The sequence below is a fragment of the Mercenaria mercenaria genome, chromosome 5 (genome assembly GCF_021730395.1).
Source record: "Mercenaria mercenaria strain notata chromosome 5, MADL_Memer_1, whole genome shotgun sequence".
NCBI lineage: Eukaryota > Metazoa > Mollusca > Bivalvia > Venerida > Veneridae > Mercenaria > Mercenaria mercenaria.
Genome location: NC_069365.1, coordinates 65669886 through 65736523, shown reverse-complemented (window position 1 = coordinate 65736523; position 66638 = coordinate 65669886). Strand labels below are relative to the sequence as shown.

The following is a 66638-nucleotide window of genomic DNA, read 5'->3' as shown; positions in this document are numbered from 1 at the left end:
ATGATTTGAAAAACCTTTAAAACGCTTGATGGGTCTTCATCGAACTTGGTAGCATCATTATTTTTGGGCCACGAGCTAAAAATAGAGAAACCTTCAAAAGACTTCTCATGAACCACTTGATTGATCTTGATCAAACTTGGTATTTAGCATCATTATAAGGTCCTCTCTTTAATTTTTTACAAATGGAGGGGACTTTTTCCCCCTTTTTGGGGGGAATAGAGCTGTCACAGAGACCCGGGGGCGCTAGACTATTGAGATGCTGGGAAGTGAAACTGAGGAAGCTGGAGCTGTCACTGGAGTGTTTAATGACTCCAAAGTGGATGAAGATACTGGACAATAGCTCAAGTCTGTCTCAAAGATATCGAGTAATAAGAGAGATAAAGATAAAATGTATCAAAACATTAAGTATAATTCTAAGCAAAAAGTGGGAATAATTCATGTTTGGTGCAAAATTGATGCACTTTATTTCATATGATGTGGAACAACTACTTTGAGTTTGAATCAAATCCATTTAGTAATAACTGAGAGCGAAACTGCATCAAAACTTTAACATGCAATTCTAAGTAAAAAAGTGGAGACAATTCACGAAATACTGGTGCTAGAGTTGTGGTCCTTGTGTCATGATGTGAATGATGATGTTGAACAACTACTAAGTTTGAATCAAATCCTCTCGGTAATAAGATATAGTGATAATTCATCAAAATTAACGTTAGATTCTAAGTAAAAGTGGGGGAGGGGGAGCATAATTTATTAAAACTTGGTGCCAGAGTTATGGACCTTGTGGGTGATGAGGTGGAACAACTATTTCAAGTTTGAAGTCAAATCCATTAAGTAATAACAGAGTGAAAGTGCATCAAAACTTTACCCTGAATGTATTCTAAGTATAAGGGGGGGGGATAATTAAAATATTGGTGTGAGAGTTATGGCCCTTGTGCCATATAATGTGGGAAATGATGAGGAATAACTAAGTTTAAAACAAATCGAGTATTTACAGATATAAAGAGAAAGTGAATCAAAACTTTAACCAATGTGCGGGCGCAGAAGGATGCCGACGCCGGCATCGGGTCGAGTAGGACTCCATACTCTGTATAGACAGCTAAAACAATGGAAATACCTTGAAAAGACTTCTCATTAATTGCTGGATGGATCTCTAGCAAACATGGTCTGTAGCATCATTATAAGCTCCTTTCCAAATTGTGTGCCGCTAGAGGTATAATTAGAAATACCTTCAAACGACATCTCATGAACCGCTAGATTGAGCTTCATCAAACTTGGTTTGTAGCATCATTATAATGCCCTCCAAATTTTGTTCAAATGGGAATACTTGGCCCCTTTTTGGGACCACTAGAGCTAAAAGTAGAAATACCTTTGAAAGAATTCTCATGAACCACTTGATGTATCTTCATCAAACTTGGTCTGTAGCATTATTATAAGGCCCTCCAAAATTTACACAAATTGTGGCACTTGGCTCCTTTAAGAGGCCGCAAGAGCTAAAATTAGAAATACCTTGGACTGTTGGATGGATCTTCATCAAACATGGTTTGTAGCGTCGTTATAAAGTCCTCTCTGAAATTTGTTCAGATCCTTGAAGGGGCCGCAAAAGGGACAGCTAGGTCTAAAAAAAACGCTTTTAACGATTTCTTCTTATGAACCACTCGATGGATCTTCATGAAACTTGGTCTGTAGCATCATTATAAGGTCCTCGCCAAAATTTAATCAATTAGGGCATGCTTGGCCGGAAGAGTTAACAATAGAACTGCCTTTAAATGCTCATGAACTGCTTGATGGGTCTTCATCAAACCTTGTCTGGAGCATTATTATAGGGTCCTTTCTTTGTTCAGTTAGGGACACTTGGCCCCTTCTAGGAGCCACTAGAGCTTAAAATAGAAATACGTTTAAATGATTTCTTCTGATGGTTATGCGTCTTTGGTGCGTGACAGCACAATTACTAAAAAAAACTTTAAATAACTTGTTTTAATGAACAGGTTTAACTTAAATGATTTTCACCAAACCTAGTTTGAATCAAAGTACGTTGGTTTACCCTTACCCTGCTAAATTTCTACAATAAACTTATTCATCTTCCAATTTGGACAGTATCATTAAATGTTAAAAGGGGTGCTTACCAAAAAGATACTGGCTGAATAGCGAACAGTGCAAATCATGATCAGGCTGCTAGGTTACATTTTTTAATGAAACCTGACAAAATTGTTATATAATTTATCTTTATAGGAATGCAAAATTGAAATAATATAAATAAATAATATATTTCAGATAAAAGACAAAAATATTCATTGTGGTTTATATACAGCTATCGATCCTTCATTTTTTATCAAAATTACCGCAAAATGTGTGTAATATAATATTCATTTTTAATACAAAACCCGTAAGAACAATTTTTACACTTTTGTGACATTATCCGCGATGGAATATATCATTTTTCTGAATAAACGTCAGTTAACGCAATTAAGAGGGAGGTAATCGGTACATGGAAATAGATTGTGCATATTTGTCGCATTACTGTGATTAATGTGTTATTATATTGAGTTACAAGTATCCAGGCTCTTGGGTATTTAGATTAAAAGGTTCGTGGTCGCAAAAAGTAATGTAGTGGAATCATTCATAGAAAAATACAAACATTATTATATCGTTCATGTTTTCACAAAGTCGTACTAGTATACTTGCAGTAAATCGATCTCATAAAAAATTGAGCGATTTACCATCGAATAAATTGCACATTCTAACATAGCTAGATTTGGTTGCCAGTTAAACAAAGAAGAAAGTAGTCAATCTCTTTACATTTAAGAAATAAGGAATTATATCACAGGGGCGTAGCTCGAGTGATATAATAATACGCATCAGAACGACAATGACTTTATTCAAAAGCAAATCACTAAATGAGATATATTATTTCGATTCTAACATGAAGGACTTTTAAGTACGTCCTTGACGGCATCCATCATATACTCGTATTTGCCTATTTTCTGTTGATTTCTTTTCCTGCGCGATTACATTGTATATGCAGTCTAACGTTTTGACGTAATAATTGTGATGTCAGGAAAATGTATTGGATTGTGTTAGAATCTGCGATAAACAACGGTTGACGCGTGGACCGGTAAGAGAGCATTATGAAGTCCAATATGACGTGAAATGGTCGCATGACGTCCGGTTCATTACTACTTGGATAAATGAAGCCCAGCAAAATTTTATCAAAACATTTCAATGACCTTGTAAGAATAAAAATAAAGAAGGACTTCGAGTGGTTTTTCACCTAATTTACCACGGTTCAGAGCTCAGATGTGTAGGAATTGAACCAAAATGTTTTTAATATATCTTACTAAAATGCAATATTGTTAACAATGTGATTTATATAAAGACATTGAGTGTAATATATTTACCGATGAATAATTTCTTTCGCATACAAAAAGGCACGTGGAGAACGCGTCACTTCCGAGATCTCATTCAGTTGTCACGTTTTTTTGGCGAGATTTGCTCTAGGCCTTTCAGATCACAATAGCCTAAATAGTTTTCCCTATATATTCTATATAAAACTGACCTTTTTCAAAGAGCTACCAAACATAGCTAGACCCATTTCAGAGAACAAATCCTTACCTCATTTTAAAGAGTTATGATAAAACTGATATAAAATGAAGAGAAAAGTAGGGGTCTTGTATCTTCTAAGAGAGATTTCTCTGGTCACATTTACTTACTGTAAACTGACATCAAAATCACATTGCTGTGACCTGGAAGTACTACTCATACTAAAATCGAGCTTGACTTCACCAAATACAACCTGCTCTCCCATTTTTCCTAACAAAATGTCAACAATACATCCACAATGAAATTTAAACAAAATCTAGCCTCAATTTAGACCTCTGTTGCCATGCCAAGTGAAAAATTAGTGTTCAAATACCTGGCAGCCATTATGCAACTAGACCAGATGGCTCCCACGCTGGTTCCTTTAGTTTAGTTAGGCCTTCAAGTTGCCTATCTATTTATTTTTTATAGCTCTTTGATAATATGCACCTATTTATTTTGTTATTTAACAAGGTATAATGATAATCGGCAAGGAACTGATTGTTTAATAATCAAGTAAACGACATTAAGTAAAAGAAACTGTTTGTGAAAACGTCCCTTGTATCTCGAACCGGCTACCAAATGTGTGAAAAACATAAATACACTTAGCGTTAATTATCAGTTAAAAAATTATTTTTTTCCCCAACATATTAAACATTATTTTGTTTAATATTTATATTTTTCTGCCAGTTCAAATCCTCGTGATATATTTGGTGTTCCTCGGTTATTTACGTTCCGAAAGAAAATGTAACAAATCGGATGAACGCTGTTACCTGTAAACCATTTAGATCCAAGTTTTAGGTGAATAGGGGCCGACTGATGAAGTCTTATTTGTTATTTCATTTTCAACAAAATTTGAAACATAAATGACCCTTAATCTCTAGAAAAACGGAGGTCCGTACCCCTAGAAAACCCCTAACAGGCTTGTCTGGAGGTACGGATCCGTACCTCTAGAATCAGATTCTAGAGGTACGCTGATGCTAGAGGTACGGATCCGTACCCCTAGACACTTCCTTGTTGTTGATATGAAGTAAATAAGGAATTGAATTGGTACAATGTAACCTCTATGCGCGCGCAACTAGCCTGAGATCCAATCCTGCAACATCGGGCATTTCCGTATTCTCCAGTAGGCATACAGACACTAAATAGAAAAATGGCGCGAAAAAAAATGGTAGTTGCATAATGGCGGATACAAATAGTACTCATTTTTTTTGCTGTGTACGGCTATTTTCCTTATTTTCTTTGCATTTTTAGCTCACATGTCACAAAGTGACAGTGTGAGCTTTTGTGATCGCGCAGCGTCCGTCGTCCGTCCGTGCGTAAACTTTTGCTTGTGACCTCTCTAGAGGTCACATTTTTCATGGGATCTTTATGAAAGTTGGTCAGAATGTTCATCTTGATGATATCTAGGTCAAGTTCGAAACTGGTCACGTGCGGTCAAAAACTAGGTCAGTAGGTCTAAATAGAAAAACCTTGTGACCTCTCTAGGCCATATTTACAAAAATCTTCATGAAAATTGGTCAGAATGTTCACCTTGATGATATCTAGGTCAAGTTCGAAACTGGTCAAGTGCCATCAAAAACTAGGTCGTAGGTCAATAATAGAAAAACCTTGTGACCTCTCTGAGGCATATTTTTCATTGGATCGTTGAAAGTTGGTCAGAATGTTCATCTGATGATATCTAAGTCAGTTTCGAACTGGTCACTGCGGTCAAAACTAGGTCATTAGTTAAAAATAGAAAACTCTTGACCTCTCTAGAGCCATATTTTTCATTGGATCTGTATGAAATTTGGTCAAATGTTCACCATGTGATATCTAGGTCAAGTTTGAAATGGGTCATGTGCCATCAATAACTAGTCAGTAGGTCAAATAATGAAAAAAACCTTGTGACCTCTCTAGAGGCCATTTTTTCATGGGACTGTATGAAGATTGGTCTGATTGTTCATCTTGATGATATCTAGGTCAGGTTCAAAACTGGGTCACATGAGCTCAAAAACTAGGTCACTATGTCAAATAATAGAAAAAAACGACGTCATGCTCAGTTCAAAACTTGGTCATGTTGGGACAGGTGAGCGATTCAGGACCATCTGGTCCTCTTGTTTTTTTGTTTTTTTTTGGTAAAATCACATGACAGATCTATGCTTGACATGTAGATAGCATTTTGATCATGAAATAACATGACAAAATTTTTCATGGAAATATAGATAATACAGCACCAGTATAATTTGGGGTCTCATTTTTTAGCTGATTTTGCAGTTAGTGTGTTTGACCAGATTTTTGAAAGACCCTGGTTTGACTGAAATTATTTTTCTTGCAACAAACATGACCCCCACCTTTCTTTTGATTTTTATTTAGCACTGACAATATTCTTCAAGAAAATGTAGTTTACAGACATTTAAAATGGGTCCTGATGTGTGCTGCGGCCATTGGAAATAGGTCAATTTTATATAGAATAAATAACAACAACTATTTAGTGTGTTATAACCAGTAAATACGTCGTAGCATGAAGGCCGAGGTGATCAGATTGCTGATATCATATGCAATAAACACAGCGTGTAAAAGACACGAACACCAAAAGAAGGTAGACAACGTGAGAGGTTAACCGAGCGGGAAATATCTGTTTCAGTAAGTTCTGGTTATTTTTTTTTCTAAATAACGAAAAGAATTATTTCCAGATTTTATTTCTTCACGTCTGAAATTACAATAACTTTTACCAAAAGTGCCATTCAAGTTTACCCGCAAAAGTTGTTAGCTACAGTATGAGTTCATGTTGCATCACCATTTGAAGCGTTGTCAAAATAGAATTAAAAAAAATATATCATGGTGATACCGGGTAATACAGTCTGATGATCAACAAAGTATCTGCTGTAAAAAATAATTTTTTTGAATGAAACCTATTTATGCAGGTCCAGAAAAGTCGCATCCTAATACTGTACAGTTTTTTTTTTATTTGAGAAAATAACATTCCCAATTATGATAGATCTACAAGTACAAGACATCCAAATTCTTTAAAGTTAAGTCAGTTCATGAATGATAGTAGTAAATCTAGACTTGTAAAACTTGCTTTATTTTGTAAGAAAATTTTAGCTTGTTTTCATTAGAATCGACAAAATTGTAAATTTTAACAGATATTTTCTGGTACTTTTTCAATCTGGGCATTTTGTGGGTTTATTCATTCCGTATTTAGTCTTGTGCTGTTTGGTTTTGTTTCATTTGTCACACATGTCTACCCCTGCTACTGAGTACTGTTTTTCAATTTTTGCTTGACTTATTCTTATCACATGCTTGTAAAAAGCCTTGATATGGATAAACTTGAAACTTGGGAATATGACCGATGCCAAAATCAGCGATTTTTTCCCTTCTTTATAAAGTACCCCTAAAAGGACCTTTCCCAATTAAAAAATGCAATCTTTTTTCCCAATTATCATCCAAAAATTCCCCATATGACCAAATTAAGTTTGCATTTTGATGATTGCAGAAGGAAAACTTAGTTACATTGACATTCACCATGATTTAACCATTTAAACAGTTTGTTTGATGCTATTTACATGGAATTAAAGGAAGAAGCATTCTGAATGATGTTATTACAGTAACAGGGCCCACGCTGCCGTTCGCCACTTGAGCCATTTGGCGAATCTGCGATGAAAGTGGCGAAGAAAAATCGCGAGTGGCGAAAATGAAAAAATCTTTGTAATTTGGACTGCCATTTTGTTCCAGACATTCTACATCGTAACCTCTGAGAAATTATGTTAAAAAAACACAGTTGACTGGTTCCGATAATTTTACCTTATAAAATTAACTTATTTCGGGATAGTACTACCCAGTCTGCGTTCACTTTACATATAACAATGTATAATAAACATAATGACACGCGAGAAGATGCAATTTGCAATCAATTAGCAACCAATTATCAGGTTAAAATAATCTTTTTGTTTTGTTGTCATTACGGCAGATTAAATGATTGATGCCTTTAATTTCCATGGATCTAATAAATAATAAATAAATTGTCAAAATAATGAATGGTTTGATGAATTTTTTAACGTTGTCGCCACCGTTAGACAGTATTTTAGTCTCAGGCACGGGTCCAGTGTATTTTTTGTTTAATATGAAAATCCCTTTTTTTTCACACAAATATACTTTTTATATGTTAGTCAAATGAAAAAAAAATGATGACAAAAATCCGGTCACAATATCATACACAACACTGTGATCGGATTTTTGTCATCATTTTTTTTTCATTTTAACATATAGAAAGCATATTTGTGTGAAAATAGGTGTGTTTTTTATATTAAACAAAAAAAAAAAAAACACTGGACCCGTGTCTGTGATCTTAGTAAGTAATTAGTAAAGGTGTTTGCCATATTTTTTGAATGCCTTTAAAAGTTAGGAATGGATTTGAAATGTAATCCTGTATCAGTTACCAATACAGAAGATGGTAGGTAAGGGTAAATTTCTCGGAAGCACAGAGCACCAAAAACACAGCCCCAGGGCCATGCATTTACATAGTAGGCCCACAATAAAAAGAAGCTGTAATGGAAAACTATTTCAGACAGGTTGCTTCAAACATCCAGCAACATTTTAAAATACAAAACTTGCTTTAGAGGTATACCTACCCACTTTCATTCAAAAGTCCCCCTATATAGCTAGAATATCACCATTTGCTTATGGGAAATAACAAAAATTTTCAACGCGCCGCGGGAAGGGAAACCTCTCCAGCACCCTCCCTATCGTTCCCGATTAATTATCTATCAAAATTCCCAATCTGAGTAAAAACCCAGCTAATTTTCCCAATTTATCTGGTACCGGACCTTTTCCCAAAAGGGAAAAAAATCATTGAAAATGACGGGAATTTTCCTGTCATTTTGGCCAAAATTTGGAAAAATCGCAATATTTAAATAATAGTATATAGCTAAACTAAAAAAGTTGGCCATGCCTGCTTTTGATTTATAAATGACAATGATCTAAAGTTCCTCTCCGCAAATACCGCATTCATATTGATTACTGGACCTCTTGACAGTTAAATAATCCTACACTGTTTGTCTAGGGGTCTGGTTACCAGTCCTGATTGTCTATTTCTAGCTATTTATAGCCTGATTTAGCTATACAGCTAATTTGTGAATTTTCTTGGACCAATTATAATATAACTGTAAGTGAAATTGAATACAAGGATACAAAATGTTCAGCATGTATAGTTTTGGTATGTTTGATTACAATTCTTGTTTCACCAACTTTTTGCCCTTGCATGGGTTTATTGAATTAACTTTTACCCTGCTAAATTTCTAAAATGAATTGGTCTTTCTTTGTATTTGGGAGGAATCATTTATTGTCGAGCCCGCTTGCGGAAGCGAAAACATAGTCGTCCAAACATAGATATTGAAATGCAATATCACTGACTTTTTAGTGAGGATCAATGAAATGTATTCTCCTATTCATACCTACATTATTCTTTACTGCAAAACACACAGAAGGATCCTCCAGCCGTATTAAGAACGTTTGTTTATCATGCCTCCTACAAGTTTCTTGGATTTCTATTGGTCAGTAGACGTCACGTGGAGACAGGATGCGTTGTAACGTAGTGGCCTGGTCGGTGCACCTGAAGTTTTCGTTAAAACACAACACCATTATGACAGTTCTAACATTTTTATTTTCTACGAAGAGCAATGCACAGTTACTTAATCTATAATATAATGTTCAGTCGAACTCCAAAGATATAATCAATGTTCAGTTAGCCCTTTAAAACAGTTCTGTTTACAAATCTACATTTTTTTAATTTTAAAAGTACTTCAGCCTAGCTTTTAACAATGCTTATTGAGTTTCAGCTCATGAGTGCGGGACCATGTCCCTAGCCCGTCACCTGGGCTGTTCCCCCTCTCGATCACAGTGTATATTGAGTTTATAAAGGAAAATACAGTAGACACATTATTTCACTTCCTGTCCACTATCCAAATGGCCTTTGGTGTATGTGCATTCGGAATTGTTTGTCCGGACCATAACTTTGACATGCATGAAGCAGTCTTGTTTATATTTAACATGAATGTTTACCTCAGCAGGGCCTCCTGTGGGTTTTTCATACTTGTTGCCAACCTTTTCGCCACTTTGAAAAAGTTGGAGCCACTTTTGAGCCAAAGTTCTGAGCCACTTTTATTTCTCTCATTTGGTTGTCTTAGTGTCAGAGCATATGGAAATTAATTATTGTAAATAGATTCAAATTACATTAGGAATGATCATATTAAGGTGTATTAAATGATTTTAAAAGTAAAAACAAAGGAAAATTCAGTTTCTATATTTAATGTTAAATATACTTAAACTATCATATAGTATAATCTATACTGTCTTATTTACATAAATATTACACAACAAAAATCAGTCAACCAATTTAGCACTCAACATTTCTTGTTTTTAGCTCGACTATTCATAGAATAGTAGAGCTATTGGACTCGCCCATGCGTCCGCGTCCGCGTCCCGATTTGGTTAAGTTTTTGTATGTAAGCTGGTATCTCAGCAACCACTTGTGGGAATGGATTGAAACTTCACACACTTATTCACTGTGATAAACTGACTTACATTGCACAGGTTCCATAACTCTGTTTTGCTTTTTTACAAAATTATGCCCCTTTTTTGACTTAGAAATTTTTGGTTAAGGTTTTGTATGTAAGCTGGTATCTCAGTAACCACTTGCGGGAATGGATTGAAACTTCACACACTTATTTACTGTGATAAACTGACTTACATTGCACAGGTTCCATAACTCTATTTTGCTTTTTTACAAAATTATGCCCCTTTTTCGACTTAGAATTTTTTTGTTAAGGTTTTGTATGTAAGCTGGTATCTCAGTACTCACTTATGGGAATGGATTGAAACTTCACACACTTGTTCACTGTCATGATCTGACATGCACAAAGCAGGTCCCATAACTTTAGTTTGCTTTTTTACAAAATTATGCCCCTTTTTCAACATAGAAATTTTTGGTTAAGTTTTTGTATGTAAGCTGGTATCTCAGTATCCACTAATGGGAAAGAATTGAAAACTTCACACTAGTCCACTGTCTGTATGACAGTCAGTGCAAAGGGTCAATAACTCAACTTTGCATTCTACAAAATTATGCCCCTTTTTCAACTTGGGAGTTTTTGGGTTAAATTCTTATATGTAAGCTGGTATCTCAGTACCCACTAATGGGATGGATTGAAACTTCTACCTTGTCCACTGTCATGAGCTGATAAGCACTATGCAGGTCCATAACCTGTTTTACTTGTTTTACTAAATTATGCCCCTTTTTCGACTTTCTTATTCACTCAAGCGACAAGGGTGTTAAATAGTCGAGCGTTGCTGTCCTCTGACAGCTCTTGTATATAATGTTGAAATTAACTATCATGTAGTAAATCTATATGTCTTTTATTCACATTTAACACAATAAAAATCTTTTAAGTTATTGACGAATTATAATTATCTAAAATGTTTGCAAACATTAACAAACTAAATGGTATCTTTCGTACTAATTAAAAATTCGTCATACATCTACATGTCCAACATACATGTCGGCCTTTTTGTAGAATCCAAACTCATAAAGTACGCCTAATTGTCGATAATTTAGGCAAATCCTCGGCGCACTTCAAATTAGAGTTGCAGATGTTTTGTAACTGATTAATGATTTCACACATACTTACACAATCATCTTCTCAAAGTGTCAACCAACATCAATATCCAAATTGACAAACACCGCCTAGACTGGTTATCGATTTTTTTCACAACCAGCGCTTTTGGTAAACACGTGTATCGAGAACCACTTCTTGACCCGCTTATAGGTAGCAGATAGCGGTTTTTTCTAGTACTTCGGACTTCCGAGCGATGTGGCCAAGTCAGACGGTTCCGATATCTTACGAATGCAGACCTGAAAATAAAAGATACCGGTTTACATTTACTTGAAGAAGAAATAAACTACATAGTTATACTTCATACAAAGCTAGATTTTTAAATCCACAAGCCACCTGAAGATATTCAGCCCTGCGAAATACGACATTTCAGCCAAATTAGTCATATCTCCCAACAGTTACTGGCCATTAAAATGTTAGGGGAAATGATAGAGCCAAATGGCCACTTGCATTCTGTACTCAGTTTCAAGTATTACTTGCAGAGTGCAAAATACCTGTCAATCGATTACTTTTTTCACTATTTTCAACTGTGTGGGCCTGTATGACATTTGACAGTTCACAAGACGCTCAATGCTGATAGTGGTATATAGTCATTTCAAGCAGTTATATGAAAATGATGCATCAAGCTTACATTCGCATCTGCCAATAATTTCTGCAACATACCATTCTAAACTTGTTAATCACAAACTCACATCAACAAATATATTTCAAACATCAAAACAGCCTTTCACTTCAATGGTTTTATCTCTAATGACAGATTTTGACCCTGGCCAATTCAATCTGTGGCTGGAAACTACCAACTGCTACCATATCATTATGGAAAAAAGACATAAACGACCCAAAAAAACTATGCACCACTCATTTTCGTCAGTTCGCAAAATTTAGCGCCAGATTCTTAAAATCATCGCAAATGGCGACATTGGCGATCAACAGCGGAGGCCCTGGCCTCAGTGTGACAGAGTATTGGAGGTCAAAGGTCATGTCAGATCTTGTCCGGCCCATAACTTTGACATGCATTGAGGAATCTTGTTTATTTTTGGTATGAATATGTTTAACTCAATGAGACAGAGTAAGATATGCAAACCCCAGATTCCTATCGCAAAGGTAAATGTCACAGTTAGGGGTCAAAGGGCGGGGCCGACATGTTGCCCGTGGGCATCTTGTTTTTCACAGGGTTGTTCAGGCCTAAAAAAAAATTGCTTGTTTCCAGTGACATGGCCAAAAAAAAATAGGGTAGGTGGGTAGGTATTTTTTTTTTTTTTTTTTTTTTTTTTAACCTAGCACCATCAGAGTTTCAAACAGGGAAATTATAAACCTTATAAACATGCATCTATGTTATGTTTGAAACTTTGATTTACCTGAATGTACAATGCCTTTGAGAGTTTTAGCAATATAAATCCATTTGATTGTGTATTTTAATATTACGAAATAAATGCTGATTTACATGTTGCGTTTTTGTTATTTTTGTTGTTGTTTTTTTCATTTCCAGGTTGAGCCCGTCGATTAGCTCAGTAGTAGAGCAGTCGATCTACGATCGAGTGGTCATAAGATCGTTGTGTCCTTATCATTCATTCTCGCCGCTAATTCATGTGGAGAAGTTGGCAATTACTTGCGGAGAACAGGGTTTTATTTGATTAAACATGAAACTTTAAAAATTGCTGTGGATTCTCTCATCACCCCTACCCCAAACTAAATTCTGGATTACGGTAACTGGAAATGCCAGACATGGAGTTTTGACTGGTATGCCTAAATTGTGAATTAATAAAGCTACAAGTTGTTGTTTAAGGTCTTACTACTACAAATCCCATCTAAAAACTAACTTTTACAGGCTCTGCAGCTCGACCTTAACTTTTGTCAGCAGGTCCGCCAACACTAATCTAGTAGACCTACTAGACTTAGTGACCTCCATTCTATCATATAAATTGTGATTGTAGACGTCATACTTCATATGACTCAAAGAAACGGATTATTCTAAAATAATTAAAATGGAAGAATGTAGCAATCTGTTATCCGAAAAATATTATTATAAAAGTGTCCCAAATATGGACAGAATAGTCATCATCCACTCGCTCCGTGTTGAAAGTGAAAAAACAACATTACATCAGTAATTATTAGGTATAAACTAAGTAATTGCCTTGTTTTCATCATCAATTAACAAAAAACTAAGAAGTGTGTCGGTTATTTTGGCATCTGAAGCAGAGGTCAAAGCGGTATAGTTGCCCGAGATTGTCATGGCATTAGTCATGTTTTCGTGCCATTGATCGTACTTTCTCGATTCCTTAAATGAGAAGAAATCAATAAAAAGTTTTTTCTTTAATTTTTTAAAAGCAAATGTGCAATATCCGAATAAACTGACGATGATAGTGGATATCCTACCTCTATGACCTATTTGCCTCAAGAAATTTACATATTGTTCGAGAGAATTCTAACAAGGTTGTGTCAAAAATACATGTACAAAGAATCATTTAAAATTATTATAAACCGCAACAACATTATATGCTTATATTTTAAAACACATTTCTATTTACGTACACGAGTCACACACTATTCTGCACTCTCACAGAAATCTGTTTGCGAAAAATGTTTACTCCATGTATTTAAATTGATGCCGCCTTTTCATTATTTAAGATCTTTTATTGTGTTTTTGTACTTCTCTGGTCAAAGTCTGAATTTTATTACCATAGTAGTACGTTTATTTACTTTAAGAAAGAAAGAAATAATCAAGATCGCGCTGTTTGAAATTTTATACAAACATATGAAAATTTGATCCGTTTTCAAAGAATTTGCCTACATCTTCGATATCTTCTTAAAATTGTTAAGGTATTCAAAGCTGTATTAGTTCTCAAGCGTGTTGAAAATTTAAAGCGATTATATTAAAAATGAATGCACTATGCGCATTTTTTGTGTCAAAAGTAACCGCGATGTAATTGATATTACATAAGGCAGCACTGCTTGTGGAATGGAAATTACCAGCATGACATTTGATATTTTTACGATTCGCGGTGCAAATTCCAGTCAATCCAGGTAATTTGCCTGATGTAATTTCTTAATTTGGTAAAGTTACCACGTAAAAACCACTCGCCCGATGGCGGGAGTATCCATTCGTGCTATCCTGACTAACTCGCCAATGCTTACAACAGTATAATGTTTCAATTTTGGTTTTGTGAGTTCGCCAGATATGGTACGTTTTTATTCCCCATTTTCACTTTAAGGGTTTATTTTATTTGCAGACCGTGACTTTTGATAGTGCCTGCCGATATTTTGGTTTGCGTCGGTCGACTGTCACTGCTACGGTCGAGGCCTCGTCATCATATTGTGTAATTTGATGTTTTGTGTGCAGATAAAGTTGAACATGTATGGCATGATTTTTATTGCGCGGGGTCACAAATATATGCGGCCCAGTTTTACCGCTAAAAAGTTTAGGGTCGGCGGCAAAAAAATAGGGTAGGTCGGGCCACTGGAAACAAACAGTTTTTTTTTTACGCCTCATTGAAAATTTACTGACTGAATAGCAAACAGTGCATACCATGATCAGCTTGGTCTGAGCTGGTCGCAAATGCAGAATCACTTGCTGCCAGCAGACTAAAGATTAATCCTGTTTCCAGTCTGAGCAACTCGTTAATGTTGTGGAAGGGTTTTTAGCTTGACTATACGAAGTATAAGGGAGAGCTATCCTACTTGGCATCGGCGTCTTTCCGCGTCCCTGCCTTGGTTAAAGTTTTTTTTTACACTTTCTTTCTTATATCTGTAATTACTGAGGATTGATTCAAACTTAAAATATATTCCATCATCACCCACTCATCTGACATAAGGCCATAACTCGGGCACAAATTTTCATGAATTATTCCCCCTTTTTACTTAGAATTTTAGGATAAAGTTTTGATGCACTTTCACTCTATCTCTGTTATTACTGAATGGATTTGATTCCTACTTAAACAGTTGTTCAACATCATCCCCAACATCATATGACACAAGGTGCATAACTCTTGGCACAAATTTTTCATGAATTATTCCCCCATTTTACATAGAATTTCAGGTTAAAGTTTTGATGCACTTTCACTCTACCTGTTATTACTGAATGGATTTGATTCAAACTTAAAATAGTTGTTCAGCATCATTACACACATCATATGACACAAGGTGCATAACTTTGGCACCATTTTTTCTTGAATTATGCCCCCTTTTACTTAGAATTTAAAAACCGCCTCGGTAGCCTAGTGGTAGAGTGCCCGTTTCGAGTGCGGGAGGTGGTGGGTTCGATCCCCGACTGCGTCATACCAAAGACATAAAGAATGGTACTAGTTACGTGCTCGCTTGGCGCTCAGTATTAAGAGGGTAGTGCTAGGACTGGTCAGCCCGGTGTCAGTATAATGTGACTGGGTGGGGTATCGTGTCACATGTCTACGGCGTGATATTCCAGTGAGGCAGCACTAAAGTTGGGCATTGTGCTCACTGCTACAAGTAGACACCGTCGTTTGTATGACTGAAAAGTTGTTGAAAAAGGCGTTAAACCCGAACACCCACACACACTTAGAATTTAAGGTTAATTTTGATGCAATTCACTATATCTCAGTTATTACGAAATGCATTTGAATGAAACTTGAAGTAATTGTCCCACATTATATGACACAAGGTGCATAACTCTTGCACCAATATTTTATGAATTATGCCCCCCTTTTTGCTCAGAATTATACTTATATAGTGTTTTGATACACTTTATCTTTACCTCTCTTATTACTTGATATTTTTGACACAGACTCAAGCTATTGTGCAATATCTTCATCCACCATTGGAGACATTAAACACTCCAGTGACAACTCCAGTTTCCTCAGATGTGCCCAGTTTCACTATCCAGCATCAGAATAGTTCAGCGCTGTCTCCTGTGACAGCTCTTGTTCCTAGTCCCAGTATTGCAGTTATTTGACTTGAAAAATGGTGATGTCCATTGTAACTATTCCATTTGCTTTATCTGACTTCTGGGTAAAATTTCCAATTTCCATTCTGTTAGACAGGTCATTTTCCAGCTTTTATCATGTTATTTGTTTTCCAAAGATGGATGAAGAAAATGTTGAAGTGATTAATCTGAGCAGTGATTCCTTTGTACAATAGATGCTGGAATGTGAACATTTTAAATGAAATAGACTGTAGATTGTGAATTGTTCTTTACACTTACAGGGGTCAGGCTAGGTCCAATTTTTTGGGAAAAGTCACTTCTAGTGTTTTTTCCAGGCCTTTTCAGGGTGGCACAGCGCCATGCCCCTTTAACCTCAAGGTTAAAGTTTTTCGGCAACATTTGTTTTTCTGTCAGATCTTTGTTACTAATGCTTATATCTTACTGTAACTTCACATAAACATTGTGCAGCATACAAACAAAATATGTGCATGGGCTGGGCCCATAATACTCAAGGTCACCAAGTTGTTATACTTGGAATTATTTCCATGTTAAATTTTTTCAAGAGCCAGGGTTTTTTTTTTTACTAAGAAAGTGACACCGATAGTCGGCGTCTTCCCCTTGGAAAATTTTTCCCCAAAAGATCAATTTCCCCCCAAAAAAATCAGTTTTCCCCAATCTATTTCCAATTCTTATGTTTCAGATATCGAATTAAGCAGTCACTAACTCATGAAATTCGAGTGAGAATAAAAAAATCCAAGTTGGAAATCATGGCACTGGAATATTTTCGCGATCAAGTTTGATAATCGACGAATTCGCTCAAACTGTCCTTTGCACTTTGAAAGCTCCTTTGGGGTAGTTATTTTACTTATAAACACATGACCACTTTTAGACGCTTGTTGCTATTATAAATGAAATTATCAGATATCTAAGTAAGCGTCTAGACGAAATTGACTTTTGTTTTGGTTGGTGATTCGAAAATGCGAAAATGGAGAGGAAAATCAAAAGTTTCTTTAGGCGAAAAAGGACAAGGGATACTTAAAATTCTAGCAACATCATGGGCAGTGACCTGAAAAAACTTAAAACTTCCGCGTCCAGCCAAAAGTCCAAAGAATCATCGGGTACTTTGGTTTGTTCTGAAACTAGAAAGTCCTGGCCTGTCCAAACCGTGAAAACGTTGGAAACAGAGCTGAACATTTATTATGAAACCAAATAACCAAGTGGAAACAACAATGTTGCTAGTGGAAAAAATGGCACTGCATTGTTAGTGGGGGGAAATTAAATTTGATCCCTGAAATAGGATAACTTAAAATCTGAATTGCTGTAAAAAATCTCATGACTAATGTACATACAAATCAGGGGTTCCACTAGACCTGAAAATCCAAGAGTCCCAGGACCCTTGGGTCCATATTTTGAAGGGTCCTTTTCCAAAATACAGGGTCCTGTCCCAACATGTCGATACAACTGACTATATTTTCTGATATAGTAATAGTATCATACTACGTAATAGTTATAGTATGTGTGAGAGTGTGTTACCAGGATATATCAGAGCTAGGGGTACATCGAGGGTATTTTTCTCTGCACATATCGTCGAGGCCTGTAGGCCGAGACAGATATGTGAAGAGAAAAATAACGAGATGTACCCCTAGCTCTGATATATCCTCGTAACACACGAGCATTACATATTATAACTGTTTTATCGCATAGTTTATCATTAAAATTTATATATTATTTTCATTTAAATTTGTTTATTATTATTTTTACTATTTTGGTTCCCTTTCTGCGCCTCGCTGACTGAAACACTGAAACTTCTGTTTTAGAAAATGTGTTCCCCAGATAAAAGTACCCAACAGATTTCTGCATTGGTTTTAAATCTTTGCATTTCATTGGCCAGACATATTGTAAAACTTGTTGTTTTGTTAATAAAAAAAATCAAAGAAAAAGAAACATTTGAGAAATCTCAGAATTTCATATATTTCATGTATTTCTGAATTTGGCAATAACTATCAAGTTTTTGAAATATTCTAGTTTATTTATTCTTTTACTTTATAAATGTAGGTGTTTGTGACAATTCTTTCTCTGTGAACTGTAAATTGGAGCTAAAATCATCTTTTCTTTGAAAGGAAAAAATTATACTCCCTTGATAGGACCTCAATAGAGAAAAAGTGTTCCGATATATATCGGAACAGTTTTACTGTGCTGATATATATCGGAACACTTTTTTTCTTATGAAACTCCATAGAGATTTCCGTGTTGATATATATCGCAACAGTTTTGTAAGATATCAGCACAGTTTTGTAGTAATAATGTGTGTTACTATGTATAACATGCTGCAAAGATCAAAGGAAAATTGCCGCACTATGCGATAAGTAATAAATGGCTAATAAAACCAAGAACATGTTACAGCATAATGTCTGTTTCAGGTCATATAATCTCATATTGTAAATTAATGTTTATCAAAATTCATGTTAATTTGATGAGGTTTTTCTTCAATATTTTTATTTTTTAACAGAAGTGCTAAAACACTCTGAAAAAATGTATCCAAAACGTACTATCCGGATACTGGTACACTTTCGGAATGTCGTCTGAATGTTGTTTTTGTTCACTTAACTTGGTCCAATAAGGTAAAGCCGAGATAGTTCCTCAAAAAATGATGCTACTTTTCATCAAAAATTGCATTGAAAGTCAGTTTTTTCCGTGAATTTTAGAAAATTTGCATATGTCATCGGGTGTAATTAGAACCGTGAACGGACATTTTAAACTTACTTTTGCTTTCCAAATTCATTAAAATTTGTGGATTTTCTTGTTGAAATTAAGGTTTGATCACTAAACAGCGGTCTAATTTAAAGTTTGCATGAAGAAATCTTGCAGGGCACTTTTCACATGCTCGGTATAATCAGCTGGTCGCTTTAATACAGATAATTTAATAATTGGCGCCTTTTTGACAGTACAGAATCAATACGCTTTATTAATTAATCTTAACACTTCATTGATTCTCATTACCTATGTGCACTCGCCGTGACGTAACTTGATGATAAAGAAAAATCGGCCAGGCATGTCCACAGGATCAAGGGCGGGATTTAGCAGAAGATCAAAGGCAGGAGGGCATCACCGCGAGTGTTTATTTTGAATACACGTGTTTATCGTGGACATAGTTTTACTGTATGAAATGAATGGTAAGAGGAAGGATTATCAAAGGAATATGCCTCCGGGTCCCGAGTGACGCACAGGCAATTATCATGCAGGGTCCTTTGAGCGTCTTTTGAAAATCTCCCGGGTCCGGACCCGGGGTTCCGGGTCAAATGGAACCCCTGATACAAATGATGGATATAATATTGTGAATTTTCCCCAAGTTGGCCTCCTTCGCGTGATTTTTCCCCATTTGACCAGTGCCCAGCGTCTTCCCCAACTCCTAAAAAAAGCCCTGAGAGCTTCATTTATAAACATATCTTTGGTACTTTAAAAGATAATGACATGAAATTAAAACTATTTCTTCATAACCGTCATCTGCATGTGTCGTTACAGTCCCCATAACTCTAATTGTATTTTTGACAGAATTATGCCCCTTTCATACTTAAAGTTTTTTGGCAATCTTTGCTTTCTGGATATTACTTTAGTACAATATAAGATAAAGACTTGAAACCTAAAATAAAGAATGTCAGTACCCCTTCCATAATTGACTTTTAACCCCTGTCAGTAGTAGGGTCTTTTTGTATCTTGGTGTATCTTCATTTTAAAGTAGAGGTCTCTTATTGAGACAAAAATTCATTTTACTGTCAAGTCGCGGAATAGTGGAGCACGCTGTCTTATGGACAGCTCTTGTTTATTTTCCATCAATATTTATTATCAACATGTGAAGTTTTGTACCCTCACCTGGTCAGTTTTGCCAGTCACATATTAAACTGGAAGCATTTTGCAAAAAACTCAGATGCAAAGATCATACCAGGTATTGCAAACAGAATTTAAAAGTTATGCGGAACATCCCCTGATAATCTTTTTGAAAAATGTCTTTGTTAAAATCACCATAATTATACATCTTACAAAGATACACTTAAGGGGCCAGTCCATATTGAAGAACCGCCAATCGTAAGAATGTCCATACGGATTTCAGCATTACCAGTGACACTCGTGAAACAGCAAGTGAGACTTTGTTACAGTCGTCACCAAGCTGCATTTGTTTGTTACTTGATCCTTAAGTTACATTGTACCTGCCAAAAAATCTACAACAATCCCCAGTGAACACTATGATGATACTAGGTTGATACTCATAATAAACTGTTGATACTCATATACATGTAGGCCTAAACATGACAGCCATTTCCAGCGGAAATCTATTGTCAGTTAAACAATTGGTGCATAAAAAATTTCCCAAGTTCTGAAAAAAATGTGTTGTTTTTTTTTTTCCATTAAAGAAGGTGTGGGTCCTTTCCCCTTCTACAAAAAATAACCATGACATCGTGCATAATGAAATGTGTCTCATATTGATACTCCCATGAGAAAGAGACCAGGTCACTTAACTTCACCTAGATTGATAACCCCAGTCTTTATCATCCAACCTATTTAAGCAGATTTTGGTAGTCATAGAAATAAATGAAAATTGCTGTTCCAGCTTGACAAGGACATAGTTTGATAGATAGTATCTTGATATTTATTGTGTATAATCTGAGTATAGTATACTATTGGGTAGGTTTGTTATGTCTGTGCACTTGACTTGCTTAACAGTATTCGAAAGTTAGTTTTGTTTCTTAAAGAGGATCCCTGTGGTTTAGACTATCATGCCTGTACTTTAGTAATCATTTAGCACATATTTATATTTGATTTTTTTTTCTTTTTCAGATTAGTAAAAAGTAACACACATCTAACTCAAAATGGGTCTGTGCAAGAGGTCAGAGAAGGCTGAAATCACCGAGGTGAAGCCAGAGGACTTGGCTGCAAGTGGAGGAGTCATTAAAATGAAGAAGCAAATAGGCCTGTTTCAGGGTGTTGCCATTATCGTCGGTATTATCATAGGCTCGGGAATTTTTGTTTCACCTGTAGGTATTCTACAAAACGTCAGATCTGTCGGGATGTCATTTGTGTTATGGGTGGTTTGTGGAATATATAATGCTCTTGGCGCAGTGTGTTATGCAGAACTTGGAACTATGATTCCGCAGTCGGGTGGGGAATATGTTTATATTCGTCGAGCATTTGGAGATATGGCATCTTTTGTATGTCTGTGGATTGACTTTCTCTTGATTTGTCCAGTGGGTATTGCAGCTATGGGACTTATGTTTGCTGTTTATCTTCTAAAGCCAATATATCCAGACTGTGACATCCCCGAGACACCCCAGAGGTTGCTTGCTGCACTCATTACCAGTAAGTACAAGCATGCCATTCACAAGCATAAAGCTTGTGTATTCTTTACCATGATTGTTAATGTTATTAACCTTCACTCTGCTATATATCTAAAATGGACTGGTCCATCATTCAATTGGGGGAGTACCATTTATTATTCATAGGGGTCTTCACTGAAATTTTTTTGAGTGAATAGCAAACAGCGCAGACCAGATGTGCAGGCAGAGCTTTGTCTGCACAGGTCTCAAAGGCAGACTCACTTGCCGACAGCAGGCTAAGGTTAAACATGAAATAAGAGCATCTACCCATTGTTGAGGTTTACTACTTAAATTAAAACAGATTCATTACACATCACTACACTACTAATTATGTAGTCAGGGTTCCTAAACTACCTGAAATTGGAGAACAGTGCTTGATTTTTATGCCCCCCGAAGGGAGGCATATTAGTTTTCAACTGTCGTTCGTTCGTTAGTTCGTTAGTCACAACGTTAACTTTTTGCATGAAGGCACTTTACTCACGAACCACTGCACCCAGGACCTTCAAACTTCACTTGCTGATAGTACTTATTGAGTACACCACCTCTATTGACTTTGGGGTCACCAGGTCAAAGGTCAAGGTCACAGTGTCAAACGTTAACTTTTTGCATGAAGGCACTTTACTTGCAAACCACTGCACCCAGGACCTTCAAACTTCACATGCTGATATTACTTATTGAGTTCACCACCCCTACTGACTTTGGGATCACCAGGTCAAAGGTCAAGGTCACAGGGGCCAACGTTAACTTTTTGCATGAAGGCACTTTACTTGTGAACCACTGCACCCAGGTCCTTCAATCTTCACATGCTGATAGTACTTATTGAGTACACCACCCCTACTGACTTTGGGGTCACCAGGTCACGGTCACAGGGGCCAACGTTAACTTTTTGCATGAAGGCACTTTACTCGCGAACCACTGCACCCAAGACCTACACACTTTACATGCTGATAGTACTTATTGAGTACACCACCCAAGGGTTAGACACTAACTTATTTGAACAACGTTCCCAAAGGAATCTCAACTTTTTAAATCTGGGGGTCCTCCTCAGGCTTTGGGATCCCTCATAATATGATATATAAAAACAATCACAACAGGTGTCTTATGAGAAGTTAAGGTCATGACCCCAGTGGGATTCGAACCCGCAACCTCTGTATTGAGTGGCTGAATTGAGTGGCTGACACCTTAACTCCTACAGAAGAATGTATCCAAACTGATATCAATTTACATGTTTGCCAATGTCAAGACTTTGGAGACACTTGTATCTTATAGATATAATCATGGTCAAGTCTATTGTGACAACCACTAAAAATTATAATATCAAAAAAAAAATTCTTGAAATTCTTGACATCTCTTCATATATTTTAAAATATAAAATCTTAATATTACCTGGCATTTATATTTCCGATGATACATTATTTATTTTAGTTTCTCTTTGAGGTTTGAAGATATAAAGTGTTAAAGTAAGGGAATTATATTTTTAGGCATAAAATTCTGTTTTGGATTACTTTCACATTGAAATTCATATACAATTTCATTTTGATGTTTGAAAGTTTGATTAATAGTTAATAGACTTATCTTCCGAATCGGAATCGGTAAGTATTTATATAAAAAAAAACAACCATCAAACTGAATAACACTACAAAAATAACGGATCGTAAAATTTCTGAAAGTGCAAAAAGATCGCTGAGATCGAGACTCGTAACAGACTACAGTATTCTTGTGCTAAAAATTAAAATATTTTTAGATAATATTAAGTAATATTTTGATGATCAAACGTCGGTACATCACAGGTGACTTCCGCTGCAATTAACTCTTGGGGTGTCATAAAATATTTGGAAGCCACGGTCCTTCTGTTTTGATTAACACTTCCCGTTATATAAGGTGGCAGGGGAGTGCAGATTTGCGAATTCCACATTGACGTGTGGGTACCAGTGTTGAAATATCCATAGAAATCTCGTTTTTGCTTATTTCTCTTTGAAACTACTATGGACTATTGCAGATACTATAGACTACATAAAGACAACTCTCCGGTCCTATGCACCTGTCGCTTTCCGTGCCAGATGTAGTGAAAATTGGCCAAATCACCCAAATTTTATAGACCAAAATTAGCCTAACCGGGCCTCACTTTGAACTCTGCCATTCATCCATTTTGTATTTTTAAATCCAATTTCGTAGCATTTATGTATAGTGCGAACATAGATGCATACCCAGGTGGTGTGGAATGTGTCTCCCAACCACCACTTTATTTCCCTAATTTTCACTTGAAAAAAAGTGGATGGATAACAGCCGAGCGTCTGGCCGACTTTTTGTTCTGATGTTTATGTTTTAGCCTCAACCGGAAGTACGGAGCTAGGTATTTTAAAACACCCGCCATGTAGAATCATTAACCATTCCTCATTCCCCAGATATATTAAAGAATTAATAATGATAAATAACCAGTAAGATAGATATGCCTTTATATCTACCCTGTCCTGTTTATACAGAAAATCGACAGGGGCCAAACTACGAAACCTCTCCCCTGCCACCTAAGGCAAAGAGCTATAAAAATAAATATATTTTATACTTCTTTGTGTAAGGCCATAAGTTCCAAGCCATCGTAAACACAAATTGTTGTTCAGTGGAAATCTGCATGTATCACGCGTGACCTTCATGACCTAACACATTTAAAAATACTTAGATGTTAAATGGTTGTTATTTTTAGAACGAGGAAAGTCCCGCGAACCGGCCAGTTGCAAGCAGTTTTCTCAGTAATTTTCCATGACGTAGCGTCGTGCACATGTAGGAAAAAACCCCGGTGTCTTTCTTTGAAAAGTACCCGATATATTAAAATAGTAACCACATGATCTTGTACGTAAATAATGATGACTAAATCCCATTATTTTGAGTTAGTAAACATCCGGAATTTGTTTCTTTAGGAAAAGAACGAAAATAGAGCGATTGATTATGAGACACGGGATAAAACGATTCTGTTCAAATGGCCGTTAATCTTATACGTTTCTATCGGGTAACCGATAGACACGGGTCAATACGTTTCTATTTGGTAATCGATAGATACGGTGATAAACGTATCGATGTGGGAAAGGGTTTTTCAAACAGATATTTATCTTTTACTTTTTGGATATCATTGACCAAAAAAATAGGTATCCAACCGGAATCCCAGCTTTTAGAAGTTGGTGTTCCTCCTCAAAATTTGGGATCCTCGGGCCCCCAGGACACCGTAAGTGTCGAACCCTGCACCCCTACTGACTTTGGGGTCACCAGGTCAAAGGTCAAGGTCACAGGGGCCAATGTTAACTTTTTGCATGAAGGCACTTTACTCACGAACCACTTCACCCAGGACCTTCAAACTTTACATGCTGATAGTACTTTATGAGTACACCACCCCTACTGATTTTGGGGTCACCAGGTCAAAGGTCAAGGTGCTGCGGGGGCATTTGTCACTATTAGTGACAGCTCTTGTTCAAATTAAATTTCAAGGCCTGGAAAGTCCTAGCCCAAGAAAGTCCTTGAATTTTAAAAAGAGAAAATATATGCCAAAGGTTCCATTTTTTAGAGTCTCTAGAGGTCATTTTACAAATCCATGTAAGAAGTCTTGAGTACAGGCTCTCTTGAGATATATATGATGTCACATATAATACATATTGTATAACAGATTTAAACAAGTTTAATTTACATGATATTCACATTGTGTCGCAGTTATGTAATGAGCACATTTCACATTTACATGTATATAGTCTAGACAAGTGTTCAAATTAAAATTCTGATGCTTTTTTAGGCAACTATATAATTATATAATGCTTGATACAGTAACTATAAAAGTGTATAATATAGACTTGAAAGATACAGAACAGAGCAGATATTTTATGAAATTATTAACTTCAATTGTTCATTGGTATTTAATTATACATACAGACTCATACATGTACATGCATACAACTGCAACATGGAGTATGCTGTAACCTTGCTTTTAAAGTATTTACAGAAGTTTCTGGAGTTTGTGTAAAGATTTATTTACTCAAGTAAAAGGGAAAGAAAAGAAAATTATTTTTGTTAAAAACAGATTTAAGAGTGCTCTTGTGTATTTTCTTTACATAATTAATTTACATGTACTTTGGAAATCATCTACATGTACTTGATTGAATGAAAGGAATAATTGTATATTTATAAATAAAAGGAAAACGTTTTATTCTTCTATTCTATAAATGCAGCCATTTGCAGAATTTATTACAGGTTACATATGTTTATGTGTAAACTGTAATTAATGTAACATGGCAGTGTGAAGGTTATACTTTGTTTTTGAAGGCTTGTTTATTATTTGCATACTTAACATTCATCCCACAAATACATAATTACCAGATGTACTTGAATCAGTGCCAGATGTGGACAAAATAGCACACTCCCGTGTTCTATAAATAGAACATACAACAGTTATACCATAATGCAATGCGCGAATTGCGGACAAGGGAGTGTTTTCTATATATAACGAATCATCAACTATCTCTGTAAACTTCGAAGGGAATTAAAAAAAGTAACATGCCACCTGTATAAAATTGTCGCACGTGTTAACAGAATAACTAAAAGAGATGAAACAATTAAAGAAATAGTTTAGAAATGAAAGGAATATACAAAATATACAGACATATCATTTTAACAGGAGGATTCAAAACGGGTCGACTAAGCAAATAAAGAGCATTGTGTAAAAGTGTGCTGCATGCACTTTACCCCATGTTCTGCAATAATACTATTAAAATCTTGCATCAGAAGAACGGTTTACAGTCTTAATAACAAATTACAATATTTTCGAATGCGACACACCGAAGAGCACTTTTGTCAAAACTTTTAATGCTAAATCATTTTGATTCATGACGTTCAAAGAACGTATCAGCACATTTAAAATCATAACTTCAATAAGTACATGTATTTCATTTTGAACAATTTATTCACACAACACAAGACGCAAACCTGATGATGATCCCCGATGTCAGCTGTGGTCGGTGTCCGTTAAATATTTCCTTATTAAAATACATATATTTGCATGGTTTGGTAGAAGTAATGGTGTTGCATTAGATTAGCAACATGTTTCATCAGATAACATCTAAATATAACTACTAAAAGTCAGGTTCCTACATGTCACACTAAGTGGTCATTTGTAATAAAACACAACATATGTATATCACAGAGGTGTTAATTGTTTCAATGAATAAATGAATATCTGGCCGAAAATAACAATGTAGGCCTATATGACAGTTTACTTTAAAATATACATGTTCGTCATATTTCGAAATCTCAATAAATCTAAATTATGCGATCATAAGATTTCCTTTTATATTTACAGGTGGATCTATTAAATTTATAAGAACTTACAGAAGAATTCTTTTCAAAACTATAATGCTAATATATGACGGTAACTAAGAAGAATAATGTAGAATTTTTTCTGTTCTGTGAATAGATTTTTGTTTTAATTAACGCTTTCTATTGGGTTTTAATACATTTTCCCCGAGTTATTCTTTTTTCTTCTAAATATTCTTTTTTAAAACTGGATGTGTCACAAAATGAACAGAATATTATTATAACAGCATCCATTCATCCATATATATATTGATGAAAAAGCGATATGTTATTTCTAACATGGATATAAATCAGGAGTTTTTCGGCTAGTTACATTTGTTTGCGAAGTGCAGGCTAGAAACCTGAACAAAAATAACGAAATTAATGCAAAATCTATGGTTTACTTATGCTATTGTATTATGAATGCACTGACTGTTTGTCCGCAAATTGAGTCCTGTGCTATTTTTAGATAGCAGACCTTATCAGTGACGTCACAGATCCTTACATATGGGAGTGTGCTATTGAATAAATATCAGAAATACTGATAATGAAAAAAGTTACAGTCTCCCGCAAGATTATTGTTTAATAGTACACACAAGTTCTATGAACCCAGTACTGTAACTGGTTCTTAATAATTCGGTGAGACCTGTCTGGTAAATAATACAGTGTACACACGTTTCTTTCATTCATGCTTGCCAAGTGTTTATAAAAAACCTGTGACCAATATTTTGCTACTGTTTGTAAACAAGGACAAATAAGTCACTGAAAGAATACATAATATCAAGATTTTTAAGATTTAACGGATAAACTATTTAAACCTGCTATAAAGGTTTAAGGAATTGGGCGTACAAGGCTATGATTATGTTTGATATTATATCCTTATAATCAGATTTATATTAATTCCATGTCTGTGACACTGTGCTTGTATATCTTGAGCCACTAGACAAACAATTCCGGTAGCAGAAGTATTTAAACTTAGCAATTAGTGCAAGTGTTTTGTTTGTTTTGCATTGAATATACACTTAAAATCAAGTTTTTAATAGAATATGTTCATGTTTTGAGAAAATTAGAGGTCTGTTTTAACAAAAATGCTAGTAAAATGTTGAAAAAAAAAATCCATATGTAATATGCATACTAAAGATTAACAGGCCATTAATGCTTTAGTGTTACTATGTGTGGTCAAGGCCTAATTGACCACTCACTGTGTGGTCGGACCGTCCAGACCTAATTGACCACATATGGTTGTAACACCATCAGGTTAATACAACAGTACATACAGCTGATGATAGATACATTATGTATTATCCCAGCTAGGTCAGTGTGAAGGAAGGTTAACATGGCAGGGGGTTGACATGTGCTTCAAGTAACAACAAAAACAGTTATATTTTGATTGATAGAAACTGAAGATAATCAGGTCAGTTAACATTAAGAAATCCAACATTCAAACAAAAGTAAGATCAGTTTAAAATCTACTTTCAGAATGAGAAATTCTGGTTATTAACTGCAAATAATTCTTTAGATATCTCTCCTTATATATTTTGAACATAAATAAAAGATACTGCTAAAGCCTAAAGGTACAGTAAAGTTCTTTGAAGGAATGTTAGACAGTAGATATTGCATCCAAAAATAAAAATAAAAAAAAAAACAGGAGAAAAATCAAGATAAAGAGAAAAGCTGAAGGACAGGCTATTTAACCATTTTTCATCTCTCCAAAAGTAAAGCTGCTGGTAGGTCAAAATGTTGAAAAGACTTGTAAATATTAAATAAGCATTACACATACTATATTATATACTTGTAAAATTCTGTTATTAAGTGAATACTAAGATACATTTTTAGTATAATATGTCTAATGTATGAAACTTCAGATAAATTTTAAGTTATTTTTATAAACTTATGCAAAACTTATGCTGGCAAGTTGACGTCAGTGTGGGCAACCTAACATTGTCAGACTTGTGGTGTAGGCAACTTTGTCCATAAAGTAGGTCTTACAGTTTATGTATTTGAAAAAAAAAATGCGTTAATGTAGGACAAAAAGGTTTCCTTGGGAAAATGTTATTGTATACTCAGAAAGTTTGTAACTTTACGGGCCCTTACTTTTTTCTTTTGTCTCTGTATTTCAGCGTTACTTATTGCTGTGAACTGTGTCAATGTGAAATGGGCAACCCGGGTTCAGGTTGTAATTACTATCAGCAAGCTGGTGGCTTTGGCCTCTATTATTGTGATTGGCTTCTATTTCATTGGAAAAGGTAAGGTATTACAGTACAACCTCTCCAGAGGGACCCTCTCTTAAGCAAAAACCTCTTTATAACAGCGTCATCAAAATTTCCATAAGCTGAAATATACTATTAAATTTACCTCTCCAGAACAACAACCTCTACATGACAGTCAATATTTGTATCTCCCAAAGGGTGTTTCTCTACAGAGGTTGCTCTGTATATTACATGATCTTAGATGAGATACCTGAAAATAGCAGTGGGAAAACCAACATAGTGGGTATGCGACCAGCATGGATCCAGACCAGCCTGCGCATTCGCGCAGTCTGGTCAGGATCCATGCTGTTCGCTAATAGTTTCTCCAATTCCAATAGGCTTTAAAAGCGAACAGCATGGAGCCTGACCAGACTGCGCAGATGCGCAGGCTGGTCTGGATCCATGCTGGTCGCATACCCACTATGATGGTTTTCTCATGGCACGGCTCATTTCACTACCAAACTGAACTTCATATTGGTCTGATTCTGTTTCTTCCACCTGCTATTGGTGTGTAGTCAATTAGTACTAACTAAAATCCTTTCGCAATGTGGGGTTAAATCAAACCCTGCAAGACTGACAGTTATATAGAATAGAGAAAATTATGAATTTGAAGGTTGTTAATATTTACCAGTTTAATTTTTTTACTGCATTGACTTTAAAGTTTATCGTCTATTTGCATATAAAAATCATTGTTTTGGAATGTGTTCAAGTCTGCTTTTCTGAAGTTAAATTTCAATGAATAAAGAAATGTTGCAAAATGCCAAAAAAAATTGTTAGGTTGATAAGAATGTTACTGATACGATTGTAATTTACATTGTAGGTGAGACAGAGAGCTTTGAGAACAGTTTTGAAGACAGTGATGTTAGTGCTGGAGCTATTGCCCTTGCTTTCTACTCCGGCTTTTGGGCTTACAGTGGATGGTAATCTTCTTGATAATACATCTTGTAAATGTGACACTTTCTGATGTATATGTGTGTCCATGATTTACACTTAGAAGACAGCAGTATACCACGTTGACACAACCGAAATTATAGTCAGTAGTTAAATAATGTCATCTTTTCATTTGTCATGTCACTTGTATTATTTTCCTAATTTTGTTCAGGCAGTCTTTACTTGTCCAGCATTTATAGTAGCAGTATATTGATTTCTAAAGCTCTTCTCCCTTGGTGTTTGATAGAATTTAACTTGTATTATTAAAGGCCCGGTCACACCGACCGAACTTTGTTGAAGCGTTCCTGGAGCGGTGAAAAAATTTCATCACCGCTCGTTACCGTTCACCACTGTTTAACTGAAGTTGGCCCCCGTTAAGGCAACGCCTTATACGCTCGGCCACCGCTGATGGTCCCTCCTACCGCTCCGAAAGTTTTGAGCTGCACAAAATATTGCGAGCGGTGAGGAGCGGGCAATTTTCCGCTCCGGCAAAGTTCACCACCGCTCTAACAACGCCCATTCAAGTTTGGCATCGCTAGACGCAAGTTCGTGGACGCTTGGGTCCGCTAGGCCAATGCAGAAATCTTGAACGCTGGACCACCGCTGCTTCGCCAGCTTTGCCCGGGCGGTGATTAAACGTTGCACAAACTTTGGTGGAGCGGTTGTAAACATTTTACGAGCGGACACAGGATTGCTGGAAAGGTGTCGTAGTCAAAAGCGGTATGCCGCTAAACCAACTTTAAAACCCCGCTGAGCCAACGCACGCATGCGCGGAACGCCGCTCTATCAACGCTCGCGTCACCGCTAAACCAATGCTCGCTACCGTTAAACCAACGCTAAAACAACGCCGGCTTCAGCGGTGCACCTCTAAGGCAATGCCCCTGTTTTCGATTTTTTTCCCATTTTGTGCGCGGTGACGAGCGTTGTCTAAATTCTGCCCCCTCTCCCTACCGTTGAAGGAACGCTCCAGCAAAGTTCGGGCGGTGTGACCGGGCCTTTAAGTAGTTTTAGACAAAGAAAATTTTGTATTTGTTTAGATTTTTGTGTGAGTCCTTTTTTCATCTATTAATTTATGGAAATCTGGTTCATATAATATGCATTATGTTCTCAGCCAGATTTGATTCTTTAATTTTAATTGATATATTGAAATGAAAGTTGATAGGTAAATTATACGTAGCCTACAGTAAGATCTAGGTTAGGATGTTACTTTGGACATGTGTGTGGTCATTGAGTGAATTAGTCTAGTGTTATTTCTAGAGCTCAAAAAGGGGCAGGGTGCTCTTTTAGACGTGAAAGTTACCATAGCAGTAGTTGCATTTCTAGATGTCTATAGTTTATATGTATTCCATTTATCTTTATTGCACAAGAAATGTCACAGAATAAAGTGGTAAATCTTCCCAAAAACAGTAACAAAGTTTACAAAGGCTTTTTACTTACTTTATAGTTTAGGTTAAATCATTTAAGCCTTTCTCTTTAAAAAAATGTCACCAAGAATGTCAACTTATTCATATGAATGTGAAATAGTGGAGGGCCTTAATATAAGCTTAATCTTGAAACCAAGATCATGTTGTAAACAAATAGTAAATGGCCTGTTTCAGGTCACATTGTAAACTAATAATTATTAAAAGTCATGTTGTATTGATCAGGTCTTTCATCGATATTTCATTAACAGAAAAGTGCTATTACACTCGGGTTAAAGTTTACTAAAACGCATATCCAAAATATACTATCCGGATACTGGTACACTTTCGGAATTTTGTCTGAAAGTAGTTTTTACTCAGTTTACATGACCCACTAGGGTAAACCAGAGATAGTTCCTCAAATTTTGATGTTTCTCATCATAAAAAATACACCGACTGTCAGCTTTTTTGAAGGAAATACGGAAAAATTGCATACGACATCGGAATAATAAGACTCGTGAACGGACATTCTAAACTTACTTTTACTTTTGATATTCATTAAAATTTGTGAATTTTCTAGTTTAAATTACAGTAGAGTCAAACTGCATTGATATATACTTGTTATTATACTAAACAACAGTCTAATTTAAATTTTGCACAAAGAAATCTAGGGCACTTTTCACGTGCTCGGTAATCAGCTGGCCGCTTACGAACGCCTTTTTGACATTTCACAGGATCCATACAATTTATCAATTAGTTTTAACACTTCATTGATTCTCATTACCTGTGTGCACTCGCCGTGACGTAATTTGCTGATCAAAAAATCGTCGAGGCATGTCATCAGGGAAATTGGCAGGAATTTAGCAGAAGATCAAAGGCAAGAGGGCACATTTTAAGGGCAGCGTGGCGGCAGTAAAAAAGGGCAGGGCGGGGCGCCCCGCTGCATCGCTCTAGAAATAACACTATAGTCTAAACAAGAGTGAAGTAATTTCACACTTCTGTTTTAGTTGACAGCTATAAATTGACAGCATTGGCATGTTTTAGAAGGAATATGAAGTTAAGAATCATTGTATAAATGTTTACTTGCAGGAGTTACCTGAACTTCCTTGTGGATGAGCTGGTCAATCCAGTCAGGTAAGTAAATCAGTCACAATGAGATTAAATAATGTTCAATTTCTGTTTTTGGCAAAAGTTGCAACCATGGTGAGGTACAGAACTTTATCCAGACTTGGCTTCAACCACTGAGGAAAACAGATTTGAATGTGGCAAATACTTATCCTGCTTTTTAGATGAAAAATAAACAAACTATACAACATGAAGCATGTTTAACAAAAAATGTGCTTTTTCATTTAATGAAAGTAAAAGGCTTGTTTCATGTTTGGATGCAATCTTGCACTTGTGATATACTGACACAAATTGAGGACAGTCTTAATAATGTTTATATGATATCAACTTGTCACAAATATAAATGAAGGCAGTTTGTGATATTTATGTCTTTTATGTCATTGTAACTTTATTTTAGGTTCTTGTACTTAAGTTACATATTTGCTACTCATTTTTATGCCCCCGGCATCTACTGATGTGGGAGGCATATAGTGATTGTCCTGTGCGTTCGTTCGTCCGTCCGTACGTAGGAGGTTAACCAAATGGGACCGTTTCGTCTAGCATCAATACCCCTAACTAGAATGACTTGATACTAATGTAGATGTAACCTGTGACCATTCCTCATCTTCAGACCACCTGACCTCAGTTTGACCTTGAACTTGACCTTGTTTTGGACTTAGCTTGCTTTATAACGACAAGGATGCCACCGGGGACATCAAGCGTTTATTGAATGCAGCTACTTGTTTGACTTTGTTTCTTGCAAGAATAAACTTGTAAGTTGCAGGAATTAATTAACACATAAAAACTTTGCTTTAAGATCCATATGCAAATTTATGAAATCAGACATTGGATCAAAAATGTTATATGGACATTTTTAGCTCGACTATTTGAAGAATAGGGGAGCTATCCTATTCGCCCTGGCGTCGGCGTGAACGTGAGCGTCACACAAAAGTTAAAGTTTGCGTACCACCCCAAATATTTTCAAAGTCCATTGAGATATTGCTTTCATATTTTGTAACTTGTTTACCATCATGACCCCAGTCTGTAAAAAGGAGGAGGCAACTCTATCAAGCATTTTGACTGATGCCTTGACTTGAATATGTAATGTTTGGTACCCCTAATATTTTCAAAGTCATGATATGTTCAATTTGCAATTGTTACCTCATGACCAAGTTGTAAAGGCACTCATCAGCTTTGACGAATTATGGCCCTTTTGACTTAGCATGCTTATGTATTTAAATTTTACTATTGCTATTATTCAAGCACTGAGAATAGTCGAACGCGCTGTCCACTGACAGCTCTTGTTGTCTTGACTAACAAGTCCCTAAACTGGACCCAAGTGTACATAATTTTTCATGTTCTATGAAATAAACCTGCATTTTATCTTTATCAAATGTTGTCAAAAAAAAAGATAGGAAGGTGGTGTGCTTGGGAAAAATAGCCATATAAATCATTCTCCATAATTATACAAAGTCGCTAGACATTATACTGTTTCATGGTCTGGCTGACACCACATTGAATGAAGAGGAAAATATTTAAATAGGTACAGTAAAATAAATTTGTTTAGGTTACAAGGGGGTTAGAAAAATACACAAAGAAAAAACCATGAAACCACATGAGCTGAGTGAGCTTGAGTGCTCAAGCCATCCGTGCCCTAGCAAGCAGTAATTCAGTGTAAATATATAATTGATTATGTTTATTTAAATGTTATAAATATTGTAGTTTGTATTTTACAGGAATTTGCCGTTGGCTATATTTATATCAATGACCCTGGTGATCGCTGTGTACTTGCTTGCTAACGTTGCCTACCTTGGTGTCCTGTCACCACTGCAGATGCTGTCTTCACCTGCTGTTGCTGTGGTAAGTTGTCTTAACTTTTCAGAGGAATAATTAAGAAATAATAAATCTGTACCTATATTTTATCAGTTAATAAAATATGGGCAGGAGTTTGGATGCGTAATAATTAAATCACGAGTGCGTAGCACGAGACGAGTGATTTAATCATTTACATCCAAACGACTGCCCATGTTTTATTAATTGATAAAATTATTGGAACATATTTATTATTTCAGTTCTAACACCGCAAATAATTCGCATTTTACAGTACTACATTTTCATCGTAATACGTCATTCGGGTCATATGCTGTTACAATTTACCCCCTATAATTAGAAAGAGTTGCATAGCCAATGGAACGTATAGATATTTTTTTTCTTTTTATCAGAATTTTGAGAAGTATTTATAATTTAGTAATCTAACAGCTCGCAAACTAATTATGAAGAGAATCATCAAATTAGGCGAGTTGACCCTGTGTTACAAGTTACGAGGTTAACGTTATATGACGTCACATCATCGTCATACATTTATGACATCACCTGAACGTATAAGTCAGTATGACTTTTTATCTTATTTATGTTTTTGAAATGCTGTTTTCAATCGTTTAGCCCTGAAATAATTTGTATGTAATGGAGCTGAAGTAGAATCTCTTATGCCACAATCATAAATGTAACAGCCAACCATATTTTGTCGTAGATTCATGTATAGGCGATTTTGCTATATGTTTATATAGCAATTGCTGCAGATCGTGTTAGAATACTTATTTAGTTATCTACTGAAAACAGTTGCCAATAGCTTACCTGTGGATATTTTTGTGGTCTAATTTTTTTTGTCTCAAATCGAAAATGAAATTTTCCTGAGTGTTATTTTATGCAGGTTAAATGCTGTTTACTTATAAATGTACCCTTGGTTGCAGTTATTGTAAATTTTACTTTTTTGCAGTTCAGTATTCTTGTGCTTATTTTCTTCAAATGGATCAAGGATCTTCGCCCAAGGTTACTAAAATTCAGGGAAAAAATAGTGGAAATAAAGATAGTGTATTTCGCTGCAGTGAAAATAAAGAAAATATGCTGTGAAAAAAATGAAAATATGTTTTATATTTTATCAGTATTTCTGCATTTTTCAATAGAAAGTATATACATGTATGTGGTTAGAAAGGAATTTGTCACTCTGCCATACTAAGCATTATATAGGGTATATTCAACTATGTTGTCAGGTCATGAATGTAAAGAATTGAAAATATTATCAATTAAAGAATGTGTAAATAGCTACAAAAATAGTTTGTTATCAAGTGTGTAAATTCATTTTTTATTTGACAGACATTTGCAAGTCAGACATTGGGACCATTGAAATGGGTGATGCCAATTTTGATAGCTATTTCAGTAAGTGGTACAATGAACGGGACAGCCTTATCTATGTCAAGGTAAGATAGACTGCACATGTACTTGTAAACATTATACCCAGGCTAATAGGTTTATTGTGTCAGAGTTAATCCTATTGAAAAAGAGGTTTAAGCCAAAGGTCATGGACTTGTTTTTGAGGTTGCAACATTGGCAGAAAGCAGGGGTGTTGGGATGTGAAGTAAGAAATAATGGAACAGTTCAATATACCAACAGATACTGTAGAGTATTGAATGGCAAGCACTAGTTCATTCGTTTGTGGCTGTTGATTTACTTGATTTAGAGGAATTCCGGGGTTGTAAATTTCTGCACATTGCTGTGTTTAAAGGATAACAGCTTGATAGTCAGTACTCCGTGACTCCTGTTGTACTCGTAGGGCTCACAGTTGGATGTACTAGATGCCAGATATTTTGGGGGGGGGGGTGGGGTTACATTTCTTTATGATTCCTATTATGCTTCAGATTAAACAGTTTTGTTCAAGTTTCGCTTTATATGTTATGTTAAGTTAGTTTGGTTTTATTGGCTTATAGAATCACTGTACTTAAATGTCAAACATTAAGCCAGCAAGAATGATCAAGCACAGAGATACACAGAAATTAGAGTATGCACTGTTTCTGTGCTTCTTCACATTGTTTAACGGAAGATATGATTTGCAAACAAGCTCATACTTTTCTTTTACCTCTTATTATTTGATAGTAATTGGAAAGAAATTTGAAACTGTTTCAAATAGAATTATTAGACTTGCAGATTATGTTAAGCATTTGTCATTGCCCACCAGTATTACAGTTACCAATAACATGTTAAGTCAAATTTAAAAGTTCTAAAAAACATGCTTCAATTCTTCTCTAAAAATGCCTATTTTAGAAAGTCTTAAGAACATGATATGAAATAAAACAGTGTGCACATGATAACTGATTTAATTTGGATTAAATATTAAAAATGTAAAAAGATCAATTCTGCAGCAAAATATGTCACAACTGGACACATTTAATAGACTGGGGAAAAAAGGTTGTCTTAAATTCAGTTAGTATGTCAACTGCTATTTATTGCAAAAGTTCAAAAAAAAAAAGGCTGGTTGAGTTCTCGCCAGTGGAGATAGAATAAAAGCATGATTTATTATTGTTTTGTATGTAATCAGCAATTTGAGTTATACAATAAGAACTTGGCCTATGATCAAAATGATTAATTAAGACAAAAAGGTAAACAGTTATTAAAGAATATTGATTCAGCATTAATTGCTGTAGTATGTTAGAACTTTGTGTACCTATGATGTACTATCCTGTACTATCAATTAGGTAACAAATGTGCTTTCATTCGAGTAGAAGAAAGGAATATCTCTTTCTTGAAGCTAGGCAGAAAATACATACAACATTTTATGTTTAGAAAAATACTTTCCGTTTTAAATATAAGAAAGTTAGAAGGGGAACATGAAGTTGCACTTCATGTGGCTATTTCATGAAATGGACATTAGTCCATTAACAATTTAAGGGATTTACATTTGTGAAAGGTTTAAATCTTATGCATGTTTAATTGTCATTGAAAACTTCATGTAAATGTCTATTATTTTTCAGATTGTTTTTTATTGGAGCTGGTAACAATCATTTGCCACAGTTTGTATCTATGATCAATTATAAGAGATTGACGCCAATGCCCTCACTTCTTATCATCGTAAGTTAATTTCCTTTTTTATGCCCCCAAAGGGAGGCATATAGTTTTTGAACCGTTTGTCTGTCTGTCGGTCTGTCAGTCTGTCCGCAATTTTCGTGTCTGGTCCATATCTTTGTCATCAAAGGATGGATTTTCAAATAACTTGGAATGAATGTGTACCACAGTAAGAGGACGTGTCGCGCGCAAGACCCAGGTCCGTAGCTCAAAGGTCAAGGTCACACTTAGATGTTAAAGGTCATTTTTCATGATAGTGCATTCGTGTCCGGTCCATATCTTTGTCATCCATGGATGGATTTTCAAATAACTTGGCATTAATGTGTACCACAGTAAGACGACGTGTCGCGCGCAAGACCCAGTTCCGTAGCTCAAAGGTCAAGGTAACACTTAGACGTTAAAGGTCATTTTTCATGATAGTGCATTCGTGTCCGGTCCATATCTTTGTCATCCATGGATGGATTTTCTAATAACTTAGCATGAATGTGTACCACAGTAAGACGACATGTCACACGCAAGACCCAGGTCCGTAGCTCAAAGGTCAAGGTCACACTTAGACGTTAAAGGTCATATTTCATGATAGTGCATTGATGGGTGTGTCCGGTCCATATCTTTGTCATTCATGCATGGATTTTAAAATTATTGGGCATGAATGTGTACCACAGAAAGATGACATGTCACGCGCAAGACCCAGGTCCGTAGGTCAAAGGTCCTAAACTCTAACATCGGCCATAACTATTCATTCAAAGTGCCATCGGGGGCATGTGCCATCCTATGGAGACAGCTCTTGTTTAAATGTAAACTACATACTTGCTTGTGCTTTGATATGGATACTCGGTAGTACCCCTCCCTTCTGTTTTATACAAAGATTTCATTCTGGACAAAAACTTGGAATTTGCAGTTTCCTTTAAAGAACTATGCATTTACAGCTGAATATTTTCTGAGTAGAATTGGTAGATGTTTTAGTTCTATGTTTGATGAAAAGTGAGAGCTATTGTACACAGCTGGGCGTTGATGTTTTGCACCATAGTTACTGAGATATAAAATTGCGTGCAAAACGTTTACAAACATTTTATATTTAAATGTGACATAATTTGAATTTCCTTCAATTTATGACTTAGAAAATTGGATTGAAGTGTTATTGCCATTTGTTAGAAGTTGTAATAAAATAATTCAGTTGCGTAAGTCTTGCAAAGTTACGGCCCTTTTTAGCCCACCATCATCAGATGGTGGGCTATTAAAATCACTCTGCGTCCGTGGTCCATCCGTCCGTCATTCCGTCCGTCCATCCGTCCATTAACAATTTCTCATTATCGCATCTCCTCAGAAACTACTGGGGGGATTTTGACCAAACTTTGTCAGAATGATGTATTGGTACCCTAGTTGTGTCCCCCTGAAAATCAGACTGGTTCAACAATTTATGAGTGAGTTATGGCCCTTTGTTTATTTCTATAATTTACATAGATTTATATAGGGAAAAACTTTGAAAATCTTCTTGTCCAAAACCACAGAGCCTAGGGCTTTGATATTTGCTATGAAGCATCATCTAGTGGTCCTCTACCAAGATGATTCAAATTATTTCTCTGGGGTCAAATATGGCCCCGCCCTGGGGATCACATGGTTTATATAGACTTATATTGGGAAAAACTTTGAAAAACCTCTTGTCCAAAACCACAGGGCCTAGGGCTTTGATATTTTGTATGTGACGTCATCTAGTTGTGTTCAAATTATACCCCTAGGGTCAAATATGGCCCTGCCCTGGGGGTCATATGGTTTACATAGACTTATATACTGGTACTGATGATAAACCCGAACAGAAAATGAGGTTTTTTACCTGTAACTTTTTTATTTCTGCAAATTGTAATCAATGGTCGGTATCATAATAAAGCTTAACATTTGCTGAAAACTTTACATAATTCAAATTTATATTTAGTAAGCAAACTCGCACGAAGTGAGGCCCTGAAAGGGGCATGTAAAATGGGGACTGTATGAATGTTGACTGATGATAAATTCAAACACTTTGTCCTTTACAAAATTTTCTTGGTATCATTACATTGAAACTTTCCCCAAAAAGCTGCATCAGTCATTCCTGATCAAGTAATGAAAAGTTACCAAATGTCAGGCCTTCATGTTTCGAGAGTGAGCATGCGCAAAAAACACCTTCTTCCCCAGTAATTTTGGATAAATATTTTTTATACAAATAAATGTAAGTCATTTATTTACACAGAATATTTACCAATTTTGTTTTTGTTTACACCAGTTGGTGTTGTAAGTGGAAACTATTAGATGGTGTGTTCAATTTTATAAATAACCGATTGCAATCGAATATTTCCAAGGTGGTCGACTTTATCATCTGTCCGGGTTTATCATCAGTACCAGTAGGGAAAAACTTTGAAAATCTTCTTGTCCAAACCACAAATCCTAGGGCTTTGATACTTGTAATGTAGCATCATCTAGTGGTTCTCTACCAAGTTTGTTCAAATTACCCCCCTAGGGTCAAATATGGCCCCGCCCCGGGGGTCACATGGTTCATATAGACTTGTATAGGGAAAAGCTTTTAAAATCTTCTTGTCAATAACTACAAAATTCAAATTTGGACCACATGACTGTATATTTTTGAGTGGCAAGATGAACCTTGACATGAGTTGACCTTGATTTTGACCTAGTGACCTACTTTCACATTTCTGTAGCTACAGCCTTCAAATTTGGACCACATGCATAGTTTTGTGCACTGGAAAAATCTTTGACCTTGATTTTGACCTAGTGCCCTACTTTCAGATTTTTGAAGGGACAGGCGTCAAATTTGGACTATATGCATAATTCTGTGTTTTAAAATGAAAATTGACATTGATTTTGACCTAGTGGCCTACTTTAACATTTCTCAAGCTACAGCCTTCAAATTTGGACCACATGCATAGTTTTGTGTACCGAAAAAAACTTTGACATTGACCTAGTGACCTACTTTCACATTTTTGATGGTACAGTCTTCAAATTTGGACCACATGCATAATTTTGTGTTTCGAAATAAAATTTGACCTTGATTTTGACCTAGTGGCCTACTTTCACATTTTCTCAAGCTATACAGCCTTCAAATTTGGACCACATGCATAGTTTTGTGCACCAGAAAACACTTTGACCTTGACATTGACCTAGTGACCTACTTTCACATTTTTTGAAGGTACAGGCTTCAAATTGGACCACATGCATAGTTTCATGTTCGGAAATGAAATTTGACCTTGATTTTGACCTAGTGACCTACTTCCACATCTCTCAAGCTACAGCCTTCAAATTTTGACCACATGCATAGTTTTGTGTATCGAAAAAACTTTGAACTTGACATTGACCTAGTGATGTACTTTCACATTTTTAAAGGAACAGGCTTCAAATTTGGACCAGATGCATAGTTTTGTGTTCTGAAATGAAATTTGACCTTGATTTTGACCCACTGACCTACTTTCACTTTTCTCAAGCCGCAGCCTTCAAATTTGGACCACATGCATGGTTTTATGTACTGAAACAAACTTTGACCTTTACATTGACCTAGTGACCTTCTTTCACATTTTTTAAGGTACAAGCTTCAAATTTGGACCACTTGCATAGTTCTGTATTCTGAAATAAAATTTGACCTTGATTTTGACCTAGTGACTTACTTTTACATTTCTCAAGCTACAGCCTTCAAATTTGGACCACTTGCATAGTTTTGTGTACCGAAATGAAATTTGACCTTAAGATTGACCTAGTGACCTACTTTCACATTTCTGTAGCTACAGGCTTCAAATTTAGACCACATGCATAGGATTGTGTACCGAAACAAACTTTGACCTTGACATTGACCTAGTGACCTACATTCACATTTTTGAAGGTACAGGCTTCAAATTTTGACCACATGCATAGATTTGTGTTCTGAAGTGAAATTTGACCTTGATTTTGACCTAGGGACCTACTTACACATTTCTCAAGCTACAGCCTTCAAATTTGGACCACTTGCATAGTTTTGTGTACCAAATTAAACCTTGACCTTAAGATTGATCTAGTGACCTACTTTCACATTTCTCAAGCTACAGCTTTCGAATTTGGACCACATGCACAGTGTTGTGTACGGAAATGAAATTTGACCTTGAGCTAGTCAGTACACTCAAAAATGGCACATTGGTGGGTGCCAAGATCACTCTGTGATCTCTTGTTAACTCATAAGCTGTTGAATATGCTAGCGCACTGTTAAGGACAGCTCTTGTTTTTAGAAATGTACTTACCTGTTGACATATTGACACATATTACTTGTGTAGAAACATGATTAATGTTGTGCAGTTCAACTTCTTTATTTCTTCAAAAAAAAAAAAAACCAACATTTTATTAAGTTAAATCTTACGCATTATGTTCTTGAAATGGTCACTTGTTTAAACTATTTTAAAGGTCTAAACATATATATGTGTAGATTCATTTTACAGCCAGTGTAAATTTCCACATTTTATATTTCAGCTTACACTGACCCTGATTTTCCAGAACAGTGGAGACATATTTTACCTGATAGAGATGGAAGGTTTTGGATTTGCCTCCATTCTTGTAATGACATTTGCTAGTCAAGTTTACCTCAGGTTTAAGGAACCAGATTTGGAAAGACCAATCAAGGTATACTATACTTTAAAGAGAGGAACAGGAAAGGATTTATATTTTGATTTGAACCCTGTTTTAAATTGTAGGTGGAACAATGAAACCATTTAATAATTATGGGCATGAAATTATGTTTTTGGCAAAAATAGCTATTTCATGGGGATATAAAATTGTGTATTTCAATTGTTGAAGATAAAAGTTAACAATAATTTCAAATGTTAGCTTGGATTTATTTTGGTGTGATGGATGCAACCATGACGTCTACAAAAATGTCCCGCCACAAATATTGAAAACTTTAAGCATGTTAGCTAAATGAAAAATCATTGTCTGTAAACTGACTGATAGTAATACACCAAGTAAGATGTGAGTTAGTGATATAACATGCAAGTAAAGGCATACCTGTTTGACTGACTTTGTTAATACAAATGCTTTAGACACACCATCCAGAGGATAGAAGTATAATCATAGATGAATATTCATTAATTGACCTGAAGACACAGAGATAATGCTAACCTGGCTGTCCCCAAACCATGCATAGAATTCTTTCGTAATTCCCTATCGTACTCTGGACCTGTAATCTGGAATGCTATTCCAGCATATATTCGATATTCAGATACACTTCAAAAATTCAAGAACTCATACCTTCAGGCTGGAACCACCAATTTTAATATGTAATTTCATGGTTTAAGCTAAATTTTCTTAAGTTTGTAATATATGTGTATATATGCATGCCTTTGCTGTTTCTTTTATTATCTTGTTGTGTTTTATGCTACATTTGTTCATTATTAAACTATCTTTTCAGGTTTGTTTCTCAGCTGTATTGCTGTATATTTATCAATCATTACTGTTCTCTGATTTGTAAATTTTGTAATTAATCTTGGATCTTTTGTTTGATAATGCGGACCATATTGAAAATTGGTTAAACACCAAATATGTTACACACGTAAAATAAAGTCGTTATTATTATTATTATTATTATTATTATAAGACAAACTGTCTTTACTATATATTATCTTAAGGCATTTTGTTTCTGCTTCTGATTAAACCCACATGGCTTACAGAGGGTTGGTGGTCGACCGAGATATCCGCCTAAGCCTGAAATAATGCCTGAAAGGGTGTGAAGTTATACCTTGCAAAAGTGAAATGAAAAGAACTGATTCATGTGAAGAAGTTGTCAGTAACTTGCTGAAAAAAGATTTTAACAAACTCTGTGGGATAACTTAACGCTCATTATGTGCATGAAATGCTGTCAAACCAAGCATCATGCAGAACATAGTTTTCAAGTTAGGGACTACTTAAAACACTACATCTACATACAACAGAACTTTATAGTTTAAGAATGTATTGTTAAGTGTAGTATTTGTTGCAGGTGCCTATAGCATTACCAGCTGTATTGTGTTTGATTAGTTTTGCCATTGTGGTATTGACATTCTACCAAAAGCCACATGAGAGCTTTCTTGCCCTGGGCCTTGTTGCAGGAGGCATTGTGTTGTATTGTATAGGTGGAAAATGGCAGAACAAACCTAAGAGTATACAGGATAAGATTGGTAAGTGGGTTTTCCCAATAATGTTGTTCTGTAAGACCCAGGGAGCTAGGGGGATTTCACCTCCCATAATGTATGTTTTATTTTACAATTTTGAGATGTTCTTAGTAACTTCCATACTGTATGGAAATTTGAGCAGTTTTTAGCTCATCTGAATTTTGGGAAAAAAAGATGAGATATTGTAATCACTTGATCGGCGTCTGCGTCGGCTTTGTTAAGTTTTATGTTTAGGTCAGCTTTTCTCCTAAACTATCAAAGCTATTGCTTTAAAACTTGCAACACATGTTCAACATCAATAGTTGACTCTGTACAGCAAGAAACGTAACTATATCCTACTTTTTGCAAGAATATAGCCCCCTTTTGGACTTAGTTGGTTAAGTTTTATGCTTAGGTCAACTTTTCTCCTCAACTGTCAAAGCTATTGCTTTGAAACTTGCAACACTTGTTCACCATCAAAAGCTGACTCTGTATAGCAAGAAACGTAACTCCATCCTGCTTTTTGCAAGAATTATGGGCCCTTTTGGACTTAGTGTATCAAATTTCTTGTTTAAGTTTTGCAGTTAGGTCAATTTTTCTCCCTAACAGTCAAGGCTATTGCTTTAAAACTTGGAACACTTATTTCGCAATTAAAAGCTGACTCTGCACAGCAAGTACCATATCTCTACATTGCTTTTTGCTAGAATTATGGCTCCTTTTGGACTTAGAAAATTATCAAAGGTATTGCTTTAAAACTTGCAACACTTGCTCACCATCAAAAGCTGACTCTGTTCAGCAAGAAACATAACTCCATCCTGCTTTTTGCAAGAATTATGGGCCCTTTTGGACTTAGTTTATCAAATTTCTTGGTTAAGTTTTTCGTTTAGGTCAATTTTTCTCCTTAACAGTTAAAGCTATTGCTTTAAAACATTTGTCTCGCAATTAAAAGCTGACTGCACAGCAAGTACCATAACTCTACATTGCTTTTTGCAGGAATTATGGCTCCTTTTGGACTTAGAAAATTATGAGCAGGACAATATTTCTATTATACAGAGACAAAAAAATCAGATGAGCGTCTGCACCCGCAAGGCGGTGCTCTTTTTTAAAAAGTTTGTGTTCCCTTTTGATGAAAATTATTGTATTTTCATTTACCAAGAGATTTATGGATGACATTAGGGGAGGGCAGATTGCTAATGTTGTAAGAACTTGGGCCCAACCCATTTGCTTTTCAGTGTATCATAAATGTTTTTTTCTGTGTATATACATGTATATATAAGCAATAAAATATGATTAAACTATGGATGACATAAACTAGTTTGTGTTTTGGTGAAAAATAACAGGTAAATTCATACTGAATTGCATCCAAGAGTATGAATATTTCGTAGTATGGTCCTATGTCAAATTGTATACTTTTCAGAAATGTTTAAAAACACACATAAATATCCATGTTTTAACTTCCTTTCAGACTGGGTGAACAAGTTTATACAGAAGTTGTTACTGGTTGTTCCCCCTGCCAAGCCAGAAGACTTACAGTTTGAATAGAATCCATTCTCCATATCTGTATATTATAAAATCTTGGTTCTTTGGCTTCAGGAGCTTATAGGGTGTGGTTATGCTTAATGGATATCATTTTAAAAATGTTGTATGAAAACAGAGACCAGAGCATGAAAGAAATCCAAATAAGGTTGGTGTAATAAGTTGGTGTGTAATATGTTAACATTTAGTCATATAACTGTATTACACAGGCATATTAATGTAAGTATTTGATTTGGATTATTGGTCTAGACACAGGAACAGGCATATGAGCTTGTGTAATGAATTCTTTAGTGAAGTCAGCCAGTTTTGCATGCTTTAGAAGAACTTTGATGTTTTGGAAACAGATCCCAGTGTAAGGGAATGTTCTCTGAGGATTTGATAATATACACTTACTGAAATGCTTGTCAGTCAATAGCCAAAACTACTTGCCTGAGGTGTGAAGGTCCAAGGGTTAAAGAGTTTTGAATGTTGACAGGCAGGCAATATAAGTGTTTTATTACATGGCAGTGTAAGTGCATTTTAATGTTGTTTCTCTCAATTTTTATTTTTAATCCAACATACCAGTGGTATACTATAGATTGGTCAATATCACAAACTATGGACTGGTCAGTATCACAAACTATGGACAGACAATTTAAGGAGTCATGTAATGACGTTATTTCTTAAGTTGTTAGTTTGCTACCTCATTTTAATGTGGATGATTGTCGGTTACTGGCAGAGAACAAGTTTGAGTGGTGAGAGTGAAACAGTACGAAGTGTTTCTTTATACACATGTATATGCATTATATTACGTTTTCCTTCGCCTTTTTAATACCTAAAGAAAACAAGGAGAAAACACAAGATTTTTACAGTTGTGTGTGTGGCAGTATGTTAAATCCACATGTGATGCATGTAATTTGTAATGTAAAGATGCTTTTTAGGAGGTCTAGTTAGGTAGATAGTATAGTTAATTTTACTGCCGTTATGCACATTAAATGACAATTTTTACAGTTTAGCTATAACTAAGTCACAGATCTAGGGTATGATATACAGTCGAGACTGTTTTAAGAGACCGACTTTGGGAAGCAGCAAAAAAGGTCACATATGACAGGGAGTCTCTTAAAACAGTCTCACTTAACTGGATGACGTTGGTTTCATATATTTTTCCAGTTAAAGTACATGTATATCGGATACTTATATATAGACCTCTTTTAAGGTATGCGTGAAAAATGATTAAATTCTATTTCTTTAATTGCATATTGATAAAATATAAATTTCAAATAATTTGCATCATTCGTATGATGTTGATGAAACAAATATAAGCTCATGATCAGGCGAGAAAATAAAGGGGAGCAGTAAAATATAAATGTTCCATTAGAACTATTTTACACACTGAGGTTTATGATATTTATATTTTTGTGTATTAATGGTTCATTGACATTTATCCGTTTATTGACTGCATCTTTAATCCGTGTTTTCTTCGTCGTTTCCTGTTAAATACCGCCATCTTTTTGTTTCACCAGGAACATTGTTAATTTATGCACCGACTCCGAATTCTTCACCGCCTTTATACGCTGGTTTTCCCCAATCGAGCAATTCAAGTGCATTAACACGCTGTTCTAATGTCAAACAGTTCTTTTTTATGTTTTTCATCCGCCATTGTTTGTAAACAAGTAAGTTCTCGTCACAAACAACTTCACGCGAGATAACGAACGGTAACTCTATCGTGTAAAATCTTGCGAGGGAGCGTCTCAAAGTCGCTGAAAACGGTCTGATAATCGATTCAGGAGTCTGATTTCACAGTCGCTTGTCGCGTAAGGCAGGGGGTTGCTTAATTAAGACTCTTTTAATAGTAAATTGCGTCCGGAGCATAAAAAAGGGTCGCATATGACAGGGAGTCGCTAAATTCAGGGGGTCGTTAAGGCAGTCTCGACTGTACACCTAAAGCAGCTCATATATGACAGAACATTTCATTTATCACCAGAGACGATTGTCATGACTTGAATCTTCAAATAGGTCACTTCTAATCCAAAATTCTACATATGAAAAAATCTGCCATAGTTACATAGTATATTGATAAATTTTGATTTTTGTTTTAATGAGATTATATAGATGAAACTGCCTTGCTGTTATATAAATGAAACTGCCTTGGTTAAAAAACAGGGATTGGTGGAACCCAATCTCTGAGTACATTTGACTACAGACTTAGAATCCCTTAACAATGATAGGATGGGGGTAGTATTGTGGAAATGTTGCTGTGGGGCTTTGAAATAATTAGGGGCCTCCGTGGCCAAGTGGTAAGGGGCGTTGAATTCTAAATGTGAGGAAGCCATCAAGCTTCTGGAAAGTGGATTGTTCTACCTAGGTGGCCACCTATGATGAAATAATGAATGGGGGGGCACCTGGGGTCTTCCTCAATCGTCAAAGCTGGAAAGTGGCCATATGTCTATAATTGTGTTGGTGTGATGCTTAACCCAACAAAATTACATAAATTGAAATAATTGATGCTCCAGAGTTAGAAGTACTGTTCTAAACAGGGTTCAAGCTAGGTCCAAATTTGTCATGAATTGTCCGGAGTAAAACTGAAAAGTAAATTGTAGAATATAGGAGTTCATTTGAATTGAAAATTTAGTAGAAGTCAGTCTAACAATGGACCATTCTTCTAAAATTAATAGCTCTCAAAATATTTACTAAATCATGGAAAAAGACATATTTCTGCAGTAGTGCCATTTACCTGCTTGGTTTATTAACTATTTTGTTTAGAAAGCTTTCAAATGTTGAACAATTAAACTGTCAATGATATATTGGCTGGATATAAGTATGTTTGTGGTAACAAATTATTTTATACACCTCCACACTTCATGCGAAATTCTCACACGCAAGTACTCTGAAGTAGTTGGAGCTTAAACTATGTTTCCAGCATATAAGTGACATGTGGCATGTGACTATTTCTTAAGCCTGGCTTAGCTCACACCCAGTATACAGGATCTCCATTCAACAGATTTGTTCAAAGTAATCATAGCCTGTTGAAACTAAAAGATATTTCCCTCTAGAAAAATTTCAGCAGTTAGACAGCTGGATTAATTTTATTTCATTTTTGTTCTGTAAAAATATTGCATAATATAGACTTAGAGTAGACATTTAGTGTTGGCATTTAGTGCTATGATCTCTTTGCTGAATCTCAGTTTTTAATCATGTACATTTTTATTTTTGCAAATAAAGTAGTTTAGAAATTGAACTGATGTGCTTTTTAAAAATAATCATCCAATTGAAATTTTTGTAAATTTTCTGTTTTTTTTTTTTTTTTTTTTTTTTTTTTTATTTTTAGGGTGTATATAGAAGAGATTATCTATATCACATTGTATTCTTGTTTGATGAAAAATTTACCTGAATCTGTGTTTAGGATTTATTTTTGTGTATATGATGTAAAAAAAAACAAGTGAAAAATAAAATGAGAACGTCCTAAAATGAAGTTGCATTCTATCTAATATGGATGGACACTTACAGGTGAAGTTGAGTTCAAAATATATGTGTGTGAATTATAAGGTATAAATGTACAGGGTAATATATCATTTACACCATAATAGAAATAATTGGTTTTTGATGCCATTTCAATGAAATATTTAGAAACAATGGTGCTTTGATTGTGAACAAGAAACTTACATAAAAAAAATATATGTTACTTTTTATATTAACAAATAAAATCTTAATCTATTATTGAGGCCAGAGAGATTTACTTTAGGCTTGTTGTTTGATAGATGAAGTTCTATGTTCGAGGCTTTCTTATAATGGATGCAGTTTACTGTTTTGTTGACTGTTGTTAGACAGGGTTATTGTTTATTTACCATGTTGAATTTATTTATTACATCTTCAATTTTACCTTGTTGGTTTTATAAGAAAAAGATATTGCTAGTTGTTCTATTGAATTCTTGTTGATTTATTGCGTTGTATTTATGATATGCGAGTTCATTTGTTGTTTAAATGAACAAGCTTTTACTGCAATTCTATATTTTGTTAGCAGTAATGAAAATGAAACGAAAAGGATTTGTTATAGAACATTGAAATTATTCTAGGAGTTAATCTGAAAATGTAAGACATTTTGCTTTTAAAAAACTGAAGTACAGGTGCTTTAGACAGTGCTATCACTCTGTTTTACTATGCCTGTGGATACATAAGCTTTGTAGGGGCCTCCGTGGCTGAGTGGTTAATGTCGCTGACTGTAGGGGCCTCCGTGGCTGAGTGGTTAATGTCGCTGACTGTAGGGGCCTCCGTGGCTGAGTGGTTAATGTCGCTGACTGTAGGGGCCTCCGTGGCTGAGTGGTTAATGTCGCTGACTGTAGGGGCCTCCGTGGCTGAGTGGTTAATGTCGCTGACTGTAGGGGCCTCCGTGGCTGAGTGGTTAATGTCGCTGACTGTAGGGGCCTCCGTGGCTGAGTGGTTAATGTCGCTGACGGCGAATCACTTGACCCTCACCAGTGTGGGTTGGAACCTCAGTTGGGACATTAAATTCTTCATGTGAGGAAACCATCCAGCTGGTTTACTGTTGGTCGGCGGTTCTGCCCAATGCCCGCCTGTGATTAAATAATGCACAGATGGGCATTTGGGGGTCTTACTTCACAATCAAAGCTGAAAAATCGCTATCTGACCAATTTGTTGGTGCGACATTTAATCCAACAAAAAAAATAAAATTTGTCTTGGAGAAACTTACAGTCAAGTGCCTAATACAAATAGAATACTGTATCAGTATGCTGCATTATATATGTTTTCTGTGTTTTATTTCTACCATTATATATGTACTTGTTTTATTTGACATTGTATGTTTATGACAATAATTTTTGCCTTAAGTGTTTTATGTATTTATAAATGTAAACTTTGTTTAATTTGAATTGTTTGGTGTTTATGTTTGAAACTTGGTGTAAGGTTTGGGGTACTGGGTGTGTTATGGAGGTGCTGAGTTTTCTGTTTTTTGTTGCCGCAGAGTGGTATTTTCGTACCAAGTAACAATATAATTTCACACAGCGGAGGTATTTTTGCATAACGATATTTTTTTATGAGATGGATTGAGATTTTTATGGAATACTTTTGTCAACAGATGAATGGCACAACATAAGTAAGGAAGTACGGCAGTATTTTGAGTTGTTGACTTGAAGTGAATATGTTACTGGTTTGTGTGTGTTCTGTTCTTGCTTTCGTATATCTATTGGCAGCTAATGTTTAGGTTTAAATGTTATTGTTTATCTGCATTTGATATAACAGGCAATAAATGGAATAAAGTCTGATAAATAGGAAAATATTGCAAGATAAAAGGGGTAAAAAACCTCTGTATTGAATGTGTAATTTTTCTGGTGGGATGTTCAGATTTATTATTTAATGACACATCACTCTAACCAGTCTTCTATATAACTTTTAGCCTGCTGACACATCACTCTAACCTGTCTTCTATATAACCTTTAGCCTGCTGGCACATCACTCTAACCTGTCTTCTATATAACCTTTAGCCTGCTGGTGGATCACTCTAACCTGTCTTCTATGTAATCTTCAGCCTGCTGACACATCACTCTAACCTGTCTTCTATGTAATGGTATACAGGCAGAGAACAATCAGTAGTTAGTAATTGTTTTATATCATTTTGGCATTAAATATTGATACCTCAGGTCTCTTCCATATATTTAGTAGATTTTGCATAGAGGACAACATCTTAGAGAAATAGTATTGTCAAATACATGTATTATGTTATTATACTGCCTGCACTGTTACTTGGTCAGTATATAATGACACTTTATTTAGATTTTGGGCATCAGTTAGAAGATACATGTTCCATTGTTGCGAAACTGCCCATTTATGTTGTTGAGTTAAATTATGTTTGTTTAAAAAAGCAACAAAAAACAGTCTTCAGTAGGCAAAAATTGAAAGAAAATGAATTGCTTGTAGTACATTTTAGTTGTATACAGGAAGAGCAGGTCTAATTGTCTAGTAGTTTTACAGTGTATACTAAACTGGTGTTGATGTAGAATGATTCTTGACTACTGTTGGACTTAAACCCAAGCATCTGTGTTTAGATACCAGCATTTTATTTACTGGATGACCATCCCCCTTTCAGACACACACTCACCAGTTCAATAAATATTTATTGTGGCATTAGCAACAGAAATTTTGCATTTAGAAAAATTATCAAAACTCATCCATTTTTTTTTCCAGAATTGTTGCTCATTTTTACAGAGAAGTTTAATCATTGCTGAGATAGTTCAAATATGATGTGTGTCATTTGTTTGAAAGATACTGTTTGTTTGATTGTTTCAGTTCATTATTGGTAAAACATGACATTTACCTAGTGTTTTTGCATCTCGAAAATAGAATCTTGTGTCCATTTTGTATGATATTTTCAGTTTCACTTGTAAATACACATTTACCATTTCATGTATAAAACTGGGACAATAATAGAGAAGGTCAAGGTTTTTGTGAAATATACATATTGTACAGTACACATAGATGCAAATGAAAGAAAAAATGCCATGTTGTAATTAAAAACATAAAGATAAAATTCAGTAAACTGAAGATTTCACATGTAAACAATATGGTAAGGGTAGATATTTTGTTTTTAAATATGTAGCTAAATTATCTTTATACTACATGATTTATGTGTGTTATGTATATAGTGATTTACTCTTTAAGAGATTTCCATATTGTGATTTATTAACAAAACCGTTTAAAACTACTTGTCCCACAGAGAGAACATTTTGTGTTCTCACTATAATATTATAATGTACTGTGTTATGTTAAGGATATACATTTATTTTTCTAAAATAGAATTATCTTGAGTGCTTGACTTCTTATTTTGAGTTAATAACTTACCTGTGTCACTAACACAAACAACTATCTCTGGTATGTACTGTTTGTCCCATATTATGATGCACGTTCTGCGTCTGAAATATGCCTTGAATACTCAAAATAATATAGTAAGCTTGTGTTGGGGGCACCCATGGCTGAGTGGATAATTACTTCAAATCACTTACCTCTCACCGAGTGGGATTGAGTGTCACCTGTGGGTGTTGACTTTTTTGTTTGAGGAAGCTTGCTTACAGAATGCTGAAGGTCTTCTCCCTCCCCCTTTATGAAATAATGCACAGAGAAGGGCAAGCGGGTTCTTCTTCCACCACCGATAGCTGGAAAGTTACTATAATGGTCAACAGAAATGAAACTTATTGGTAAATACATGAATAGAATCTATTTACTGTTTCTTCTGTAATATTGTAACCTTTTTGCTAAACATTAAAAAAAGCAAAGTAATACAGAAATATTCAGAATATTTTGATTTTGGGAGAACAAGCTACTTTGATCAAGAGACAGGTGCATATAGTCCATGTGCAAATTATTTTGAACTTACTGTAATGCTACCATCTTTGACTCGGAAAACCTGAAGGTACGCTTTATGCTAGTGGTCAAGAGGTGTAATGATATACATTTCTTATGTTTTTAGTAAATTAAAGATAAAACGAGTCTAGTTTTATTTATGGTTTAGTAATTGCTGTCCAGCCTGCTTCTTATATTTTGTATCAAACATGATTATTTTGTGTAGCACTCTTGCCTTGGAAGTCTTCAAACGTATTGATATATTTTCCAAAAACATTATCATGGTAATAGCCATACTATTTTGCCATTAAATCATGTACAAATTTAGCAGGAACCATAACTTTCAATGGTCACTGTATATATTCATTTCCATTTATCTGTATTAAAGAAACGTATTTCTCAGTTTGTGAGTGTTCCTTAATGTTTGTTTTAATATGTTTGTTTTACTTGTAAAAATGAAAGTTTGATTGTTATTTTATTGACATATGAAATGAGTTATTTGTGCTAACTTACTTTCAGAATATCTTATAGGATTTTAATATATCTAAGGTAGAAAATTGATTCACCAAATCTAGATGTATGTCATTAAAACAGTCTTGTTATCCTTATTTCTGATATCGAACATTGCAGAAAACAGAGCAAGTTAGGGATAGCTCTAAATAGGTATTCAATAGAAAGATTAAATATACCAGGTTAATTGATAGTCTTTTATATTTTAAATGTTGAGATTTCATGTTTACATATTTCTATATAAAAACGTCTTACACGAAGAAAAATTAAACATTGAAATTGGAATAAAATTAATGTGTACATGTTTACACAACAACTTGAGGGGATTTTGTGTCCAAATGGTTAAGGTCATTGACTTGAAATCACTTGCCCCTCTCCGGTGTGGGTTTGAAACCTTGCTTGGGGTGTGGAATTCTTCATGTGAGGAAGCCATCCAGCTGGCTTATGGAAGATCTGCCTAGGTGTCAATCCCTGCCTGAAACAATGCAAGGAGGGGCAACTGGGAGCTTCTAAAAAGTAGCGCACCAACAAATTTTGGCTTGATTTTTTTCAATTGGGTGAGCGCAGGCCAAAAACAAAAAATTGTTCGTGTGTTTCTGAAAATATACGAGTGGCAAATCCGATGAACAACTTTTTAATTTGGTGAGGCCTTAAGACATTAAGGTGTCTCCTTAGGACACACTAAGGACTGATGGGATACCTTGCTTTAACCTGATATTTCTCCACATTTCCAAAGAAATAAAATACCATGTAGCATACCAAAATTAAGGGGAAAGATTAAGCTATACCATTGTACTATTTGGAAAAGATCTTATGCATCAAGATTCTGTTAATATAGCAAAATATGTAAAACTTGATTGTTATTTTCAAATAGATTCAACACTCAGTACTTCAGATGAGCTAAAATTTTGTGTTCAATATAGGAGTCTCATAAATTACCAAAGAGTATCACATTTTTTTTCTAACTTGCCAGAAAAGAGATTTACACCGATACCAGTTATATTTGGGTATCTGTTTCCTTTCCCACTGAATTAGTAGTGATATAATTCATAAATGGGTAATTTTTTTACAGAACTGATATACATTTATACATTTATACACTTACAAGAAACAGACTGTTTTTGTGCAATATCCTTGTAACTTTGAATCACTTCAAACACTTCACCAAGATGTGAATTTCTGTTTGGAGAAAAAAAAAAAAATGGATTTTATAAACTGTACCCTTAGGCCCCTCATTCATCAAAAACAAAACATCCTTTATTTTTCTGCCAACAAACCAAAGTGCTTCAAAACCACATTATTCATGATTTACACACAAAAATAATAAGGCATTTTGACCAGGAAAACCAGTCAGAATTGTTGATATTTACCTGGTGAAAATCAGTCATATAATTTTGGTTACATAATAAAATCCCATTAACCTGCTTCTAGAGCCTTGAATGACCACATTGTCATTATTCAGATTCAATGCAAAGTAGTTGGTTGGAGAATTACCATAACTAAATTTATAGCCTGGCTGTTATCAGGTGTTACTATATTAAAACACATGTCAAATATCTATTGCTTATCAAGCAAAGTCAAATAAATGTTCTATATTCAATTTTTTTTAATCTGATAGAGGAAGATATTATGAATTTATATAAGACCAAAAATGTTCAGAATGCCATTTCACTTCTTAGTGTGTTGTTATAATCAGTTTCAGTTTATCAGATGGCTTTGTGCAAGTAATTATTACCTGGGCAATTTACTGCATGTATACATATGCAAATTGAACTACTGCCTTTTATGTTACTGTCATTTTAAATGTTTCTAGAAATCATCTGGCATAGAACTGAATAAGTAAGAAAAATCTACAGCATGATCTTTGTGCTACATATTTGAGACTGTATTGTCATCTTTCTTTAGTAATTACTAAAGTTCTGTTAACAGTTATGTGCATGGTCTTTTGTTTGTTTGGAAATAAGATTATATTAAATTTGCTGTTTTGTAAAATCTATGTTTAGGTTGCTGGTACATGTTGTAATGTTCTTTCACCAACATCTGTTTTGTTCGACATATCATTTTGCATTTTCTGTAGTGTTCTGACTTTATGTGTGAAGTAAAAGCCAAAAATTGTACCGTTTGTTTTCTTGTTATTTGACTAGAACTACGAGATGTGATAATACTTGGTATGTTTCCATTTGAGGTTGGCTATACGAATTATATGAAGGGCTGTCCTACTCGTGCCGCTGTCTACATCTACACTTTGGGTTGAAGTTTTGATGCACTTTCACTTTATCTTTGTTGTTAGTGATGGATTTGCTTCGAACTTAAAAAGCTATTCCTCATCATTACTCACATATGACATAAGAGCCTTAACTCCCACACTAATATTTCATGAATTATCCCCCTTTTTACATAGAATTTAAGGTTAAAGCTTCTGTGAATTTTCACTCTATCCCTGTTATTACTGAACGGATTTGATCCAGATATTAAAATTGTTCTTCCAAATCATCATGCACATCATATGACACAAGGTCTGTAATCTGGCACCAAATTTATCTGAATTATGTCCCCTTTTCTTATTTTTTTGTGCCCCCCCATGAGTGGTGGGGGCATATAGATTTGGTCTTGTCCGTGCGTCCGTCCGTCTGTGTGTCCGTCCGTCCGAAGTTCGTGACGCGCCTAGCTCGAAAAGTGTTTGATATAAATTGATGAAACCTTGCATGAGTCTTTATCATGATATGAACTTGCGCACCTCCTATTTTTCGTCTGGCTCCGCCCCCTATTTTCAGAGTTATGGCCCCTGAAATAGTAAAAAATGCACATTTTTACCTTGTGACACGCCTAGCTCAAAAAGTATTTGATATAGATTCATGAAACCTTGCATGAGTCTTAATCATGATATGAACTTGCGCACCTCCTATTTTTCGTCTGGCTCCGCCCCCTATTTTCAGAGTTATGGCCCCTGAAATAGTCAAAAATGCACATTTTTACCTTGTGACACGCCTAGCTCAAAAAGTATTTGATATAAATTCATGAAACATTGCATGAGTCTTAATCATGATATGAACTTGTGCACCTCCTATTTTTCGTCTGACTCCACCCCCTATTTTCAGAGTTATGGCCCCTGAAATAGTCAAAAATGCACATTTTCACCTTGTGACATGCCTAGCTCAAAAAGTATTTGATATAGATTCATGAAACCTTGCATGAGTCTTAATCATGATATGAACTTGTGCACCTCCTATTTTTTATCTGACTCCGCCCCCTATTTTCAGAGTAATGGCCCCTGAAGTTGTCAAAAATGCACGTTTTCACCTTGTGACATGCCTAGCTCAAAAAGTATTTGATATAATATCACGAAACCTTGCATGAGTCTTAATCATGATATGAATTTGCGCACCTCCTATTTTTCATTTGGGTCCGCCCCCTATTTTTAGAGTTATGGCCCCTGAAATAGTCAAAAATGTACATTTTCACTTTGTGACGCACCTAGCTCAAAAAGTATTTAATATAAATGGTTGAAAACTTGCATAAGTCTTAATCATGATATAAACTTGCACACCTCTAATTTTTTGGCTGGCTCCACCCCCTATTTTTAAAGTTATGGCCCCTGAAATAGCAAAAAAATGCACTTTTTCACCTAATTATGTGCCTAGCTCAAAAAGTATTTGATGTAAATTCAGAAAACCTTGCTGGAGTCTTTATCGTGATGTGACCTTGCACACTTGGCATTCTTCTTAAGAATCTTAGCTCTTATTACAGAGTTATGGCCCTTGAAGTAGCCAAAATAGTGGATTCTTTGTTTGTGATGCACATAGCTCAAAAAGTATATGGCCTAGAATAATGAATCCTTTTCATAAAATGTTTGTTGAGGCTATACCCTCAAACTGAGACTACACACATTTGAATTATTGCCCCTTATTTGTGAGAAATGTACCAGTGGGGGCACACCCTGTGTCCTACAGACACATTCTAGTTTCAGGTTAATTTTGTTGCATTTCGCTATAGCTTGGTTTACAGTGCAGATTTGATTCAAACTTAAAACAGTTGTTCCTTATTATCACCCACATATGACACTAGGGCAATAGCTGTTGCAATAATTCATGAATTATGTCCCCTTTTTCTTTTTACTTAGAATTTCAGGTTAATTTCTGTACACTTCCACTATATCTTTGTAATCGCCTGATAGATTTGATTCAAACTTAAAAACAGTTGTTCAACATTATTAGCCATAAGAATGACTGATGGTGCATTACCTTACCTTCTATGAATTATATCCCTTTTATACTTAGTTCACTCAATGAGGGATGTATTGAGATTGTAATAAGCCATGGCTTAATTCTAGTACACTCGAAACCTTTTATGACGCATTTGGTGTAACGCTGTACGCTTTTGGCTCCTGAATTTTTAAAAAAAAAATGCACTTGTGGAAGTAATTTATTCAAAAACTAGAACTGTAGTTCAGTTTTCAGTTTAAACAATTAAAACAATTCATCATCTTTAGATAAACATTTGAAAACTAAAAAAAAAATTGATAACAGTATTAAATAGAGTGTGTATATTTTTACGGGCTGTAATGAAATGTATATCAGTGTTGTTATTTTGTTGTTTTTAGCTCGACTATTCGAAGAATAAGTAGAGCTATCCTACTCACCACGGCGTCGGCGTCGGCGTCACACCCTGGTTAAGTTTTTCGTACCAGTCCACATTTTGACAAAGTCTTTTGAGATAAAGCTTTGAAACTTTCAACACTTGTTTACCATCACCATGTCCAGTTATAGGCAAGAGTACATAACTCTGTCAAGCATTTTGACTGAATTATGGCCCCTTTTGACTTAGAAATCTTGGTTAAGTTTTTCGTACCAGTTCATATTTTGACAAAGTCTTTTGAGATAAAGCTTTGAAACTTTCAACACTTGTTTACCATCACCATGTTCAGTTGTAGGCAAGAGTACATAACTCCATCAAGCATTTTGGTTGAATTATGGCCCCTTTTTGACTTAGAAATCTTGGTTAAGTTTTTCGTACCAGTCCACATTTTGACAAAGTCTTTTGAGATAAAGCTTTGAAACTTTCAACACTTGTTTACCATCACAATGTCCAGTTGTAGGCAAGAGTACATAACTCCATCAAGCATTTTGACTGAATTATGGCCCCTTTTGACTTAGAAATCTTGGTTAAGTTTTTCGTACCAGTTTATATTTTGTGTAAAGTGTTTGACATATGGCTTTGAAACTTTTATATCTTGTTCAGTATAATAGTCTCTATCAATAGGCAAGAGTACGTAACTCTCTCATCTTTTTTGGCTGAATTATGGCCCTTTTTGAACTTGGAAATTGGTTCTGTTTTGTAAATGTCCATGTTTTGTCAAGACTATTTGACATATGGCTTTTAAACTTTAAACACTTGTTTATCATTATGATTTCCATCTGTAGGCAAGAGTACATAACTCTGACAATTATTTTGACTGAATTATGGCCCTTTTTGGACTTTGAAATTTGTTCAGTTTTTCTTACAAGTCAGCGTTTTGTCAAAACTGTTTGAACTGTGGCTTTGAAACTTTTAACACTAGTTTATCAACATGATTTCCATCTGTAGGCAAGAGTACATAACTCTGTCAACTATTTTGACTGAATTATGGCCCATTTTGGACTTAGAAATTAGTTAAATTTTTCATATAAGTCCATGTTTTGCCTAACATATAACTTAACATATTTGCCATCATGGTCACACATTGCCATTTAGTGCAAGACTAATCGAAATCCACAAATATAGGAACATTTTTTGTTTAATCCATTTTTTTGTTTAGTCTGAAAATCTATGGAAATATTTTGACAATCAATTCTTCAATCAATTCTTCGAATAGTCGAGCGCGCTGTCATCCGACAGCTCTTGTTTAGCTCACCTGTCACAAAGTGACAAGGTGAGCTTTTGTGATCGCGCGGCGTCCGTCGTCCGTCCGTGCGTGCGTGCGTCCGTGCGTCCGTAAACTTTTGCTTGTGACCACTCTAGAGGTCACATTTTTCATGGGATCTTTATGAAAGTTGGTCAGAATGTTCACCTTGATGATATCTAGGTCAAGTTCGAAACTGGGTCACGCGCCGTCAAAAACTAGGTCAGTAGGTCTAAAAATAGAAAAACCTTGTGACCTCTCTAGAGGCCATATATTTTACAAGAGCTTCATGAAAATTGGTCAGAACGTTCACCTTGATGATATCTAGGTCAAGTTCGAAGCTGGGTAACGTGCCTTCAAAAACTAGGTCAGTAGGTCAAATAATGAAAAAAAACCTTGTGACCTCTCTAGAGGCCATATTTTTCATGGGATCTTTATGAAAGTTGGTCTGAATGTTCATCTTGATGATATCTAGGTCAAGTCCGAAACTGGGTCACGTGCGGTCAAAAACTAGGTCAGTAGGTCTAAAAATAGAAAAACCTTGTGACCTCTCTAGAGGCCATATATTTCAAGAGATCTTCATGAAAATGGGTCAGAATGTTCACCTTGATGATATCTAGGTCAGGTTCGAAAGTGGGTCACGTGCCTTCAAAAACTAGGTCAGTAGGTCTAAAAATAGAAAAACCTTGTGACCTTTCTAGAGGCCATATATTTCACAAGATCTTCATGAAAATTAATCAGAACGTTCACCTTGATGATATCTAGGTCAAGTTCGAAACTGGGTCACGTGCCATCAAAAACTAGGTCAGTAGGTCAAATAATAGAAAAACCTTGTGACCTCTCTAAAGGCCATATTTTTCATGGGATCTGTATGAAAGTTGGTCTGAATGTTCATCTTGATGATATCTAGGTCAAGTTCGAAACTGGGTCACGTTCGGTCAAAAGCTAGGTCAGTAGGTCTAAAAATAGAAAAACCTTGTGACCTCTCTAGAGGCCATATATTTCATGAAATCTTCATGAAAATTGGTCAGAATGTTCACCTTGATGATATCTAAATCAAGTTCGAAAGTGGGTCACGTGCCGTCAAAAGCTAGGTCAGTAGGTCTAAAAATAGAAAAACCTTGTGACCTCTCTAGAGGCCATATTTTCCATGGGATCTGTATGAAAGTTGGTCTGAATGTTCATCTTGATGATATCTAGGTCAAGTTCGAAAGTGGGTCACGTGCCGTCAAAAACTAGGTCAGTAGGTCAAATAATAGAAAAACCTTGTGACCTCTCTAAAGGCCATATTTTTCAATGGATCTTCATGAAGGTTGGTCTGAATGTTCATCTTGATGATATCTAGGTCAAATTCGAAACAGGGTCATGTGCGGTCAAAAACTAGGTCAGTAGGTCTAAAAATAGAAAAACCTTGTGACCTCTGTAGAGGCCATACTTGTGAATGGATCTCCATAAAAATTGGTCAGAATGTTCATCTTGATGATATTTAGGTCAAGTTCGAAAGTGGGTCACGTGCCATCAAAAAGTAGGTCAGTAGGTCAAATAATGAAAAACGTAGTGACCTCTCTAGAGGCCATATTTTTCATGGGATCTGTATGAAAGTTGGTCTGAATGTTTATCTTGATGATATCTAGGTCAAGTTTGAAACTGGGTCAACTGCGATCAAAAACTAGGTCAGTAGGTCTTGAAATAGAAAAACCTTGTGACCTCTCTAGAGGCCATACCCTTGAATGGATCTTCATGAAGATTGGTCAGAATGTTCACCTTGATGATATCTAGGTCAAGTTTGAAACTGGGTCACGTGCCTTCAAAAACTAGGTCAATAGGTCAAATAATAGAAAAACCTTGTGACCTCTCTAGAGACCATATTTTTCAATGGATCTTCATGAAAATTGGTCAAAATTTTTATCTTGATAATATCTAGGTCAAGTTCAAAACTGGGTCACATGAGCTCAAAAACTTGGTCACTATGTCAAATAATAGAAAAAACGACGTCATACTCAAAACTGGATCATGTGGGAAGAGGTGAGCGATTCAGGACCATCATGGTCCTCTTGTTTAGCTCACCTGAGCAGGTGAGTTTTTCTGATCACTCGATGTCCGGTGTCCATCGTTTGTCGTCTGTCTGTCTGTCGTCCATCGTCTGTCGTCTGTCAACATTTAGCTTGTGTATGCGATAGAGGCTGTATTTTTAGCTCGACTATTCAAAGAATAGTCTAGCTATTCTACTCACCCTGGCGTCGGCGTCGGCGTCGGTGTCGGCGTCGGCGTCACACCTTGGTTAAGTTTTTGCATGCAAGTACATACAGCCATCAATTAAAGGCATATAGCTTTGAAACTTATTTTTTCTTTTTCTAGGTCAATTACCAACCTCTCTGGGTCAAGTCCCATAACTCTGACATGTATTTTGAGCAAATTATGCCCCCTTTTGGACTTAGAAAATTTTGGTTAAAGTTTTACATGCAAGTTACTATCTCCAAAACTAATGCAGATATTGATTTGAAACTTCACATGTATCTTCGGGGTTATAAAACTAGTTGATAGCAGCAAGTCCCATAACTCTGACTTTCATTTTGGCCAAATTATGCCCCCTTTTGGACTTAGAAAATTCTGGTTAAAGTTTTGCGTGCAAGTACATACAGCTATTTCTAAAAGGCATATAGATTTGAAACTTATTTTTTCTTTTTCTAGATCAATTACCAACCTCACTGGGTCAAGTTCCATAACTCTGACATGTTTTTTGAGCAAATTATGCCCCCTTTTAGACTTAGAAAATTCTGGTTAAAGTTTTACATGCAAGTTATTATCTCTAAAACTAATGCAGATATTGATTTGAAACTTCACATGTGTCTTCGTGGTTATAAAACTAGTTGATAGCAGCAAGTCCCATAACTCTGACCTTCATTTTGGCCAAATTATGCTCCCTTTTGGACTTAGAAAATTCTGGTTAAAGTTTTGCGTGCAAGTACATACAGCTATTTCTAAAAGGCATATAGATTTGAAACTTATTTTTTCTTTTTCTAGATCAATTACCAACCTCACTGGGTCAAGTTCCATAACTCTGACATGTTTTTTGAGCAAATTATGCCCCCTTTTAGACTTAGAAAATTCTGGTTAAAGTTTTACATGCAAGTTATTATCTCCAAAACTAATGCAGATATTGATTTGAAACTTCACATGTGTCTTCGGGGTTATAAAACTAGTTGATAGCAGCAAGTCCCATAACTCTGACCTTCATTTTGGCCAAATTATGCCCCCTTTTGGACTTAGCAAATTCTGGTTAAAGTTTTGCATGCAAGTACATACAGCTATTACTAAAAGGCATATAGATTTGAAACTTATTTTTTCTTTTTCTAGATCAATTACTAACCTCACTGGATCAAGTTCCATAACTCTGGCATGTATTTTGGGCAAATTATGCCCCCTTTTGGACTTTGAAAATTCTGGTTAAAGTTTTACATGCGAGTTTCTATCTCCAAAACTACTGCAGATATTGAATTGAAACTTCACATGTGCCTTAGGGGTTATAAAACTAGTTGATAGCAGCAAGTCCCATAACTGATATGCATTTTGGTCAAATTATTCCCTCTTTTGAACTTAAAACTCTTTTGATATTTAACCTTTTTAGGTAATATTTTCCTGCCTCTGGGACAATATTTCGAATAGTCGAGCTTGCTGTCTTACAGACAGCTCTTGTTAGCTCACCTGTCACAAAGTGACAAGGTGAGCTTTTGTGATCGCGCAGCGTCCGTCGTCCGTCCGTGCGTAAACCTTTGCTTGTGACCACTCTAGAGGTCACATTTTTCATGGGGTCTTTATGAAAATTGGTCAGAATGTTCAACTTGATGATATCTAGGTCAAGTTCGAAACTGGGTCACGTGCGGTCAAAAACTAGGTCAGTAGGTCTAAAAATAGAAAAACCTTGTGACCTCTCTAGAGGCCATATTTTTCACAAGATCTTCATGAAAATTGGTCAGAATGTTCACCTTGATGATATCTAGGTCAAGTTCGACACTGGGTCACGTGCCCTAAAAAACTAGGTCAGTAGGTCAAATAATAGAAAAACCTTGTGACCTCTCTAAAGGCCATATTTTTCATGGGATCTGTATGAAAGTTGGTCTGAATGTTCATCTTGATGATATCTAGGTCAAGTTCGAAACTGGGTCACATGCGGTCAAAAACTAGGTCAGTAGATCTAAAAATAGAAAAACCTTGTGACCTCTCTAGAGGCCATACTTATGAATGGATCTTCATAAAAATTGGTCAGAATGTTCATCTTGATGATATCTAGGTCAAGTTCGAAAGTGGGTCACGTGCCTTTAAAAAGTAGGTCAGTAGGTCAAATAATGAAAAAAACCTTATGACCTCTCTAGAGGCCATATTTTTCATGGAATCTGTATGGAAGTTGGTCTGAATGTTTAACTTGATGATATATAGGTCAAGTTTGGAACTGGGTTAACTGCGGTCAAAAACTAGGTCAGTAGGTCTTGAAATAGAAAAACCTTGTGACCTCTCTAGAGGCCATACCCTTGAATGGATCTTCATGAAAATTAGTGAGAATGTTCACCTTGATGATACCTAGATCAAGTTTGAAACTGGGTCACGTGCGGTGAAAAACTAGGTCAGTAGGTCAAATAATAGAAAAACCTTGTGACCTCTCTAGTGGCCATACTTTTCATGGGATCTGTATGAAAGTTGGTCTGAATGTTCATCTTGATGATATCTAGGTCAAGTTTGAAACTGGGTCAACTGCGGTCAAAAAACTAGGTCAGTAGATCTAAAATTAGAAAAATCTTTTGACCTCTCTAGAGGCCATATTTTTCAATGGATCTTCATGATAATTGGTCTGAATGTTCACGTTGATGATATCTAGGTCAGTATTGAAACTGGGTCACGTGCGGTCAAAAACTAGGCCAGTAGGTATAAAAATAGAAAAACCTTGTGACCTCTCTAGAGGCCATATTTTTCATGAGATCTTCATGAAAATTAGTGTGAATGTTCATCTTGATTATATCTAGGTCAAGTTGAAAACAGGGTCACGTACCTTCAAAAACTAGGTCAATAGGTCAAATAATAGAAAAACCTTGTGACCTCTCTAGAGGCCATATTTTTCAATGGATCTTCATGAAAATTGGTCAGAATTTTTATCTTGATAATATCTAGGTCAAGTTCAAAACAGGGTCACATGAGCTCAAAAACTAGGTCACTATGTCAAATAATAGAAAAAACAACGTCATACTCAAAACTGGGTCATGTGGGAACAGGTGAGCGATTCAGGACCATCATGGTCCTCTTGTTCTACTGATCTTCATGAAATTTGGTCAGAATGATTGCCTTGATGAAATCTAGGCCGAGTTCGAAAATGGGTCATCTGGGGTCAAAAACTAGGTCACTAGGTCAAATCAAAGAAAACCCTTGTGTATGCGATAGAGGCTGTATTTTTCAATTAACTTTCATGAATTTTGATCAGAAGATTACCTTGATGAAATCTAGGCTGAGTTCGAAAATGGGTCATCTGGGGTCAAAAACTAGGTCAAATCAAAGAAAAACCTTGTGTATGCGATAGAGGCTGTATTTTTCAACGGATCTTCATGAATTTTGTCAGAATGATTACCTTGATGAAATCTAGGCCAAGTTCGAAAATGGGTCATTTGGGTTAAAAAACTAGGTCACTAGGTCATATCAAAGAAAAACCTTGTGTATGCAATAGAGGCTGTATTTTTCAATTGATTTTCATGAATTTTGTTCAGAATGATTACCTTGATGAAATCTAGGATAAGTTCGAAAATGGGTCATCTGGTTTCAAAAACTAGGTCACTAGGTCAAATCAAAATAAAACCTTGTGTATTCAACAGAGGCTGTATTTTTCAGCTGATCTTCTTGAAGTTTTGTCAGAATAATAGCCTTGATGAAATCTAGGCCGAGTTCGAAAATGGGTTATCTGGGGTCAAAAACTAGGTCACTAGGTCAAATCAAAGAAAAACCTTGTGTATGCGATAGAGGCTGTATTTTTCAATTGATCTTCATGAAAATTTGTCAGAATGATAACATTGATGAAATCTAGGCCGAGTTCGAAAGTGGGTCAACTGGGGTCAAAAACGAGGTCACTAGGTCAAATCAAAGTAAAATTTTGTGTATGCGATAGAGGCTGTATTTTTCAACTGATCTTCATGAATTATGGTCAGAATGATTGCCTTGATAAAATCTAGGCCAGTTACGAATATGGGTCATCCAGGTTTAAAAACTAGGTCACTAGGTCAAATCAAAGAAAAACCTTGTGTATGCAATAGGGGCTGCATTTTACACCGGATCTTCATGAGATTTGATCAGAATGTTTGTCTGGATGAAATCTAGGTGAATATGGGTCATCTAGGGTAAAAAACTAGGTCACCCGGTCAAATTAAAGAAAAACCTTGTGTACGCAATAGGGGCTGCATTTTACACTGGATATATATAAAATTTAGTCAGAATGATTGCCTTCATGAAATCTGGGTCAAGTTAGAATATGGGTCATCTGTGGTTAAAAACTAGGTCACTAGGTCAAATCAAAGAAAAACCTTGTGTACGCAATAGAGACTGTATTTTTCAGTTGATCTTCATGAAATTTGGTCGGAATGATAGCCTTGATGAAATTACAGCCAAGTTTGAAATCATCTGTGATCAAAAACTAGGTCGCTAGGACAAACGAAAGAAAAACGTTTTGTATGCGATAGAGGCTGTATTTTTCTATTGAGGTTCATGAAAATTAGTCAGAATGATTGCCTTGATCAAATCTAGGTCAAGTTTGAATGTAGGTTACCTTGGCTTAAAAACTAGGTCACTAGGTCAAATTGAAGATAATACTTGTTTACACTTCAAGAGACCACATTTTTGGTCCAATCTTAATGAAAATTGGTCAGAATATTTGTTTCCATGAAATCACTATTGTCAAACATATTTACACTGTTATGGTGTGTTTCTCAGGTGAGCGACCTAGGGCCGTCTTGGCCCTCTTGTTAAAGGAAGAGTTACAGTAAAAGTTTGTTGTTGTTGTTGTTGTTGTTTTACTCAACAAATTTTTCACTTGGCCATAGAAAATATTCAAAAATGGTTGACAAATTTATTATGAGAACTTTCCAGTCCCATTCTAAATACCAAAATCTATTTACACGTTTATTATTTTATTAGATGAATTATTTCAACAGCATTTAATTTAAAATAAACAAGAGGAATTTATGCAAGTCCGATAAAAATTAGATACTTAAACTTGTTAAATAAATAATTATGTTTCCCACCACACAATGGTGTGGGAGACATATTGATTTACTCCTGTCTGTCTGTCTGTTACAAAGCTTGTCTGCACTCTAAGTCAAACATTTCTCATCCGATCTTCATCAAACTTGAACAAAATGTGTTTGACCATAAGACCTCGGCTAAGTTAGATAACTAGCCAAATCGGCCAAGACAGTTCGGAATTATAGCCCTTGAACATAATTACCAACAACCACTGGCGCAGCATTACAGACGTTTACATTTACCAACAACCACCGGCGCAGCATTACAGACGTTTACTCCACTCCACTACCGCCGAACAGCATTGTAGACCGGTTACTCCATCATGTGAATTCCAATAGGCCACAAACAAAATACAAAGACAGACTTACTATTCAGGTGATAATGCAGTTATGGGAGACACATGCTTTTTGCAAAAGCACCTCTAGTAAACATTTATTTAGCTGATTTTGTGATTATGCATATTAGTGTTTGAAATAATTGTTTTTGTCCACTGACATTGCAGTATTTGCTACCATTTACCTCGGATAAATAAAAAAATAAGTAGCATGCAAGTTGGTGTGATAATTTCTGTTGCTGACAAAATTTCT

General features: G+C 35.6%; 1 protein-coding gene across 1 annotated transcript; it reads left to right on the top strand.

Annotated features, from left to right (window-relative positions):
* The first annotated feature begins 6083 nt into the window (after positions 1–6083).
* LOC123557456 (large neutral amino acids transporter small subunit 1-like) lies at positions 6084–55015 on the top strand. Its single transcript, XM_053543777.1, has 11 exons — positions 6084–6198; positions 20950–21468; positions 28934–29059; positions 29883–29982; positions 32482–32526; positions 34233–34356; positions 35650–35753; positions 37302–37398; positions 41872–42021; positions 43373–43550; positions 44989–55015. The coding sequence occupies exons 2-11, from the start codon at positions 20982–20984 to the stop codon at positions 45063–45065; spliced, it is 1488 nt and encodes a 495-aa protein (XP_053399752.1). The 5' UTR covers positions 6084–6198; positions 20950–20981; the 3' UTR covers positions 45066–55015.
* The last annotated feature ends 11623 nt before the right edge of the window (positions 55016–66638 follow it).

What these genes read in the sequence shown, in the direction of transcription:
- LOC123557456 (XM_053543777.1), top strand. Translation starts at nt 20,982, where the DNA reads ATGGGTCTGTGCAAGAGGTCAGAGAAGGCTGAAATCACCGAGGTGAAG. An exon ending in CTTCACCTGCTGTTGCTGTG is followed by an intron (nt 34,357 to 35,649) that starts GTAAGTTGTCTT and finishes TTTATTTGACAG; the next exon opens with ACATTTGCAAGTCAGACATT. An exon ending in ATTTGGAAAGACCAATCAAG is followed by an intron (nt 42,022 to 43,372) that starts GTATACTATACT and finishes TATTTGTTGCAG; the next exon opens with GTGCCTATAGCATTACCAGC.